The 71,655-nt window shown below is 40.5% G+C and overlaps 3 protein-coding genes across 5 annotated transcripts in view; all 3 read left to right on the top strand.

Annotated features, from left to right (window-relative positions):
- Serpinb5 (serpin family B member 5) overlaps nt 1–9,092 on the top strand; it is a 15,862-nt gene extending 6,770 nt beyond the window's left edge. Inside the window, exons 3-7 of the mRNA XM_090353560.1 lie at nt 1–80; nt 1,589–1,706; nt 2,458–2,600; nt 4,830–4,997; nt 7,520–9,092. The exon at nt 1–80 is cut by the window's left edge and continues 58 nt beyond it. Coding sequence (XP_090209686.1) covers nt 1–80; nt 1,589–1,706; nt 2,458–2,600; nt 4,830–4,997; nt 7,520–7,912 — 902 coding nt within the window. The 3' untranslated portion in view covers nt 7,913–9,092. The remainder of the gene's footprint in view (nt 81–1,588; nt 1,707–2,457; nt 2,601–4,829; nt 4,998–7,519) is intronic.
- Nucleotides 9,093–36,527: 27,435 nt separating this feature from the next.
- Nucleotides 36,528–46,292, top strand: Serpinb12 (serpin family B member 12). Of its 2 annotated transcripts, XM_090353559.1 has the most exons (8): nt 36,528–36,695; nt 38,984–39,055; nt 39,489–39,491; nt 39,934–40,074; nt 41,333–41,450; nt 43,017–43,159; nt 44,427–44,594; nt 45,755–46,292. In XM_090353559.1, the coding sequence occupies exons 1-8, from the start codon at nt 36,528–36,530 to the stop codon at nt 46,157–46,159; spliced, it is 1,218 nt and encodes a 405-aa protein (XP_090209685.1). In that variant the 3' UTR covers nt 46,160–46,292. The 2 variants fall into 2 exon arrangements, with proteins under 2 accessions (XP_090209685.1, XP_090209684.1); XM_090353558.1 differs by lacking the exon at nt 39,489–39,491 and having other exon boundaries at nt 38,984–39,115.
- Nucleotides 46,293–55,463: 9,171 nt separating this feature from the next.
- On the top strand, nt 55,464–66,081 carry Serpinb13 (serpin family B member 13). Of its 2 annotated transcripts, XM_090353556.1 has the most exons (8): nt 55,464–55,628; nt 56,711–56,767; nt 59,913–59,921; nt 60,926–61,048; nt 61,406–61,523; nt 62,930–63,072; nt 63,579–63,734; nt 65,671–66,081. In XM_090353556.1, exons 1-8 carry the CDS (start codon nt 55,464–55,466, stop codon nt 66,079–66,081), a joined length of 1,182 nt encoding a protein of 393 aa, XP_090209682.1. The 2 variants fall into 2 exon arrangements, with proteins under 2 accessions (XP_090209682.1, XP_090209683.1); XM_090353557.1 differs by lacking the exon at nt 59,913–59,921 and having other exon boundaries at nt 60,920–61,048.
- Nucleotides 66,082–71,655: the final 5,574 nt, after the last annotated feature.

The following is a 71,655-nucleotide window of genomic DNA, read 5'->3' as shown; positions in this document are numbered from 1 at the left end:
ATGTAAATAAACTGAGTTCCTTTTACTCTTTGAAACTAATCAAGCGTCTCTACGTGGACAAATCGCTGAATCCTTCTACAGTAAGTTATATAAAGCAATCAGCAGGATTTAGCTTTTTTCCATGTGTGGCAGCGCATACTGCTAGACCTACAACTTTGTCAGTGGAATTCATTTCTAGGATATTTATAGACAATTTGTATTTGTATATTATTGAAATAATGAGTTCAAGTGAGAGGTGAATGCAGTGGGACGCAACCACAGTTCCTGTTATCTAGTTCAAAGTACAGAGAAGTTCATAGGCTTCCATTTACCCTCTTAAACCATCAGAAATCCTGCTTTCTTCTAGAGAGTACAATGACCAACTGTCTAATAAAGGTATTCCTATAGACAAGGCTTGTAAATGGCTCAGAATGCAACTTTTCATCTTTAAACAGCAAAATTAAAGCCACTTGGTTCAAGTTATAGACCTACAGCTTTGAATAAAAAAAAAAGCAAGAGTCTAAGCCCCAGTACTGTCACAAAAAATAATGACTAGAATTTCTAGTTTCCCAAATCCAAAAGCTAGACTAATAAGCCGAATATTTTGCCATGCAATCTCAACTTTAGACATTTGTTTTTCAGTTGAGATTTTTTGAGAACATAAGTTACTATTTTCATAAGTTTCTTTTTCTCTTGGTGACTTGAACATACACGACTGTTTTTGTTCCAACCATCATCTGGGAAATTAAACAAAATTGAGACATGAGTTGAGAACAGAAATGGAGGAATGCTAAAGACTCCCAGGGGGCGTTTGCAGAGATATCTAGTAAATTACCAGTAGCTGAAGTGAGGAATGGAAGTCTTCATCTCAATGAGGCCTTCTAATATTCTTTGTGCTTATCTCAACCAATGGTAGCAGTCAGCCCTAAGACTGGGCTGCAGTTAACTGAAGCTAAGTCAATTGGCTAAGACTGTGTATCCCTATGTTTAGGAGTGAAGTGACATGACTCTCAAATCCTATTGTTTCACTGAACTTTCATTTCAACATTTGGAATTATTTCAACCCCATTAGACTGTCTTCCCCTGTTTCTTTCCACTACTTTTGATGATATATAGCAGCTGCAGATTTACTGGTTAACAGTATAAAACAAGTGTAGTCTGAGAGAGGCCATCTATATTCAAGCTACCTGGATTTTTGTTTAAAGGACAAATACTTACTCTTGGATCTCTTAAACCAAGATTGGTTGTGGGGTTTTGCATTTTAAGCCAGCATTATTACATGTAGAGACATTACTGTGTTTTCCATATCACTGTACTTTAAACTTTTACATGCAGCCAAAACATGTGAGCTGTCTGACTCAGTCGGTCTAGGGTGGTACCTGAAAATCTTCTTTTTTAACAAGGTTCCAGGTGACTCCATGGCTCCTGACTCTTGGGCCATTCTTTGAGTATCAAAGGTCTATAGAATATTTGTTTATTTTAGTGAGGGCAATTGCTTTCTTGTCATAGTTCTCTTTTAGTGTACATTTCTGCTATTTTGAATGTTTTTGAAATTAAAACTCAAGTTATAATTGCATACTTTGTGACTTTATGAGTGAATGTTTTTCAGGAGTTTATCAGCTCTACAAAAAGGCCATATGCAAAAGAATTGGAAACTGTAGACTTTAAAGATAAACTGGATGAAACAAAAAGTCAGATCAACAGCTCCATTAAGGAACTCACAGATGGCAAGTACCTTTATTTGCTCTGCTCTAATAGCCTAAGTCTACAGGTCTCTCATTCCCATGAATCCTTTTTCTAAACTTAAGCATCCAGAGAATTCCTTGGAATTTAATAGCACACAAGTAAATTCTAGCTTACTGAGGCCTGTCAGCAACCTCCGTTTCTGGGCATTTCTGGTGTTATCTCATTCCTTGGCAGAAATTGCAGGTCCTCCAGTTTTAGTGAACCTTACCACGTTCTCTCACTAGCTGCAACATGCCCCTGTAGGGGATCAGGTCCAGAAGGATTTGCTCTGAGCAAATCACAAAACTAGTTTTCCAGAATGGAAAGGGCAGGATTGATGATATTAACTTGATGGTATTTGAAGCTGCTTCAAAAGTTACACCAATTTTACTAGCAAAAAAGAACAAAGACTCTTAGGCAAAAGTAAACATAGAAAATAAAACAAATTAGGAGATAATGAACTTTGCTTATAGGACCAGTGGGAGACAAGTGAGGTCATAGATGTGAAAAGCAGAGCCCAGGGCCAGGTGAGAAGTGAGAGGTAAAGTATTTCCCCCTCGGGAGTAGGAGGCACTTTTGTCTCTGCTACATCAGGTGTGACCAGGCAGAGGGAGAGAAAAGACTTCCCGAAATTTGAGGGCCTCAGCCACCAGGCCTTACATTCATGGCATGCAGCAGAATTACAGGTGTACATCTGAAGTCCATTTAGAAGAAAAACTCTGCTATGTGTGATTCTCTAAAACTCATCTGCAGGTCACTTTGAAAACATTTTGTCTGACAACAGTGTAAATGACCAGACCAAAATCCTAGTGGTTAATGCTGCCTACTTTGTTGGAAAGTGGATGAAGAAATTTCCAGAATCAGAAACCAAAGAATGCCCTTTTAGAGTCAGCAAGGTATGTTATGTTGCTATAGAAAGTAGTAGGTAGAGCTTAGAAACGTAATGTAATGGGATGGGAGGGGCATGGTGTGTGTGTGTGTGTGTGTGTGTGTGTGTGTGTGTGTGTGTGTGTGTCTGTGTGTGTTCAGGAATTCACACATGTGAAGCAAAGGAGGACACAGGGAACTCTAGCAAGGAAGGAAAAGAAACAAAAACAAGTCAGTGGACCTTACTCTCAGAAATTCCAAATATTCAGGAATCTTTCCTGAATCACAAAATCTTTCCTGATTCCCAAAATTCTCCGTGATCTCATTTTATCACATGTGGATGAAATCACCTGTTGAGTGGAATGCAAAGTTCAAGTTTCTCCTAATATTCTTTTTCCTTTATTACTGAGTTATGTTCACAGCCTGGTTTGGTGATTTTACTACTTTAACCTGTCACCTTTAAGGAGCTTCTTATCTGTGAAGAAAGCAGTATACATTTCCTTATCTGCATCATGAAGTTCTTCATAATAGTTTTTCAGGGCAGTCTGATCGAGGGGATATATCTAAAACAACAAACAGAAAACATCTGTCTTTGAGATGAAACCAAAGAACCGAGACTGGGCAGTTGACTTCTATTATTATTAATAATAATAATAATAAGTTATTATTATCATTATCCTTATTAACATATCTGATTTTACCTCATAGCTCTGTGTATCAGTTCTAACTTTCAGCTATCTGTCATCAGTCAGGTGTTTTTTTTTTTGCCAAATGTATTAACACCTTCTTAATGCTAGACAGAACCTAGGAGAAAGGCTTTGCCAGATACAGCTGGGTCAGCTGGACTGGCTCTCATCACTCCCTTTTTCTCTTCACCCTAGAATTTTCATGTGTATTTACTCATCTCTCATATGTACTTTTACCAGCAAAACATATGTGCTGATCTGGACCCTCCATTAGTACAGGTTTTGTAAGGTCAGGGAGTGGGTGCTTTACATTTCCATGTCCACAGATCCTGACCACATCCCAGCACATCCCCAGATGCTCTGTACATGGATTGGCTGAAGGACCAATCAGTCCTCAAGTTTGATTCTCAGGGTGATTGAACACTGTGTTCAGATCTGGTGGGCCTTCAGAGTGCCTTTGCAAAGGGAAAGGACTGGAGTCATTGTTATTGATGCTTACCCACTCTGAATGTCCCAGGGTTCTGGAGGGAGCCGGGAGGCTCATCCCCACTTCCTGAGCTTAGCTTGTGACAGCCGTCATCTCCTCAAAGATGACTTGAGACAGGAATTAATCATTAGGGACACACAGACTTTTTAGATTTCGAGTTTTCCACATGCAGTTCTTAGTATGATTCAACTACACCTCTAGCCATTTTTGGTTTGGTTATTCACCTTTTATTTATTTTTTAAAGCAGCACATCAAATATGTCAATTTTGAAATTTGTTTATCGGAAGGGTGCTCTGATTCACTTTGAAAGAGGGTCTCACTTTTTGCTCGGGCCAGCAGGCACCTCAATCTTCCCTATTTACGTTTCCTGCTGCAGCTAAGAAGATGAATGCATGTCATTGTGCCCACCGTTTTGTCGTTGTTGTTGGGATGTTGTCTTGTGAACTTTTTTTGTCTGAGACTGATCCAGAAGAGCAGTCCTCCAAATCCAGGAGTGGAATGACATATCAGTGCAATGACAGATTCACACCACCACACCTAGCCATCAAGGAGATGGACTCTTTGTGCCTTGAGTAGCTTTGAACCATGATCCTTCTAATATCTGCCTCCCTAGTAATAAGGATGTTGCTTGGCTCATACGCTGACTTATTTTTTGTATTAGGTATGTATTCAGGAAGCGCTATGTTAATGGGTTAGTACTTCAAACCAGTTCTACCAGGATCTTGGAATTATAGGCATCTGCAAAGACTATCTGAAACTTGGCCTATATTTTATACTCTCTTAGCTTAATATCTTAATATACAAATAAAAGTTATATACAGTTCCCACAATGTGTGGCAGGTAGAATTATTAGAGTACATGAATAAGTGTTCAAAGGAAGCTGTGGGACTTCCCAGTCTCTGAGGATGTGGTTTCAGTAAGGTGTGGGTCTCAGAGGATGGGTCATAGTATACTGACCTGAAATCATGAGAGCAAATGTGTGTGTGTGCACATGCACATGCCTGTACATATGTGCACGTGCGTATCTATATTTATTCATGTGTGCATTGAAAGATGAAAGTATCCAGACTTCTCTCCATTAACAGACAGACACGAAGCCAGTGGAAATGATGCACCTGGAGGCCGCGTTCTGCACAGGCAGCATCGATGACATCGGCTGTAAGGTCATCGAGCTTCCTTTCCAGAACAAGCATCTGAGCATGCTCATCCTGCTGCCCAAGGACGTGGAGGACGAGTCCACGGGCCTGGAGAAGGTGAGGAGGCACAGAAACGTGTGGATGCCGCTGGGTGGGACCATGAGAGGGGAGCACTGGCACTCACAAGGCACCAGAGTGGGGTTGAAGTCTCCACTTCCTTATCCCCTTTACTTCTCACCAGAGTGTTAGAAACTATGGCCTCTGCTTACTTACAACGGAGGGAAAGGAGACAGAGAGGGAAAGATAATTGGTTCTCTGTCATAGAACTGTTCGTGTTCTCAACTGTGGGCCAGGCTCTGTCCTCACCTCAGCATTGGCCACTCTGGAGAACACAAGTTCCTGATGTTTTAAGTTAGTCGGTATTTTTCCCCTTCAACGACAGCAATTTTAGGTTGTCAGAAGAGTGAGCCATTAATAGTTCATGTGAGCTTTTTCCTCCTCCAGCCCTCCAGCTTCTTCTGTTACTAGCAGGTTGCCTTAGTGTGTTTCGTGGTTTGTAATTGATGAGCTAGTACTGATGCATTATTATTAAACAAGTTTACAGGTTTCCATGGGGCTCCCTCTGTGTTGCACATTATTGCACACACACACACACACACACACACACACACACACACACACACATATATGTATATATATATATATATGCCATGGGTTTAAGCCAGTCATTGGTGGCTCAAATCTGTACTCCTACCTCTTCAGGAGCCTGAGATCTGAGGATTGCAATTCAAATCCAGCCAGGCTTGGAAAGTCTATTAGGCTCTTATCTCCAGCTCTACCAAAATGCCAAAAATGGCCCCATGGCTCAAAGTAGTAGAGTACTAGTTTTGAGCAGAAAAGCTCAGGGACAGTTCCCAAGCTCTGAGTTCAAGCCCCAGGACCAGCACAATAAAAATACAGCATAGGATTTAAATAAAAGTAGCTGTTCAAACTGCCTGTGGGTGAGTTTTAGTCTTTCCTCAGCACTGTCAGCTTCTGGCCAGCTGCTGAAGCCTCTTCTCTGTGCTGTATTTCTGGTCAGGCCTTAATTACCCCTGCCTTTCTAGAGGCAGCCTAACTTGATCCCAATCTTCCTGTTTCTTCAGTTACCACTGTGTTGTATTCACCACTTTCTTAGCTGAATAATAACCTCGGTCTTCATTCTTGGTTTGATGTATTGTTCTGTCTCTTTCTTAAGCTTTCTGAGATTTCTTCCTTCCTTACTTAAAATCCCCTCATAACAGTGATTGCTTCTCTTCTGAAAACGTTGATCTAAATAAAATCATTTTTGGATTCTCAGGATAGAATAGTTAAGAATAATATTTTATCGTTTTGTGATGGCTTCCTTAAGAAAATACTGTAGACTGAAGCACTGAAGTGAGGACCTTCATTTCTTCATGGTTAACCAGCACACATACGCAGCAAGTTTGGTTCTTTCTGAAGAGTGTGAGGGAGAGTTCACCCAGGCCTTCCTGGCTCTTGCTGGTTTGCTGGCATTCTGGTAGAGTTCTTTGGCTGATAGACACTTCACCCTGATCTGTGCCTTTGTTTCCACATGGCTTTCCTGTCGCTGTGTCCCAAATTCCCGTTTTAGGTTGGAACTCCAGTTCGTATTAGATTAGTGCTCATCCCTGTGGCCTCATCTTAAGTCATTACACCTGTACTTGACCCTAGATGCACATAATGTTCCATTCTGAGGTGTTTCTACCGGAACCTCAGTGTACACACAGAGAGACACAGTTCAGTCCCTAGCAGAGTGCTCTCCTGTGGACGTGGAGAGCTGTTTTCTCTCACTCTGCACCCTGAGCCGTGTAAGACAGTGCTGCTCTGACGGTGGCAGTGGGGATGCTGCCATTTTCTGTGGCTTGGCATTCTGCTTGCATCACTGGTGAGGTCGAAGAGAGTAAGGGGCAACTGAAGATTTGATCCCTGCAGAATTTTATGATTAAGCTACTTATTTATTTATTTATTTTTACTGGTACGGGGGATTGCAGTCAGTCCCTTGTGCTCTTAGCTTCTTGGCCCACAGCTGGCGCTCTCTTAAAGTGTGCCTCCACTTTTGAATAAGCCATTTTATGATTCTTTGCATAGCGCTCAGTTTTTTCAAATGGATTGAAATGACTGTGTTCACCCACGATCTTAATGAATGACTCAGAGATAGTCCAAGTTCCCATATTAAAATCACAACAATAACAACAACAGCACAAGCGGAGAAGAGCAAGGTGCTGGTGACCACGCCTGTAACCCTAGCTACCCAGGTCACTGAGATCTGAGGAGTGCAGTTTGAATCCAGCCCAGGCAAAAAAAGTTCAAGAAGTTCTTATCTCTCATTAACCTGCAAAATGCTGGAAGTGGAGGTGTGGTTCAAATGGTAGAACTTCAGCCATGAGTGCAAAAGCCAAATGAGAGTCCTGAGTTCAAGGCTCAATCCCAGAGCAACAAGAAACCAAACTTCAGACAAATTTCAGAGCCAGCAAAGTCAGATGTCTCATATCATCTTTGATGGACCCTTCCTTTGGCTCCCAAACTCACAACAGCCATCAATGTGTATCATCAGAAAAGAATTTTTTTTTAAAGTTTCTTTCCTTTTTGTCCTTCAGATTGAAAAACAACTCAACTCAGAGACCCTGGTACAGTGGACCAACCCCAGCACCATGGCAAATGCCAAAGTCAAACTCTCCCTTCCAAAGTTTAAGGTGGAAAAGGTGATAGATCCCAAGGCTAGTTTGGAAAACCTAGGGTTGAAAACGACCTTTAATGAAAATACCTCTGATTTCTCCGGAATGTCTGAGACCAAGGGTGTGGCCCTCTCCAATGTGATTCACAGTGTGTGCCTAGAAATAACAGAAGATGGTGGAGAGTCCATCGAGGTGCCGGGATCCCGCATCCTACAACACAAGGATGAGTTCAATGCTGACCACCCATTTATTTACCTCATCAGGCACAACAAGACTCGGAACATTGTTTTCTTTGGCAAGTTCTGTTCTCCCTAAGTGACAGAACCTAAGTGAGGTCCCACGGGATGGAGGCAGCTTTCTGTAGATGCTGCATGCAAGGGTTCGCTTTGTAAACACACTAGTGTTGCTGGGTTGGGAAGCAGTGACACATGTCATATGTAGCCTTCCTATAACATGCCTTCTTTTTCTATGGTTTCTTTTCTTTTTAAAAAATATCTTGTTAAAGTCTATGACATGCTTTTAATGTAAAGGGATCACCTTAGTGGAAAAAAAATACACATTCCTTATTTGTCAAACTGCCCTGTTACTGGCAGAAATGCAGTTTTCCTCATAAAGGAATTCTTATAAGGGAGATCTAGAGAATCTTATTTCTTCAACTTGGCCTTTCTTCAATGAGGTATTACTATTTTAGGCATTCTTACTTCCTCAAAGTCTAAAGAAAATACAGACATGAGAGCCACAAAGTTACCCTTGCCCATGAAACCTGGGTTCGTGTTTACTTTTCATTTTTAATCTCTCAGACTCCCTAATTCTGTAGCTTTTAGAAAGATACTATGTTGCATATACTATATGTTCTGGAACTTCATTGATAGGGTCTGGCATAGCATGGTTGCCTGCAAATCAGAGCCTTAATATTTCTGCAACAAAGTGGAGACTGTTCATACAAAATGGACAAATAAGTGGTTAAATTTTGCTAACAAGCAAGTGTGCCATTAGGAAAACACTTGGCAGAATTTAATTAGGTTTGGGCATGTTGGGTGAAGAATTTTAGAATTATCATAGTGGCAGTGTGATATTCCCCACTGACTTTTATATTTGGTAGATGGCCCCTGGCCACTCACCAAGCAGGGGCTTCTGGGTAACGCTCAAGGATTTTGGATACCTTATACCAGGGATTTTCACCATAGCCAATAAAAGCAGGAGTTTCTCTAATATGACAGGGGAAGGAAAGGAGCTGAATCCTAGGGGTGCCGTGAGTGAAGCGCTAAGCGTGTTCACGGCGCCTGTGCCTGTGTTTTAGTCTATGGGTTCCCTCATCTCAGATGGAAAGTTTGTAACTTACAGGAGTCGTGATTGGTAAAGTAGCTCTGCAGAGTCGTCTACACCACAGACTCATGTTTGGATTTCCTCCCAGAAGGATGCATGTACTGCGGGTCCCCTGGCTCTCCTTCCCTCATCCCTTCCTCACCATTCATTGTACATAGATGCTTCTTGCTTCAGGGCTTATTGTTGAACTTCTTCTCTGATATTGACAATAAAATATTGTTGGATTATGTATTCTGTTCTTTGTTTCAAAATTTTTTTTACTATTTTGAATAGAACCAAGCTTAAGCTTATACTTCCAAGGAAGTAACAAAGAATTTTTTAGGCTACAAGGGGCTTTGGGTTTAATACAAGTAATTTTTCAGTTGACATCATCTTTGTAGCTCAGAGTCCTTCATGCTCAGCCAGGTTATGAAAAGGTGAGTCCACAGGTAGCTGAGTTTTGGATAGTGAAGTAAAGATTTGCATGCTTTACAAGGTCAAGATTTTATGATTCCAAGACTACATTTGAATAATTTTCCTCGTAAGCTCTAAATTCTTTTAATGCAAGTTCTTTACTGGCCCAGTTTGTGTGGTTTGAGTAGTCTGCCAGCTGCATCAGGCTGGGATAGAAGGTATGAGGGCTTAGAGAAGAATAAGACTTGCTTTCCTCCTTTGAGGACTTTATAATCCAGCTGGGAAAGGAAGTTCCATCAGAAATGACATTTAATAACATGCCAGCCCTCAACGTTCACACCAATCAACAGAAAGTGCCAAGTGACCGTGTAATATCCAACAAGCATCTTCCGCAAGCCCACAGGCAGTGGAGACTTCCATGTACCTCCTTGTGCTCAGCCCCCAAACACGCCCAGACACAGGGTTGAATGGGAAGCTCCAGTCCAGGCCCAGAGAAGTCCAGGCTCCCAGCCTTCTTACTGACTGGGTCCTGAGTCAGCCTCGTTTTATGAAACAACATCGCCCTCTATAGGATTCACCTACACCATGTTCAAAGCACAGTGCTCACACAGAATATACATACACCTGAGGGCGCAGCAGACTGTGACATCTCCATGCTGGATACACACTCGTGGCCAGCACCCCTTCGGGAGCCTCAGAGCTCTTTCCCCTAAGTCCTTCCACGATTGTTACTGGAGCCTGACTTTAGTTACCCAAGCTGCTTGTAGGCCCTGACCACTCCCCACAGTTGCCCTGGCTACTGGCTAGGCTATCCCTGTTCAAGGTGAGCAGGGATCTTCTGATGGCACAGAAACCAATCTTTCTTTTGTTAATGGATTTTGCTGGCAGCACATCTTTGTCCTATTTGATTTGGCTGTGCAAATTTCCACATTCTCGCATGTAACATAGATTCCCTTTCTCATTGCCATACTTGAGTTGTGCCTTACGTTGTGAATGCATGCAACCCACTCTGTCACTGAGGGACGCTAGGATATTTCTAGCTGTTGTGTCTGACAAAGGCAGTATGATAAACACCTTTGTGCAGGGTCTTTGATGAAATATATGTGAAGCCCTGAGGCATGTGTGTGTGTGGTTGTGATTATGTGTGCATACTGCCACACACACACACATGTACAGATAATACAAATTCTTCCCTTTTGTAGGTATGTCAAACAGTTTCCCAGAATGGTTCTTCTTATCAATGTCTTTAAATCTTCTATTACTGTTAATATTAAATTATTAATTATTCATAATGATTTATTTCTCCAACTGTGACTCCTATCATCAACAGTCATTCTTTGAGACAGAGTTTGTACTGGGTGATTTGCTGAGATTATGTGTATTTTATGTCCACTTCCTCGGTGGCTGTATAAGAACTTTGCTGTTGGTGCAGGATTTAGCAATTGAGAAACACAGCATGAAAACTTGCTAGCACAGAAGGCAAGGAAATTCTGTATTAGGGTTAAGTCTCCATGGCATATCCTTACAGCCACTGTGGTTTGAAGACACTCAAACCTTTTCTTGTTGAGTTGAACTACTTACCTTGAAAGACAGATTTTCCTTCCTTTTGTTTATACTAAAATGAAATACTTTGTTAAAAGACAGATGAACAAAGATAAAATAAAACTTAAATGTTTACACAAAGAGAAAAATCTTCCAGGAATGTTTACGTTTCAGATATTTCTAGGTCAATGTCATACAATTTCTCAAAAGTTCTATTTTCCCCAGAGCAGTACTATTCATGTCACTGTATGTTGTTTGCCACTGATACTGGATTAAAGAGTCTTCTCTGTTGGTTTTATCTCTTGAACTAAAAACCAGTTTCATAACTAAGCCCCACCTCGTGCCATGGGGGATTTAAGAGGTGGGTGGTTCCTTTTTACTGGGTTTTGTCTCTGTCATCATTTCAGCCTTGACAATGCTAGCTGCTGGGTTTGTGAGAACTTTTAGATGAAGAGGGCAAAGGTTCACTCCTGTCTTAGGTCCTGGAACAGGAGAGGTAAAATGGTGCCACTCTCTAATAGTGGTAAGGTTGACACTGATGGGTCCCTAGAGCTTCAACTGCTACCAAGATTCCTGCCAGACTTATGAGACAGTCATCCCCACATCCATCTCTGACATAGGGTCCTTCCTGCCTGTCCTGGGACAGACTCGCACGAAGATTGTGTGTGTGTGTGTGTGTGTGTGTGTGTGTGTGTGTGTGTGTGTGTATGTGTGTGTGTATGTATGTATGTTTTTGTGTATTGGTTTGGGGGCCTTGAACTCATTGCCTGGGCTCTTTTCTCCCCTCAGGGCTAGTATTCTACTACTCGGGCCACTTGTTCACTTTCAGCTTTTTGTTGATTAATTGGAGATAAGAATCTCACAGGTTTTCCTGCCCAGGCTGGTTTTGAACAGTGAGCCTCAGATCTCAGCCACTTGAATTGCTAGAATTACAGACATGAACCACTGGCTCCTCCCAGCAACTCCAATGAGAGTTCATAGAAAGTTTCTCTGTAGTTTAGCAGTGGGATTGTTTTCAGAACCCACTGGTGTTCGCAAAAAAAAAAGCAAAAGCAAAAGCAAAAGCATGATCATATCATCAGTATTGCCTGGTTACTGTTACCATTGGTGATGATATTAGTTCACTATCTGCTTTTAAAAGGCAATGATTCTATGTAAAATGAGGTGAATCAGGTTGAGCTTGGTGCTGGTTGCACATGCCTGTAGAATAAGCTGGAAGTGGTGTCGTGGCTCAAGTGGCAGAGCTCTAGCCTTGAGAAAGCCCAAGGACAGTGCCTAGGCCCTGAGTTCAAGCTCCAGGACTGGGAAAAAAACCCAATAACAACGAAAAAGAGATTGGAGACAGTGCCCAGGCCCTGAATTCAAGCCCCACGACTGACTAAAAAATATAGAAATAGGGTTAAGGAGCAAAAAAGCTGATGAGAAAGGGACAGTGCTCAGTGGACATGGCCTTGTAGGGGACAGCTAGCAGGGAGCAAGGCGGCTGCAGGGGCACAGTGAGCACCGGGAGTGACTGGGGACGTGGCAGTGAGAATCCTGCTGGCTGCAGGACACGTTCTTGGTTGTTGCTCTTGCATCCACCTGTGGTCCAAAAGAGGTCGTCACCAAATGGCATTCTGCTGTTTCTTAGGGAGGACTGGCAGTAATGGATATTGTGCAAGACCACAAGTCATCAGGCCTTCCTTTCGTCCGGAGCCTGGAGATGAGGTGGTGGTTGATCCATTTTGCCAGTCACTGTAGGCAGGTTTAAGCTGGAACAATTTTTTTCCCTCCTTCCTTTAGTTCTTCTTTGTTGACTTGGAGGAAAACGAGGACTCAAAGGGCAGTAAGTAGGTCAGTGGCGTCCCTATAGAGAACAGGTTTTCCCTGTCTTCAGGGAGGCAGTCTTGCAAAGTTCCTGGAAGGGGAGTCAGTGGGACTGAGCCACTGTGTCAGATGGGATTGGAGTGCCCTTTTGTTTGTCCCCAAAATTCACCACACACACACACACACACACACACACACACACGTGTACATATACAGACATACATATATACACATAAATATATGCATATACATATACATACATGTACACATATACTCATGTAAGCACATATACACATATATATCCCATATATCCATATATATATGAATACAATCATATGTGAATTTTTTTCTATGTATACATATATATGCATATATGTATAAAATAGTACTCTCTCGACAGTATGATTTTAATGGGCTTCTAGTGAAATAAAGCACATTGCCAACAAAGTAGATTTTATCTTTATATCTCTGTCATTTTAATAACTCTTAAAGGGTCTTGGCCTGGGAGATTGTGTGGTCATACTTTCTTATGTATTATGGCGGAATAAACAAAATGCTGTAACAAAGACAACAGCTTTGAAAGCTGGGAGTTTAGCCTAGTGGTAGAGTGCTTGCCTAGCATGAATGAAGATCCAGGTTTCATTTGCTGGTACCCCAAGTATTCTGCTGGGCAAGGAAGGAGGTCTGTGTGGCAGAGGGCTGTCTGCTGGTGCCTTCCGGATGCCAGGGCCCGGTAGAGCATGGTCCCTGCAGAAAGGAGGATGGAAAAATCACTGGAGAAAGATTTGAGCCAGGTGACTAGGTTTTCAGCATCTTGGGGAGGCAGAGGGGCTGCACAGGGCAGGAGGTGGGCTTTGACCCCAGCCTCGCACAGAGCCACCCTATCCACACACAAGTGGAAATCAGGAGACTAAGGGCTCTCTGTGACCTGCAGACCACTGCTGGCAGAAAGAAGCTACTGGCTTGGGACCCTATAAGCCATGTGAGAACCTGTCACTCGTGTCATTGGTTGGGAAGCAAACTTAGTCTCTATGGCACAAGATCATCTTTAAAAGATGATGGCTGAGTCTGAGTTTGTTTACCACGACAATGAATCTGCTTTTGTTCTGCTAGATGGCGCCCTTGGCCATGCTATGGCAGCTGCTCAGGCCCTCAAACTATCAAGACTGTTTGTCTTGCAGATGAAGAAGTCTCACAAGGTAAGACCAGGGAGGGGATAAAGGCAGATGGCCTTTGGACATTGTGTTCCAGGGTATCACTCAGCACACTCCCGTTTGGAGTGTACTTCTGTCCCACACAGAGAGACTCATAGATCAGCCAATGCTCGACGGAAAGAAAACCGCATTCAACTTGCAGTGCACATCTAGAGAGGCCCCCAAACCCACTCACCATTCTCCTCCCTCTGGCGATGGCTCAGCATCCTGCACAGAAGAGAGCTCTAAGTCCTGTCTAGGACCCTTGATCCCTGACTGGGCAGGCCCACTTTGTCTTTGTATATACACATTCCAACCCCACATCTTCTTAATATTCCGTCTCTGTGAACTTTATTATGAACCCCTTATGATTATGGGGTGCCCCACTCTTCAGTGTGGGGGCCTGGGGTGTGTGGTAGAGGCTGCCTGCAGCCTTGGTCCTGAGCAAGTCGTGTGATGCCAAGAGCTTCCCTTGGCCTGTCATGCCTCTGCCAGGAGGCCAGCGACTACCCCCTACTTACCCAAGTGGCTCTGTGAACCCATGAAGAGTCCCACACAGGTTGAGCTTCCTTAGAGCCTCAACACTGGTTCAGGGAATCACTTGAGGATGGAAACTCCATGGAAACTCTGAGAAGTCGGGGAATGCCTGTCAGGGTCTTTTCTGCACCAGACATGTAATGGATGTGTTAGCTGAGCCTTTGCATTTCACTGGGGTGCCATACCTCATCATGGGGCTGTGCTTACCAGGGAGGCTTTTTGTTGCTTGGATTGTTGCTCATTGTTCTTTGCTTCCTTCTCAACAGCATCTCTGCGGTTGTTATCCACTTGGCATGCCACCTTCCTGACTTTGTTCCCTAGATTTCAGTACCATTGCATGCATTGTCCAAGGCAAGTGATGGAAATCACATTTCTTTTGTATATTAGTGTGGGATCCCATGCCAGATGGAGCCCTGTGGGGTGTTTAGAACCTTCTCATAGCTCACTGATTACCATGAGATGACTTAGTCTCCACTCTCGAAATTCTGCATGGAGTAACAGCTCCTGAGAATCTTATTTAGTGAAGATTCCCAGGTTTAGAAACTCAGAGCTGGGCATAAGTGGTCTGTAATCCTAGCTTTTCAGGAGACTAAGATAAGAGGATCACAGTTCAAGCCAGCCCAGGAAAGCAAGTCTGTGAGACTATCATCTCCAGTCAATCACAGGAAAAGCCAGAAGTGGAGCTGTGGCTCAAGTGGTAGAATGCTAGCCTTGAGCAAAAGTAGCTCAGGGACAGTGCCCCAGACCCCGAATTTAAGCCCCCAAATGAGAAATAAAAGCAAAAATAGACAAAACAAACAAAGATCAACAACAAAAAGGAAATGCTCAGCCCTTCACCAGGCTGGCCCATCTTCCTAGATTCTGGAAGTCTGCACACGCAGCCTGTTGCAAACTGACTAAGGAAGGAATTGCATCTGAGCTTCTGGAGACCATCTGCAGTCCACATCAGGGCCTTTGTTCTCAGTTCTCCTAGCACCTGTGAGTCAGGCTCTAGCCATTCCTTGGAGGTGGACGATTCCAGCAGGAGAGGCCCGGATCTTCAGGAGGAGGGCCCGGCTTCCCTCTACCCTGCGCAGGCTCCACTCAATCCAAGTCTTCTCTGCAGAGCTGCTTGGGACCACAGTCACCAGCTAGGACAGCAGCTGTGGTCTCGCCCAGCCTGGAGGGATGAAGAGTTTCTCAGGAGGGTTGAGGGTGGAGTGGAAGCAATTTCTGGGAGAGAAAAGCAGGAAGGGTGAATGGGGAAGGTGTGTTTGGAAACAGAACAGAAGCCTGTAAGGGAAGGGGAAGGGACGAGGCTTATCTACAGGGTTCAGATAGCCTGGAAAGCCCAATTTTCATTCTGGTGGTGAGGATAGGAGCATGTGCATTTACAAATGGCCATGCTGAGGAAAAAGGAGAAACAGGCTGAAATAGGGGGATCAGCAGGAGACAGAAAGGCCAATGGAAGACTGTTGTAATAGGCTTGCCAAGAGGGAGAGAGCATAGAGGAATCAGACCCGGAGACACAAACCATCCTGAGCATTTGCAGTGGAGAGAGAAGAAAAAGCAAGGAGAATCAACTGTCATGTTGAATTGAAACCCCTCTGTACGCCTACTCAAAGATAATAAGAAATATACCATTTTAAATAAAGAAAATCACACGAACAAGAGTAACAACAAAAACTATTCCTCAGATCAACAAATGCTCTTAGAGCAAATGAACAAGTAGAGAGGCCATCCTGGAAGACAGGCAGGAGAGAAAGCCAGTTTGGAGAAAATAGGTTCAATTCAGTTTTGAAATTTAGCTTTGGCTCCAGTGAGCTGGGTGTGTTGTCAGTTGTCTTCAGGTTCCAGATACCAGTGCTTCAACATAAAGTCATGTTCTGTTATTAGTGAGAGCATAATGTTTTATTGCATAAAGTGGTGTGTTTATATGTGTCTGTGTTCTGAGTGGGAAGTTCAAATCAGTGAAAAGAAAATCATACCATTATATTAACAACAACAACAAAGCAGCTTCACAATACAGCACCTAAAACCTTGGGCCTAAGATTAGGTTATTTTCTCCCAACTTCATTAAACCCAATGACTCTGATATTAGTCACCTTATTGGTTTCATAATATCATTTTCCACTTCTTCAGGAACTCCCTCCTGGGATAATTTTCAAAGCAGATTTTTGCATAAGCTAAGGAATCATTCTTGATCATGAGAGAAATCTAACTCTAATATTGTGGAGATGATAAAAAGTTTGGTAAGGTGGATATGTCTGTGGAGGCTAAGGCTGAAATTATCTCCACCACCACTGGGATGGCTTTGCCCACTAGCTTTCTCATGGTGAAGGTCAAATCACCACTGTCATTTCATTGCTATTATCTGTTAGTTTATACCCACTCACAGACATTTTCCTAAAGGATGCTATTGGATAGCCGGATCGAGGTCTATCCTAAATTTCCATATCTCAGCTTTGCAAGTGGAGAGAAATCCTTCTTGGGTTGAGAACTGGTCTCCATTCCTCATTTGTTGTTGAGTAATATTTCACTATTGGTTAGAGGTAAAAAAACAAACAACATGAGTGAAAGTCACAAGTTTCACACTGAAGCTTCCAAAATATATCTTCATTTGAGAGACTTGCCCTTAGCATCTGGTATCAAATTGTAGAGTCAACACACAATCAATCAGCAAAGACTTATCTGCTCCTTAGATCACCTAATTCGCATCCTTGCCACAAGAATGCTCAGGTGACAGGTATATAATTAAGTGAAATGTGTCACAAAAGGCAATAATTAGAACAATGTCCTTAAATGGAATGGGTGGGCAGGAAGGGGGAGAATGAGGCTGGTAAGATTTATGGAGGTAGTACACTTTGAAACAGCTCAGAAACTTGGATTCCTCTTAAATAAACATATAAATCAGCTATTAAATCCCTATCACATCCATGTACATTCTTTTTAATTCTGAAACTATAATTCATGCTTAAATTTATACTTGCATGGCAGGAGGAACAATAACTACTTAAGACATTAAGGTTCTGCCTGGCACTGATGGCTCACTCCTGTAATCCTAGCTAGGCTGAGAGTTGAGGATTGTGGTTTGATGTCAGAATGCTCTGGAATATCTGTGATCTCTTAACCACCAAAAATAAGCTAGAAACAGAGTTGTGGCTAACAATGGCACAATGCCAACCTTGAGTGAAGAAGGATATGGGTTTGAGCCACATGAGATAAAGATCAGTAACCATTGGCAAACCACTCAGCTTCTCAGCGTTTCCATTTCCTCATCTGTAACATTGAGACAATATTCCCCATCTTCTGTTAAGAATTAAGTGAGAGGAACGAGTAAGATATCTCCAAACTGATGCTTAACAACCCCAGTTGTTGTGACCTAGGAATGGATGCAGCTTTCCTCCTTATATCTTGTAGTCATATGCAGTTATACCAGTTCTCATTGTTTTATGCTGTTTCCAGGATCTTGGCAATCGTTTCATTGTAATGAGTACAAACCCATCTCAGTGGGGACTCAGGGCCATTTGGACTGTAGCTCACACTGTGGCCTTTTGACCTGCTATGTTCTACTGAGTAACACCAAGCACATCCTTCAGTGGTGGACTCCTTACACAGACGTAGAGCCCCTATGCATGTCAGTTCCATTCTTGTAGCCTTTACTTGCAAGTTTGCCAAGATCCTAGCATGCTCTCTCATCTGGTTTGAGACTACATCTTACTGGTTATTTTCATAAAACTTTGTGTGAGTGGTTGTCCATCAAAGTCAAGTGCTTTCAGAGAAGATCATATATCTTATAGGAAAAGTTCTACTTAGCTTTAGTCTTTCAAACCAACGATTTAACATCTACCTCAGCAGGCATGATGGAAGTGTCAGGTTCTGGTTGGAGTGGTTTGGGATACAGGTAGAGAATGTTTCTGAGGGGATGGGTATTACAGGCTGTACTGGGCTGGGTGTCCACAGAAGTTGTAGGGAGGTGAGGGGTGGAGATGTAAACTTCAGGCAAATTTTACCTACTCTATAGTTCTGTCCTTCCCCCAGCTTTGTGCTCATCAGGGCAGAGTTGTTGAAGATTGTCTCCATGGAGGCTGCAAATGATTTTTGAAGTTCAAGAAGAGTTTGCCAAGGAGGTAGATATCTACAGGTGAGCCTACAAGCCAGGTGGTACATCCGGGTTCTGGGTGACATTGGTGAAGATGTTTGAAAAGTCTGGAGATGGATAACAGCAGCCACAGTGGTGAGAACAGCAAGGCCATCATGATTCTTGTTGTTAGAAACCTGTGTGTATTCTCAGGGTGTCTCTATGCCTTTCAGAGCTTGGACAAACCTGACCTTGGGTGTGACGCAAAGCTCTTTATTACATAAATCTTTGGCACAGAGTAAGCACTCAGTACAGGTTTATTAGGAAATGAATCAAAAGTTAAGTTCTAATTTTGGGGGTGTATAAGAGGGTTGAGTCATAAATTGAGCACTTAATGAGGTCTTTGACCTTTGCTCAAGGGCTAATCCAGCTATTGTCTTCCCATCCCATTTCCACATGAACAAATGTGGCAGCGATCACGCTTGCCGCCAAGTGTGAAATGATGGAATGTCAGGCCTGGGAGGAAGCCCAGCTCCTTTATTCATCCTCTGACTTTCACAGACCATAGGGTGATGAGATAGAGCCATCCTTCGGAAAACATAGTAATCCAGGTCGCACGAATAGGCTCTGGTCTTTCTCATCGCTGATCCAGTCTTGGGGCCTTTGAGACCCCTTTGCATAACTCCGTCCATCCTGGCAGACACGCACTGCTGACACTCCCTGAACGCTTTTCAGTCTCTCCTCCCGACCCCTGCAGAGCCAGGGGTAGAATGACTGGAATCTGCAGAGATGTGTGGGAAGGACATGTAAATGTGCAAGGAGGAATGCTCTCTTTCCCTGCTGTCTTGAGTTAAATCCTTACGGTCTTTGGAAATTTGGGTGAGGGGTGTCCTCTCTCGGTTTGAGGAAGATAATGCTGATTGAATGAGAACAAGTTGAGTTCTTTTATTTTGATTGTTATTGTAAAGGCGATGCACAAAGGGGTTACAGTTACATAGTTAGGTAATGAGCACATTTCTTTTTGAACAGTGTCACCTCTTCTCTTGTTTTCTCCCAGTTTTCCCCTCCTGACCCTTTTCCCCTATAAGTTATATAGCTAATTTTCAACATAGTGTTCAGGGTCACTGCTACATGCATTTATCCTTTGTCCCACCAGTTCTGTGCTCCCCCTTATGCTCCCCCAAACAGATAAAATTAAATACAAGACAAAAGGTAATGAAATAAAAAGCAGTGACAAAAGAGGACAAAACCCAAGATTTGAAATGACATAAAACCACTGGTTTGTATTTCTTGAATTTTTCTTGGAGTTTATTTTGATAAACATCATTTTAGATGATCATATATCCATAGCTACTGAATCTTTGTGATCCTCTCCTAAGAATATCCTCCTTTGCTCTCACTGTGTGTCTAGAGTCCAGTATTATTTATCATGTCTAAGTATATTTCTTTGTCTTTTACCACCACAACCATGTTCCCTGAAGCACTGTTTACCATAGCCAAGATGGAATCAACCCAGATGCCCCTGTACAGGTAAATGGATCAAGAAAATGTATATATACAAAATGAAATTCTACTCATCGATGATGAATGACATTGTACATTCATAAGTGTAAGTGAAGTAAGCCAAACCCAAAGAAACTGATTGCATGGTTTCCCTCACTCGTTGTAACTAGGAAGTGCCTATAAATCAACAAGTAAAGACACTGGATGATTGAATAATGTTTACCAGAGAAACGTCTGTGAACTGAGGTGGGTTGGGAAGTCAGAGAGAGGTTGATGGGGTCAGAATCTGGAAGCCTAAAGACAAGGTAACGCATGTGCCAAGGACACATCTGAGCTACAGGGTTCTTAGAGCATCCTCACCTCCTCTTGCCCCCGCATTGACTGGGCTTACAGGCCTGGCTGAGAAATTCCTCACCAATAGTTTCAAATGAATGTGCCCCTGGCCAACAATCTCAGTATCTATATAAAAACAAGAAGCCAATAAAGTGATCAGATTGTGTCATCAAAAGCAAGCTGTAAAATTACTTGTAAATGACAGTCTTTTAAAGGAGACAATGTAAAAATTATCTACGAATGACTGAAGGGAATTATTTATTTTTTTAAATAATTTTTTATTGTGATTAATAGAAGGGTTACATTATATTCACCAGATAGAAGGTGCATTACTTCACAAACATTGATACCCTTTCTCATGACATGGTCCCCATTTCCCTCCCACCCTCCCCCCGCTTATCTTGATTTCCTCCCTTCCTTATCCAATTTCAAATAACCAATTAAGCACATATAAAATATACCAGATAACAAGGTGAAAAATTGTAACAATATGAGATAACCAAGGGATGGCAAAAGAGATGAACAATAACATAGTACATTAAGGACATCAGTCATTCATTATATGGCTTTTGTTTCCTTATCCTGGAGGTCCTTACATTTAGTGTCATACTATTTGGCCTAATGTCTCTAGATTTTGTTCTATTGTAAATGTCTGCTAGGAGAGCCCAAAGTTTCTACTGATTATGACAAATGAGGGAGACTACTGGGCCTATGTTCCTTTGAGTCTGGCTTGCTTCACTTAATATGATTTTTTCTAAGTATTTCCAACTCTGAAGGGAATTATTAAAGTTTGCCCTAATGTGCTTTTGCTACCTTACTGTGTCAAGTACCACATAAAGACTAGATTTTCCAAATTATTTCCTACTCACTACATTGTTTTAAGAGTGTTTCATGAACAAACATGATATTGGACCCAACTGCTTTTTATGTTCACTTGGGTTCCGAGGTTTTCATCTTCCATGAAACCAGGAAAGAACCTGAAATTCACAGGAGATCCATCTCCCTCCCCAGCAGATAAAGTCCAATCCAGCAGTGGGAGAAACCCACCAAGCAGAGTACCCAGTAGTTTGAACCCATTCACATTCTGGTCTGATGTCTGCCATTAATCATCAGGACTTGTCTGGCCACTTGCTTTGTCAGAAGGGTAGAGCTTCGCCTGGCATAATGACTGGGTGGCTGAGGAAGGTATGTGCCTGGGATCCAAGTATTTGGAAACAGGAATTGCAAAATACAAATTCATTCAGAGTACACAATGGCTAACAAATTGGTGAAGGCTAGAGTAATACATTTGTGAGAACGCCCGTAGGTTTTCCAGGAGCAGAGTCCATGTCTCAAGAAGTGAGACTATTTTCTTAAAAAAAATTTTTTTTTTAGATGAGAGTGGTTTTAAGAATGTTTTCCAGATCACTAACTAACAGATGGGATGTGAGTTCAAAAGTTGTTATTTTTCAATAGTTATAGTAATAGTTGATTCAAGCAAGGATCATTAAAGGAAGCTAGAATGTGGATCTGTTCGGTGAGGACAAGTGTTTTGATATAGTTTGAAAACACTGCCTTCATTTATGCTTTATCTAACAAAAGGGGTATTAATGGCCTTACAGAGAAGTCCAGAGCACATCACCTTTCTAGATAATCAAGAGCAACCTCATTAAAATGCAAAAGATGAATTTTTTTGTTGGTTTTGTTTCAAGATCTCCTTAGATTTATTTCTTGTAGGGGACATCTTGATTGGGACATGCTCAGAGAAATTCAAATTAAATCTGAATGAAAGACGTATTTCATACTGGGAAATGGAAATTAAAATCAAGGTATACATTTCTATTAACAAATCCTACAATATTTAAACATGATGACTTACAATTTATCACTTATTATAAGTAATGTACTAAAATGTATTAACTTCATAAATGCACAAACCATCTTGTTCATGTGTATCTGTTATGTTTGGAAATATGTAAATATTACTGATAACAAATAAATAAATAGTAGAAATTGTGATAGTATATATTGGTTCCACAAACATACATTAAGTCAGTAATGCTTTTTGTGACATCTTAGATAGTTGCTGACTATATGGAGCTATGTAACTGTGTTAAACAAATAAAATCAGTGGGTACAACTTTATCTTTGCTATGATTGTGTTTATGCATGTGATTTTTTTTCTGTCCCATTTCTTTCTTCATTTGATCCCTCCCACTATCCCCATACTCCTCCCTCCCTTCTTTTCTTCCTTCCTTCCCTCTTTCCTTCCTACCCTCCTTCCTTCTTTCCTTCCTTCCGTTGTTTTTAAAAATGTAATGTCTCATTTATTTGTTTCATCTTGGACTTTTGCTTCTTTAACACAATTTTGTCCTAATCTATTAACTTCAATTCCTCTGAAGTAATCTAAATTCCTCTGATCATTTTCAGTCATGGGTATAATTGCTATTTAATTAATAAATCAAAACGAGTGTAATGACTTTGCTCCAAGTTATATCTTCAACATTTGTCCAGTTCTATCTTATTATTTGCCAAGCCTTTGGAAGAAAATTGAACCAGAGAAGATTCTTCTCTGCCCACCTAGCCAGTCTTTTCTATTCTTTCTTTGTATTCACTGCGTAGGCTGTTTCTGATAATTTGGTGTTTAAAAGAGACATCAGACACAAGCCAAACAACGTCACTGATGCAGGCCCAGGGCCATAGCAGCTTAGAGATGAAGAGAAGCAGCAAAAGATGAATGTTACATGCCTCCGAGCTGATGGGTTAAGAAGGGCAGTTTCTCAATGCGTTATTCTGTCTAAAATGTGTAGCTTCTGTCTAACCATGAAGAGATACACGAAAAGCAAAAGGACTCTGGGCATGAATCAAATAGTAGAGGCCACTGAGTTACATTCCCATGATCACACCAACCCTTCCCAAATCCCAAATGACAAATTACAGCAAAACCACCACCATCACCACCACCACCACCGAAGGAAATAGCAGATTTCTTGGATTAGAAGATATAAAAGCTTCCACTACCAAATGTAGCCTATAATCCTGGATACGATTGTGGGCTTAAAAAAGTTGTATTTGTTTTTGGACAATGGACAAAACTGGAATATGGACTGGGGACCATGGTAAATTCCATACTTCAGTAATTGAGTTGTAGACATGTACAGGAATGTCATTTTTCTTGGGAAATGCACAACACATTTAAAAGTGGCAACCTATTTACAACGTATTCTCACCAGTAGCTCCAAATACAGCCCACATGTGTGCGTCTCTATCTGTATAAGATATGTAATATGATATATAACAATTATGTAGTATGGAAATTATAGATTAATATATGAAAAAGTAATTCTAAAGTAAATGAGACAAAATATTGAATGATTAGTTAATCTGGATACAAGATTGTAATAAATCATTGTAGTAGTCTTGCAACTCTCTATAAGTGTGAAATCAAATAAAGATTTACAAAAAAAAGGAAACAAGTTTTTTCAGGAAAGTTGTAAAGAGAAAAGGAGAGTTAATTTATTAGGGTGTGATGGCAGAGTTGGGAGAACACTTATCGGTCCAGTCCATCTCTATCTATCTATCTATCTATCTATCTATCTATCTATCTATCTATCATTGATCTGTCTACCTACCTACCTACCTACCTACCTACCTACCTACCTACATATCAATTAATATGTCTTGACAGAAAGCACACGTAAGCTAAGGGTGAAATACAAGTGATTAATGGATAAATAGGTAGGCTTAACAGAAAAAGAAAAAAAAATCCAAGTGCTTAACCATATAAGACTGTTAAATAGCTAATCAAGGAACTGCAATCGAAATAAAAGAATTTTATTTCTTACTATTGGCCATATATAAAAATTATTATTAACAGAAGTCATCTTTCTCATTGAAAGAGGGAGCTTCTTTCTCTTCCTGTGAAGTAAGCACAGAGCAGCTAACGCTTCCCTCTCTGCTCTGCGCCCATCCCACCCTCAGATCATCACTCATATGGATCTTCAGGCTAAGCTTAAGCAGTGTCTTTTGAGGAGCCTTTTGTGTGCCAAGAACACATGAAATACATTATTATATAAATTACTTCACTCCCCCCACTACAGTTCCATCAAATTGGTAATATTAGTCATATGTTACCAATGTTCTAGTATTATCCTATGTAAAATGATTTGAATACTAAATGAAGCAGCGATAGAGGAGGATTTGGTAATTCTCCATGTAGTACAGGGAAGGGTGATTAGATATTTAGGTGAAAAGATTGAGAAAAGCCTTTGCCTGACATCACAGATCTAACAAAATTTCTTGGTGGGCTGAAAAGAAAAAATATGGCTAACACCTAGGAGAAATTGTTTATGAATAATCTCTAGTTTCATAAAAGGAGAAAAACTTTGTAAATATAAAATATAGATGCTATCAATAAAAATGTTAAATTTATCAGATTAAACATGTTTGTCAGAATCAGCAAACACAAGTGTACATCATGGATGGGTGGCAGCTGTGGTATTTCTGAGTCAGTGGGACCCTTTTGAAGTAGGTACAATAAACCTTCCAAAATCTCTTCACAAGACCTGGAGACATTAAAATGTCTTATGATTAAAGAAAATTCTAAAGTTAAACTTTTGACCTCAAAACAGACAAGAAATCTGATGAAGGGAAAGACACCAGAATATTAAAAAAAATCACTTGTGCTATGAAAGAGCTTGTTATCTGCTAAAAATTTAAATCACTGTTGTCAAACAGATAAAAAGCAGGCCTACCTTAAAACATTTCAAGCCACTATCATCTCTTTAAAAAACATTCATATTTTCCAGATTAGGTCTCACAAATCCTCATATTTTCCGTATTTCTGTTACTTTATGGTTTAAAACTCCCAGTGCAAGTATTCTACGCTGTAAATTTGAAAGAATGTACTTTTCATAAAAGGTAGGTTAGCATAGTGCAAATCCCAGTCCCTCATTCCTACATGGTCCTGTTTTCCTATGACACTGTCTAGAAGTCTACGCTGTAGTGTGATTATGCTGAGCTGGTGAAACAGGCATGCTCAGGGACCCCAGCTCTGGGATGTGCTCAAGTATCTGAACAACTTAGTGTGAAGAGCCAGCTGTCAAGGGGACTGAATGGGGCCCTCAGTCTATTTTTCTAGCCACTCCTAGGGCATTTGTTCAAGCAGTGAAATGTTTTTAATTGAATACTTCTCTGTCATTTCTGTGGATAGATGCCATGTGTGCCAACGTGATATTGATGTTCAGAGTGTTGCTTTAACAAATGCAATGTTAACTTTATAACCTAGGACATATAATTGGCTTTCACGTACATTCTTACCCCATATAAAAGCTGTATATACTACAAAAAGCTTGATATACTAAATGGTAAAAACTCTGGTGGTTATTGGAGATGAGAGTTTCATGGACTTTCCGGTTAGAGTTGGTTTTGAACCACAACCCTCAGATTTTAGCCGTCCAGTATCTAGGATTACAGGTGTAAGACACCAGCACTCAGCCTCTAGTAGATTTAATTGGCAGCTTGGCCAAAAGTTTTTCAAGGGCTCAGAGCACATAGGAGGTATGAGAAAGTGGAGGAGGAGGTGGAGGAAAAAGAGGAGGAGGAGGAAGAGGAGGAGGAGGAGGAGGAGGCATGCTTATTCCTGTTATTTTTTTTCAGTAGACATAAAAAATGTTCTTAAAGGGCTGGGACCATGGCATAGGGGTAGAGTGTTTGCCTAGCATACACTAAGCTCTGGGTTCAATTCCTTGAGGCCACATACACAGAAAAAGCCAGAAGTGCTATGGCTCAAGTGGTAGAGCGGTAGCCTTGAGAAAGCAAACAAAAATTTCTCTGAAAAGCAAACAAAATGAAAGGCCTAGGAACATGGCTCAAGTAGTAGAGAGCTTGCTAAGTGCGAGGCTCTGAGCTCATACCCCACGACCCCTCCACCCCTAAAACCACAGGAAAAGAAAGAATAGAATAATTCTAGTCACATTTTCAGACTTTTCAAACAGAACTGAGTATAGAATTGTGTGCATCATGGTGGTTTTATGGCTTTACCCTCCAGAAGTAGAGAGAGGAAGGATGGGAGGACAGAGAAGCAGGAAGGGACCTGCTTTCTCACCTAGGTGTGCATGGAAGAATAGAAAGCATTGCTTCTCATTCTTACTAGTTCCTCCTACTGTTCCTTCTCTTGAGTTTCACAAAAGGGACAGCAAAGTCCTGTCACTCAATTTGTCACTCATGCCCACTGTAGGGTTTTCCTAACGTGAGTTACACTCTTCAAGCACCCTGGGAGACAGGTGCTTTTGGGGTGACGGCTGTCCCTGGAACCTCAAGGATGAAAGGAAAGCCAGAGGGGCTCCAGCCAGGCAGATTTGCTGTGTGGTTCAACATCCATGGACCATCCTGAAACAGCCAGAAGCATTTCTTTCTTTTTTTTGCCAGTCCTGGGGCTTGAACTCAGGGCCTGGGCACTGTCCTTGGACACTTTTTGCTCAAGGCTAGTGCTCTGCCACTTGAGCCACAGTACCACTTCTGTTTTTTTCTGAGTATGTGGTACCGAGGAATTGAACCCAGGGCTTTGTGCATGCTAGGTGAGCATTCTACCACTAGGCTATGCTCCCGCATTTCATTTTTTTGAGGCTCATGTTTTTACCAGATGTGTAAAGTATGTAAAGTGGCATGTTTTCTGGAAGACATTTAGACACATGCCCCTGGAGAGGTTTAATATGCCGATGCAGAAATATAATCAGGATCAGGTGGAGAGTCACAGGGAGGTTCCAGTGTGTCTTTGTTCCCTTAAGAATGCACAGAAAATTAGGTGGTTACACCCTTTCCCCACCCATGGCGGTGGACTAGTTGCAAAGATACTCAAAACCATACTTGAATGGATCCTGGAAAATCCAAAAGCCTCTTGTCTATGTGTGCAGAGCAGTGATAGATGCTCAAAGAGTTGTAAAGATGGCTGACTGTGGTCATCTCTGCCTTGGGGACATCCTTTAGAGGAGAGGAGTCAGCTTAAGAGGGAAGAGCAGTTCATAAAGTAACTTGGGTAGAAAGGTAGCCCCTTTTGTGCACGACTGGTGGTTTTCTCCGGTGCACAGTTTGGCATGGCACATTGAAGCTTGACATTGTTCATGTATTTTATTCAATAAGTCAGCATCTAGGTATCTACCCTGAAGAGAGCATCTGACATAAGAAGGTTAAAAATGGAAGATTTTTAGGCTAGCACAAATTATATGTAACACTGGCAACTACCAAAATGTCAAGAGGATAGATGAATTACCCATTCACTCATTCACATAGTCATTAAGCATCTTTTTTGTCAATAGAATTTTAGAACTTGGAGAGGTATTTAGGTCAAAATCTTAAATGACAAAAGGCCACAAAATTACAAATATACTATGAGCATATGGGATAATTGGAAATTGTGAATTTTGATGAGCTTATACATTTATTTTTCCATATGTAAAATTCTCTCGTGACATGCCTTACTTAAACTTTGTTTATACTTTATTACTGCCTGTGTTATGCCGTTTCTCTCATTGAATATTTTTTTCACTGATGTTACAGTTAACATTTTCCACAATAGTCTTATTATTCTAGATGATTAAATCTGGCTTACAGAACTCAATTTCTTAGAGAGCAATGGCGTTTCTGTGTGTAGTGAGGGAGGGTCTGCCGTTGTAGTGTACTTGCAGTCCATGAGCGTCTTCACTTGGTCACAGCCTGGAGTGAGTTTCAAACTAGTGTGTGCTGTTCTCGAATGAGGTGAAGAACAAGGGCCTGTCTGTGGAAATTCAATGGAATACTTTCAGTCGAGTACTAGAGATGAGACTAAACGACCTTAAATACCTTGGAGACCCTCCAGAGAGCTGTTACATTCCTGAACAAAACATGAAATGTGTGTGGGAAAAGAGCCAGTGTTCTACAGTGAGGACAGGTGAGTTCTTCTGGAGAACAAACCTATCAAAGATAGCCTTCCTGGGAAAGGGATGGGGAGGGGAGAGAGACAGAAGGAGAGGGAATGGAGGAGGTGAGGAAGACAGACATGAAGAAGAGAGAGATGTAAGCTTATTTGTTGGATCTGTCTGCAATGCCAGAAGAAGACATATGAACTGTCCAGGGTGTTTGGGACATCGTTCCGGACAGCGATGTAGCTGTGGTCATGACTGATTAGTAACAGAAGCCTGAAGAACACAAACTGATATAAATGGTAAGAACTGAGCAGTATATACTCGGCTCCTGTATTTCCATCCCTACTCAATCCAGTTTTTGGCAGTTCATTGGCACATGGTGTGAAAATGATTCCACTGGGGTCCTGTGTACTCTGCGAATGTATGAACTCATTGTCTAGGCTAGTTAGTACTTGAAGAGCTCTATAGGTTGTCTGAAGGGCTAAAGGATAGAGACATGGGGCCCAGACCCTGTCAGTAGTCCAATTATCAGAGGCACTAGCCCTTCACCTGAGGCTTCCTGGAAATGAGCAAGCGGAGTGCCAGCTTGAAGAGATTCTGATTCATGATCATTATTTACAAGTCATAGAACTGCTTGCTCAACACTTCTCCTCACCAGTTTCTACAGGCTGGTAGTCCTGGCTGATCCTTTCTCTGTGTGCTATTGAATTGACTCCATCCTAGCGAAGACCTAAGCCGGGGTTGGTCCTCACCGGTGTCCAGGTACGTGCCAGCATGTGGGCAAGCTACTGTTGGGAACAATGTCATTCAGGGGCTAGTTGTCCTTGCTGTGAAGCTGTATATATTGTAGATCTTTATTCTTGGGGCCAAGGACATACGGAGGCTTTCCAGCATCAGGTCTATGAACAACTCAACTTCCCCGAGTCCTACGCTGGTCATCAGTCAGTCATATCTCCCTCTGTCTCAGTGAAAGAACTGAATGGGTGAGATACCGGGGATAGAAGGAGTTGCTATGGGTTAGATTCTCACAGGAGATTATGATATCTCGATGTGGGCAGGTCAGTTTGGGTCCTCTATTCTTATTTCATTCAGTGTCACAAGTTCAGGGACAAGGGTGCTCATTCACCTGGCACATGGACAGCCTTTGATGAATAGTGGTTCAATAAGTTAATATCTGAGATACTATTTTATAGCCATACTAAGGAGCTTAGAGTTTTACCTAGGGTTGAGGTTAAAGCAAAATGACAGAAACTCGCTGAGTCCCTGTGGCTCAACTTCTGTAGTCCTCACTACTAAGGAGGCTGAGATCTGAGGATTGATTTTCAAAGCCATCCTGGGCAGTGAAGTCCAGGAGACTTATCATTAATTAACTGACAATAAGCTGGAAGTGGAGCTATGGCTCAAATGGTAGCCTTAACCACAAAAGTTTGGGGACAGCAGCTAGGTCCCGAGTTCAAGCCCCAGGACTGGACACATAAATGCACACACTCACACACTCACATATATAAATGTCAAAGAAACTCCCCTTCTTATTAGTATGTTCTACATTTATCCAGTGTAACGAGCAATCACCTATTTGAGGATCTATCTCCTCCACAGATTCTGAAATAGATGACATGTCATCCTTTAAAGCAGGTATCAACAAAAATTTCAATTAAGGGCTGGAGACCCAGTGTGCTCTGCACACCACATAGCTGTCTCACAGCTTCTCAGCTCTGCTGTTTGAGAGCAAAAGCCATAGACAGTATTGAACAAATGAGCAGGATGCTGTCTCCTATAACTTATTCAGATAATGGGCTTGATTTAGCATCCAGGTTGTGATTTTTGAATCCTGCTTTGAAGGATGAAGTCCTCATTTACAGTTTTGGAAAGAAATGTATGCCACATATTTACCCAACCATCCAAAATCTAGGGCATACTAAATCCACTAGCACAACAATGTTCATTGCAGCATTATTCACCAACCTAGATGTCCCTCAGTCGATGAGTGGATCAACAAGATGTGGTATTTGTACACAATGGAATTCTATGTTGCTGTCAGAAAAAAATGACACCGACCCATTTGTTAGGAAATGGAAAGACTTAGAAAAAATCATATTAAGTGAAGTAAGCCAGACTCAAAGGAACTTAGGCTCAATGGTTTCCCTCATTTGTCATAACCAGTAGAAACCTTGGGGTCTACTAGCAGAGATCTGCAATAGAGCAAAACCTTGATACATAAGGCCATATAGTATGAAGCTAATTGAAAGGACCTCCAGGATATTGAAACAAAAGCCATATAATGAATGATTGTTGTCCTTAATGTACTATGTTATCTTTCATCTCCTTTGCTGTCTCTCATATTGTTACAGTATCTCACTTTGTTATCTGATATATTGAATTTATTTGTATTTGGTTATTTGAAATTTGATAGGGAAGGGGGAAAAACCAAGATGGGGGTTGGGTGGTGGGTGGGGGGGAGGGTGATGGGTATCAATGTATGTGAATTAATGCACCTTCTATCTGGCAAATATCATGTAACCCTTTTATTAATTACAATAAAAATTATAAAAAAAGAAATGTATGCCACAAAGACTTGGACAGGAAATGAAAAGTTTGTGTAGGATTATTTGATGTAAGAATATTAATGCACAAATAGTGAGGTAATACAGAAGATAGAAAATCATATTATGAGGTATACGTTTTGTTGGGTGAGAACATAGAAGTTTAAGAAATCTCAGGATGGTGAGTTTCAGATACATCTCCTGATCAGTTGCCCACGTTTCAGATGTCAATTCCAATCCTAGATGCTTCAGTATGTGTTCTGAAAAAAAGGGGGGATTTTCTGGAGAGGCCAATCAATATTCCAAGGGTCATTCCAAGTGGTGTTTTTTTTTTCTGTCATGGGTCTTGAACTCAGGGCTTGCATGCTGTTCCTGAACTTTTTTGGTCAAGGCTAGTGCTCTACCACTTTAAGCCGTGGCACCACTTCCAGTTTTCTGGTGGCTAAGTGATGGTAAGAGTTTCCTGAACTTTCCATCCTAGGCTGATTTCAAACCACCATCCTCAGATCTCCACCTCTTGAGTGGCTAAAATTATAGGTGTGAGTCACTGGCTCCTGGTTCAGTGACTTTTGTCACTGAACAAAACTTTTGTTTTGTTTTGTTTTGGTTTGCAGTGGGACTTAAACTCTTGAGCGTTGTCCCTTAGCTCTCTAGCTCAAGGCTACCGCCCTACCCCTTGAGCCACAGTGCCCCTTCCAGTTTTCTAGTATTTAATAGGAGAAAAGAATCTCGCAGACATTTTAGTGCCTGGGCTGGCTTTGAACCACAATCCTCAGATCTCAGCCTCCTGAGAGGCTAGGATTACAGGTTTGAGCCACTGCTCCTGGCCAGTGATTACAAGTTTTAACACAAGTTTGTTGTGTTGTAGTCTTTTTTTTTTTTTACTTAATGGCCATTTTTGCTATTTCTTATTGAATGGATTTTCAATCTTATTTTGGAATTTATATCATCAAGCATTTAAGTTTGAGGAAAAATAACAGAGAAGAGATAAATCAAATACATATATCTCCTGTCTCTAGGTAGAAGACAGATTTTTCATAAGATGATGACATTTACGCCAATATTTTCCTTTAAATACATTTTGATTACTCAGTCTTGAGATATGAGATTTGGCATGAAGTTTCTTCTATGTAATATTTCAATTGTACTGCTTTTTACCAATGGGAGGCCTCTCTCTCTCTCTCTCTCTCTCTCTCTCTCTCTTTTTCCCTCTCTCTCTCTCTTTCTCTAAATATATATATATTACTGTCTTTCATTAGAATGATGAAGACTTTGATGGGTGAATCATTCTGGCATCCTTGATTTTTTTTTTTAAATTTCAAGCAGAAATTGGTTAATTTATTGCTTACAATTCATACTGAGTCAAATATGTTCTGGAGAGATTTTTCACACTGAATGGAGCAGAAACAATTTTTATGGTCTTTTCATATAGAACTTTTTTTTTTGGCTTGAATAACACTGTCAGAATAGGTGAACTCCAGAAAGTCCTTCAAACTCCAGTGCAATCCTCTGCTGTTTGAAGTCATGAAATTTATTTTATTTATTTTTTTTGTTTTTTTTTAATTTTTTTTATTTTTTTATTGTAATTAGTAAAAGGGTTACATGATATTTGCCAGATAGAAGGTGCATTAATTCACATACATTGATACCCTTTCACATGTCTTGGTACCCATTACCTCCCCCCCACACCCCCCACCCGTCTTGGTTTTCCCTGAAGTCATCAAATTTAAATGGACTTTTCAGTTGCTTGAATGGGATCATATGAGCAAAGTGCCAAATGGTGCTTGGTGTATGGCTATAGCTAAAGAGTACCTCCTTCCCCTTTAAGCTATTTTAGACAACCACATGGAGCTACATTCAGTGGCAGATTTCGTCATTCTGAATAACCGCACCACACCAACATTTTAAGCTTGCAAGGCACAGTCACTCTGTGGCCAGATCTTTGTTAGATTATTTGAGAGGATCAACAGATGCAATCCTAGATTAAAGATACTCAAATAAGCGTTGAATTTGCTGAGGTACCTAGAAGTGCAATCCAATACCTACAGCCAACAACAGCACAAGTGACAATCTGAAATGCAAGGGACCATGTGAAAAACCACGCTGTTCTGACTCTAAGTAATACCTTCTCTAAAAGGCAGAAACTATTTGAAGTAATGACCCACTAAAATAAACTGTTAATTGGTTCACATATTAAATTTTCTTAAGTTTTGCAATGGTTAGACTAGTTTTTAGAATTTTGTAGAAACATTTGGAGGAGGAAAAAACCCCACTCATTTCTAAGAGATTTTTCTGTGAATAGTATTAACAGCACATTTGTTTACTGAAAAAGAGAAAAATAGAGTTTAGGAACTCATTTCCATTGGAAAACTGACTTTATTTCTTTATGAGTACTTTAGCTGCAAAAGGCATTTGTATTTTCCAAAAGCAATGTTCTTTTTTTAAATTTTTTTAATATTTTTTATTGTGTTTAATAAAAGGGTTACATGATATTTGCCAGATAGAAGGTGCATTAATTCACATACATTGATACCCTTTCACATGTCTTGGTCCCCATTACCCTCCCCCTCACCCCCCCTCTTGGTTTTCCCCCCTTCCCTGAAGCAATGTTCTTTTACAAAAAAATGTTTTCCTCAGAATTTGTCTATATCTACCATACTCATTTGTTGGGTTGCAGTTCAGGTAAGATTGGTGCCTGAAAAGAAGTTAGATATGGGGTGGGTCAAAGAGAGAACCAAGCATGAGAAGAACCTCCTTTTTGTCCTTGAAATCACAGGTTTCCAGATTTGGTTCTCTGCAGTCTATTCTACTTGTTAGGCCTTTTGAAACTGAATCCAAGTTTATAGGCTTCAATCTTTCCAGACCCCCTAGAATGTTAGAACTGTAAGTAACATCAGGATATTTTTAAAGGACTCTCCTATCTTTGTCCCATGAATACTTTTTCAGAAAAAAAGTAGACTTGTTAGAGGCCCTTTGAGGAAACAAATAGCATACATAGATAAACAGGCCAGAAACTGCAGGAGGGTAAAATCGACAATTTTTTTTAGAGAAATTGGCAAAGTTAAGTAATTCTTCAGTTCCTAATCAGTTGTTTCTCTTCTATAAAGTTTATTCCCCACTCTTGTATCTGTTTTGCTCATTCTTGCTTTCAGCATGTTTTATTAATTTCCATTCTCTGCCAGCCAGTCATTCTAATCAATAATCAAATAATAACTCCCTTTCATACCTAGTGGCTACAAGAAAGAAATCTTAACAACTTTGAAAGTAGCTAAAAACTCACTTTGCAAGTTCTCTGTAATAACCATTTAAAGAAACTTAGCTTAAGTTTAGATGACCATGTAACATGAGCATATAAAGTAAAACGTCTTTGCTTTGCTTTTCTGCAGAATTTGGAGCAAAATGTGAGGATGAAATTCCATTTATTTTTTAAAAAATTGTAATTTAATTCTCAGGACAATAAATAGAGGGGTTACAGTTATACGTAAGGTAATATGTATATTTTTTGTTGAATACTGAAGGACTCTTTAAAAGTACCTAGTTGGGTTAGGCTGGAATATTAATCAGAAGTAGAGCTCTTGCCTAGTAAGTGCAGGAACCTGAGTGTAATTCTTGGCATCACATGAAGAAAACAAAACCACTCAATTAGAAGGAGCAAAGAAAATATAAGCTTGTTATGTGAAGTATTTAATTTTTTTGAGAACATATTGGCTTTGAAAAGTATCAGCCACCTTTCCTTTTCCCTTCCATGAATCAAAAACAAATTTAGCCTAGATTCTAACATGGCACTTGGAAAAGTGCCATGGTGGGCGGGGCAACACTGATATAGTTCCATTCCAGGCAGGGTGTGGCTTGAAACTTCACCTGGGCAGCTGTCAGAAGCAAGTCTGAAGGCAAGAAGGTAAAGTCTCATCTTGTCTAACATAATTTTTTTAAGACAATGAACACTGTATCAGAAGATTATTTTCCACTACAGAAACTCAAAGGAAATAGGATTTCAATTAGAGAACACGCTCTTTTTAAAAGAAAGAGTAAGTTGTTTTCTGTTGCCTTAGATTTCCTGTAGATGTGGTGATACTGATTAGAAAACATCAGTAATATCTTTTGCCTCACTTAACCTCAGACCCACGGTCAGATGTTTTATGGATATGATTGATTTTTTTTGAGTCATGGGGCTTAAACTCTGGGCCTGGGCACTCCCTGGGCTACTGCTCTACCCTTGAGCCACAGCCCCACTTCCAGTGATTGATTTTTTTAAAGGATGTTTGAATCTTTTTCATACATTGACATATTTTTACAATTGTATTTCTTCTCTAAATGCATTGCTTTTGACATGTAAAATGGTTTGATATTTAAACAACATGAATTTCAAGGCCTCTTTTGTACCATAAATTAGACAGTATTTGATACTATTTTCACAAATGTTTCCTTGTTTTCAGATATTATTATTTAGTTTTATATAACCTGGTTTGAATATTTATACCAGCAGAATAGCATCTACCTGTGTAAAGTTAAGACTTTTTACTCTTGAGTTATTAGAAGTTTTGTGGAAATTGTAAGATTTTATATATTTGGGAGTATTTTTTCCTTCCTATTTTATATAGGATCGAACAATTTCATTCAGAATAGTTTGGGTAGTGAGAACATGTAGGAAGTTTAAATTTTTACATTTTTTTCTGTAAAGGGAACCATATTGTAATAAATGGGCTTTTTATAGTAGAGCAGAAAATGAATAAATAGCTGATTCTACTATGTAATATATCTATTGATTGAAGCGTCTTATAATAATGTTTGAATAATATCATCTAATATTTCAGTGGTTTGAATTACTGTAGAAAAAGGGGCAGATACTAGGAAATAAATCTACAAATGGTTCTTAATTTTTCTATATGCCACAATGTGTTCTTTAGTGGTAAGATAAAGAATAAAGATGAATAAAAACATTGAACTTCTTCTCTATAATATAAATATAAAACATGAGTAATAAAGAAAACTTAGTAACTAACAAGTGAAATAAGGAATAACTTTATTATAGTGTAATGAGGAAAACAGTACAACATAAATGTGGTTATTGTATGTCACTAATAATCTGCTAATTAATGAGTACAAATTAACAGACCACTAATAATCTACTCATTTGTGACTCATGTAACCTTTGGGAGGAGGTAGAGATGACAGCAGCTAGGGAAATAATATTAAACAATTTTGTAAAGCAAAAAATAGGTATGTGATATGAGATCTTCCTAACAACCAATCAAAACTGACCATGACTACAGCAGGTGATGGACAAATACATGAAGAGACAACTATAGGGAGACCTAAAGATAGGAAAGAGCACATGGTAAAATATTAGCAGGTATTAATGAAATGTCAATTAGAAATACTATACCCTATTATAATTTTTAAAATGGTCAAGAATGCCAAGTAGTGATATTATCTAAGGATGGTAAGATTGTGATGCATCCATAGTTCGGAGTATAAAAGTTTAAAACCTTTATAAAATTTGGCCTACAACTACCAGTTTGAAAAAGATATCCTAAAGAAATAATATGAAGAAATTCAGGTCTATATTTATGAAGATGTTCATTGGAGTGTTTTTCTAATTAATACATTGGTAGCTTTCTATAGAATGAGGCAGTACTGAATTCCCATACACATATCCATCTCTCTGTATATCTCTACAGTCTATAAATTGATTTATAAATATATAGAACTGTCTGTCTGTGCATGTTTAGAAATGAGAATTGTTTGCTTATTTATTGCTATGCACTCACTAATTATTTTTCCTCATTGTTTTAGGTTGTCATCACGTTTACAATGGATTCCCTCATAGCAGCAAACAGCAAATTTTGCTTTGATCTTTTCCAAGTGATCAGCAAAGATGATGGTCATCAGAATATATTTTTCTCTCCTCTGAGCCTCTCAGCTGCCCTTGGCATGGTCCGCTTGGGGGCTAGAAGCGACAGCGCACATCAGATCGATGAGGTGTGTGTTCATGCTGGCGCAGTGTGAGTCTTGAACTCTGGGTCTACTCTCCTCCGAGTAAGACGATACTCACTCTGCCCTCAGATGAGTGGAGGTGTCCCTTCAAGCTGTGCTTTCAGAGCCATCTGACTCTGAGCCTTTACTTATATCCTCCCTTCTTCCCTTCCTCCTTTCTTCTTTTCCTTCCCTCCTTCCATCCTTTTTTTCTCTTTTAATTTCTCTATTTCTTTCATTTGTTTTAACCCAGATCCTTGAGCTTGCTAGATGAGTGAGTGTTCTATCACTTTTGAAATACAGTCTTGCTAATTTCTCTAGTGCTGGTCTTCAACTTGAGATTCTCCTACCTCTGCTTCCTAAGTAGGATTACAGCCCTGTACTGCCATGTGAGGCTCTTCTGACCTTGTTTTTGCTTTGATTCTACCATTCTTCAAGGTTCAAATAAATTTCCATCTCCTTTATAGAGCTGCTCCTTCTTCCACAGTGTGATAGCTTTTCTCATTCATCTTCTGTGCTTCTATTTCTGTCCGCACATAAGTTACTTTAAAAATTCTTTGATACTAATATGGCTATTAATTTTTAATATGTGTATGTGCTTTTATCTCTGGCTCATTCCATTAAGTACATATCTGTTCGGTAGCAAATATTTTTCATGATTGGAGAACTTGGCATTTTCTGGACCTCTGTCTTTCTCATATCAGACCATATTTGTCAGAAAATCTTGCTGGCTTTTCCATTGAAGTAGATTCAGAATCCAGGCACTTGGCACCGCCTTCCTGAGTTCTGAGCTCCACACATCTCTCCTAACTTGCTACTCTGAAGCCTTCCAGCACTGCTCTGACCGTCTAAGATCCTTTCTCAGTGCAATCCTGTTTCTCAGCTGCTGGAAAAACCAGACTTCTCTTTGAGCCCACAGTGAACACACAGGTCCAGGGACCCTCATGACACACCCCGTGTCTTCATCTTCTACCGTTCCCTCTTCTCTTTCCTGCCTGTTACTCTGGTCTCTTTGCTTCTATGAAAGAGTCACACATGCTTGATGTGGGGACTCGTGTAGGTCCCTTTGCCTGGTGGCCTTCAGATACCTAGTCTCATAGGTTACTTTCTCCTTCAAGACCTTGCTTAGTGTTTCCCATTTCTGAAAGGTCCACTCTGACTTCCCAGCCCAATGCCCCAGCCAAGATCTCAGTCCTCAGCGGGTTCCTAGCCATTCTCCATGTGGCCTTTGGTCATTTGACATGCTCTGCACACTAGTCAGTTGCCATTATTCTTCCGTGCTTCCTCCTCTAAGAATGTAACTTCTAAAACAGGAATCTTTGTCCTAGATCAGAGTTTGGCCTAGAATGAAAGTGACACAGACAGTTCCCCCATAGGAATTATAGGCTCCTGAGGTTTGTATTTCCTCGGATTTTGCATTTAGTGCAAGGGTTTGAAGGCTGCTGTTCTAGAATGCAGAGGAGTTAAATTCAAGGATTGAGGTTAAATGTGTTTGGAGTTATTATGACCCATCTGTCTCCTTAGCCTTGCTGGATTAATATTATTTTCTTGGCTATAGAATATGCCTCGGATCCTCTAGTTCCAGTTAAGATCTTTCTCCAAGCATTCAGTAGTCAGTTGCACATCATCTCAATACTGTGGTTTGAGCAGCACAGAGTGTGCCTCCCCTCCCTGTTTTTGTTTTATTAAGAGACTTTGGCAGCTTGTCTTGTCATCCTCACTCCCCCAACTTATTTGAAATTCTAGATTACTATTGTTTCCCACAAATTTGGGAGCTACATACATAATTAAAAGAATTTTAGAAGCTAATTGAAGAGGTGAGATAGGTAAGAATAGTTTTGATCACCAATGCTTTGTTTCACATTTCTAAATATTAACATTAAATATTAACAAAAATGTTTCATGTGGTATTTTACATTCGTATTGTACACATGATCATAATGTATGCATGCACATTCACATTTTATATACTGTATGTGTGCACAATGTAGACTTATTCTAGCCAATTTGAACTGGCCGTGCACAAAGTTCTTGATAGCTACATGTAACTCATGGATTTTTTTCCCTATTCTTTTAGTCTGGCTATGTTAATTCAGTCCCAGGGAGGAGTAATATTCTGTTGCTTCCCCTCTAGTACACCTAATAATCTAAGAAAAAGAAACGTCTTTACTTTCTTGATGCTAGTCCTGGGAACTCTGTAATCATCATTGCCATGTTATGAAAATGTGTCTGAAACCATTTAGATTTCCCACTGCTTCTGTTGTCTGAAGGACTCTTATCCCCTTGTTTCACAGGTACTCCACTTCAATGAACTTTCCCAGAATGAAAGCCAAGAATCCGAAGCTTGTCTAAAAAGCACAAAAGAAGTGCCGGCTGAAAGCTCTCTGGAAGGGCAGAAAGGGAAGACAGAGGCTCCTGATAAGCAGGTAAGCTGCATTTCTCAGTTGTCCTCTTGGCAAACTGCTCATGTATTTGGTGATGGTTGCTTAGCCCCTTGAATTAGATTACCTTAATGACCTCCATTTTCTAGTTATACTATCCTATGGTCTTGGATGTGAGTTACTTTTTCAGTGAGAAGACATTGCTATCTTCCTCATGAGAAAGAAACTTTGACCCTGGCCCATTAGCATGGGCATCAAGTGAGAGGTCTTCAGGACAGGATGGTCAAAGTGGGGGGAAGGTGGAAGGTTAGGGGTCACTGGGGGATTCTGGCTCTCTCCTCTCCCCTCCTCTTCTCCTCTTGTCTGCTTCCTCAGACCAGGAGCTAGAAAGATCTCCCCCATATTATCCCTGCCTTAGAAAGTTCAATAGGAGAATGGATGGATAATTGGCTTTCTTTTATCTTTTATATTTTAAGTAGTAAGAAAACATGGCAGAGCTGTATTGAATAAACAACCAAGCAGAAAACAGACCTGTAGACAATTAGACAGGCAAAGGCATGCTCTCACAGAGTGTGGGAGACATATCAACTTTCTTAGATCTTTTTGAATGCAGGAAAAACCAAAGGACCCCTAAAATGCTCTGTAACAATCACCCTGGATGGTACTGAATCTGGTACACACTTTCCGTGAATGACCCAGCATCACAAGCTTGCTGTAGGCCACTCTCAGTCGTCACATAACAACACAGGACAATGACATGTCCCTGAGTGGCTCTAACTAGTATAAAAAAATTCTTCTTTTAGCCACATGTAGTCTTTCTCCTTGACCTCTTTCAGGTCACATTGTGTTTTTTCTTTGATTAGGCGGAGTCTTCAAATGGTGAGAATCGACTGCTCAGCTGCTACTTTGGGAAACTTCTCTCCAAATTAGATAGAGCCAAAGCATTTTACACCCTCAGTATGGCCAACAGGCTGTATGGAGAGCAGGAATTCCCAATCTGCCCGGTGAGTTGCCTGTGGATGGTGACATTGTGTGGTGGCCACAGAATGATTAGGTGCAATGTAGCAGGAGATTCTCTGCCAGGATGGTGAGGGGAGGCTCGGTGCGGTGTCTCGAATTCTCCTCTGTCCCATATCTTGGTTTCCCTCTTGCCATCCTTGTACATGGCAGAGAGTGGCGGGCAAGGAGGGTGAGGGGAGCAGTGTTCAGAGGCAGATAGGGCTGTCTTTCCCAGGCAAGGCCCCTGGGAGGTGTAGTTGGCTCTTCTATGCTTATTGGCTGCCCTCGGGTATTTTGCTAAGCCTTCCTTTTGTGGCATGATTGAGGCCTCAGGGGAACTTCGGTGATCTTCAGGAAAGATATGGCATGGCCAACAGGGTCAGTTCAGTGGGAGTCAGGAGCCACAGGTCTTGTCCCTGTGGACAGGCCTCTGCTTGGGCTCCAACTATTGCTGTAGCATTCAGAAAGAGCCATGTACCCAGCAACAGATCTGAAGGAAATGACCCAGGCCAAGCTGCCACCCATGTAGTTAAAGCAGTCCTGGGAGTGAGGGGCCAGCAAACCAACTCTTCACTCCATATCAGATGAGAAAAATCCACATTTAACAACATACATATCACATGACACAATAGTTCTGGTATATAATAGTATTCATTGTCTGTGATCTTTTCACAATGGATTGGTTAACTAAAGCAGTATGTGGAAGGAGTAGCTGTAAGTATAGACTACTTCGTGAACACAAATTCTATGCCCTACATTGTCAAAACAATAACTGAAATGCCCTTGGGATAACCAAGACTGGGGACAGATTTCCTTGGATTGGTTCTATGCAACTTCTTTTTTTCATATGTTTTTATTGTAATTAATAAAAGATGCATTAATTCACATACATTGTCGATGCAACTTCTTTACAATTGCTTGAGTTCATCATGTAAGAAAGTCAAATGTGTTACAAGAAAATTTCAAATATAGGAAATTCCCTCCTCCCCCACCAATCAGCTAACAACTTCAGATTTTCCATTTAGAAATGCAGTGTATGCTAAAATAAAGAACACCGTGCCCCCTCTGAAAGAGTGTAGTCTTTATAACTATACTTCAGAAATGCATGATCATGTCTTTCACAAACAAGGCTGAGGCTAGCTGGAAATGTTGTGTGGATCAAAACCTCTATCTGATTAGGCTGTTGGAGACTGAGTTAGTCTTACCCATTAACAGTTCCACATAATTTTGTTGTACTCTATTCCTTGTATTGCAATCAAACAGGAATATGTAGACGGTGTGATTGAATTTTACCACACTACGATTGAAAGTGTTGATTTTCGGAAAGACACTGAAAATTCCAGACAAAAGATAAACTTCTGGGTTGAAAGTCAATGCCAAGGTAAGAAAGACCACCTGCATTTCAGACAAAACCAGCTGACTGAGCTTTTCTGATAGCTAATCTGATGGGGGCTAGATATTTCTATAGGTAAACTATGTTCAGAGTTCATTTGGAACAGTAGCAAACAATTACATTGTTTCTGTTGCTTATTGTCACTCTTTTGAGCCAATGTAAATAAACGTCCTGCCTTTCAACCGAGGTAGGATGTTAATTCTATTAACAGAAAGAGGCTAGCAAAAGGTAACACAGCATTTCCAGTTATCCCAGTCCATACAAAAATAATAAAAGTTGGGCTGGGAGTTTGGTCTAGTGGTTAAAGTGCTTGCCTAGCATGCATGAAGACCTGGGTTCGATTCCTTGGTACCACATACACAGAAAAAAGCCGGAAGTGGTGCTGAGGCTCAAGTGGTAGAGCTCTAGCCTTGAGAAAGTCCAAGGACAGTGCTCAGGCCTTGAGCTCAAGCCCAGGACTGGCAAAAAAAAATAATAAATGTCTTTGGGCCAAATTTTTGGTGACTAAAGTGGCATTTCTTAGAAAAAGAGCCACCTGAAAGGGTATCAATGTTTGTGAAGTAATGTACCTTCTATCTGGTGAATATAACGTAACCCTTTTATTAATTACAATAAAAATATATGAACAAATAAAAACAAAAGATAGACCATCTGTTAGCACAAAAAAAAAAAGAAAAAGAGTCACCTCTCCACTTTTTTTTTTTTTTTTGGTTAATTTGGAGATAAGAGTCTCAGACTTTTCTACCAGGGCCAGCTTTTAACCTCCATCATCACATATCAGCCTTCTGAGTAGCTAGCACTACAGGCACGTGGCACCAGCACCCATATCTCAGTCACATTTAACTATAATTCATTTCTACCCACACCCTACTATGAGATCTTCAGTTTTCTTGAGTTGTTCTTGAACGAGACATTCTCTAACCTTGGGCATATTGAAGGGTATTAAGATATTAAGAGTTATGGGGCCGGGAGTTTGGCCTAGTGGTAGAGTGCTTGCCTAGCATGCACAAAGATCCAGGTTCGATTCCTCGGTACCCCGCATACATAGCAAAAAGTCGGAAGTCGTGCTGAGGCTCAAGTGGTAGAGCTCTAGCCTTGAGAAAGTCCAAGGACAGTGCTCAGGCCCTGAGCTCAAGCCCAGGACTGGCAAAAAAAAAAAAAAGAGTTATGCTTCCATGAGTACTTTCTTTCGCACGTGTGTGTGTGTGTGTGTGTGTGTGTGTGTGTGTGTGTATGAGAGAGAGAGAGAGAGTGGGGGGGAGGGGAGGGCGGGAGAATTTTTGGGTGTGAACTCAGGGCCTCTCTCCCTTGTTTGAATTTCTCATTCTTGATTAGCATTCTACCCCCAAGATATACCTCTACTTTTGTCTTTTTGATAGCTAATTGGAGATAAGCATCTCAAGAAAATCTGAAGATTTTTCTTGCCCGGACTGGCTTTGAATGACAGTTCTCAGATCTCAGCGTTCTGAGTAGCTAGGATTGCAGGCATAAATCCTCTGTAAATGCATGTGATACAATGTATGTTTAGACTGTTCTCTGGCACTTTGTCTCTAGGGAAGATCAAGGAACTGTTCAGCAAGGACACCATCAATAATACAACTGTTCTGGTGCTGGTGAATGCTGTTTACTTCAAGGCCAAATGGGAAAAAAGCTTTGACTGTGAAAACACAGTTGATGCACCTTTCTCTCTAAATGAGGTACTGTATTAGAGCATTCAGTATACCAGATAGTCCACTCATCAGCCTCCCGCCCCCTAGTAAGACTGGCAATAGATACACTCAAATGTAAAGCCTAAGTTTTTAGTGTAAGCTTGCATTTACAATAAGAATACCTTGTGGTGAACAATAGTCAGAGCTGAGATTCACTGCGCATGTCCCATCTTGCTGTTGTGTAGTGGGTACGTATTTCAGAAAATCATGTTGGACATAATAAAATAAGTACAGATTTTGTCAAGCAATTAGAAATGAATACACTTACAAAGAGAAATTGGCGCCCTCATTTTGAACTCGGAGGAGTGAGAGGACTCCATGCCTTCTCTGAGTTTCTTTTTCCTGTTTCCTTGCAGTGTCTTCTCTCTTTGCTCCATCTCCTTTACCTGTATTTCCCCTCCATCCTCATGTCAGGAACTCAAAGCACCCAAGTCTACGTCTCGTGGGGGAAGTGCTCTGTGGTTATGTGGGCAGTTCTTGTAAAGAAGGGAAGAGAATACCCACCTACTACAGGGAGAACACTTCTTATATCATTTCACTTATGCTCTGTTATGAAATGGCTATTACTATTGCCATTGAGAATTTAAGAGAAAAAAATTGCAGAGGCAAATTTACTTGGTTATGCAATAGAAGTCACATCTCTGTTACTTCTCAACCCCCCGGGCTTAGACTTGGAGGAAATGGTAGGAGCTGTATCCAGCCAGCCACTGGGTACTAGTTTTAGCTTTATTACAGTGCATACATTTCTTTTTTTCCTGTCAAATGGTGAATATCCTCAGCTGTACTTTGGGGACTTTCTCAAAGTTCAAGGTTATTATGAAATGTATAGGCTTCCAGAGGAAGCCTAGTGGGTTTTCTTACTTAATATGTAGATGATTCCTCTCTAACCATGGCGCCCCTTGTTGCTGTGCCTGGGCTGTCTAGACGATAGGCATAGTGATATGGAGCCAGGTGATGGGTGGAGCTAGGAGCTGGGGGTGGAGCCAGCATTGAGGATGGGAAGCTGATAGGGCTTGCTTTGGTTGACAAGGTTATGGGAGATGTTTGGATGAAGAGACTACCGAGGAGAGGTCTTCAGAACTGCAAAGCAGATTAGAGGCACTGGGTAAGGCCAGGGCTGGTTGACCAGGGCAGAGAACTCTTAGGCTGGGTCATGAGCTCGGCTCCAGACTTGCTCATCTTGAAGAAATGAAGCAGGGCTTGGATTCTGTTAGCTTTATATGACTATCTGTGACTTTTTGCTTATCTACCACAGAATGAAAAGAAGAATGTAAAGATGATGACCCAAAAGGGTCAGTTTAGAATTGGCTTCATTGAGGAGCTGCAGGCCCAGATCCTGGAAATGAGGTACAACACAGGAAAGCTCAGCATGTTTATCCTGCTGCCGCCTTGTTCCAAGGACAACATAAAGGGTCTCCAAGAGGTAAGGCGTCATTTTCACCCGAATGCCAAATCATCAGAGAACAACACTATCATTTACCATCCGGAGAAAGGACGATATCCTGGCTGCCACTCATATCCAGGACTGTATAGGAATGTGGATGAGATTAGACATCTATGTCTTACTTGTTCAAACCTAAAGAAGAAATACAAAAGAAAAATAAAGGAACAGGAGCTTGTCTTTAAAAATTCACAGATTTATGCCATCGTTTTTCTAGCCTAAGGAATCTGGATGGCGAGTAACTTGGGGATTTCTAACACTGAAACAGCCTTTTCTGGGGTGGAATTATTGGATCTAGGGTAGTTCCATGTTTAGCTCTTTTTTTCTTTTTTTGAAGAACCTTCACACTGCTTTATTGAGTAGTTGAAGCTGACATTCCCATCAAGAGTGTAATAGAGTTTCCTTTAGCCCACATCCACACCAGCGTTATTGTTTCTGTTATCAATGATGGCTATTCTAATTGTGCATTTGTATTTTCCTTATGGCCAGAGATGTTGAGCATGTCTTCATGGGTCTGTTGGGCATTTTTACTTCCTCTTTTGCGAAGTCTCTATTTAACTCATTAGCCTATATTTTAACTAGGTTGTTGATTCTTTGAGGGTTTAGTTTTTTTTTAAGTTTGCAGAGGAATTTTAAATGAATCCATACTATTTAAAAACTTAGAAGGTTGTATTATTTCCTTCTTTTATTTATGTTTTTAACTTTTAAAAGAATTATCTTTAAAATTTAAATAATTGTACAAAAGGACTTCAATACAGCATATTAATTTATGAGTGCAATTCATTGATCCGTGTCACCTCTTCCATCATTCTGTGCCATCTTTTCCAACCCTACTTACCCCCTCATTTACCTGGCTCCATTTTCACATATGTCCATTGATTGATGTTACATACATATGCATATAACATCACCCACCCTTCCCCTCTCCATTCATTTCCCCTTCCCGTTCCATGACCTCTCCTCTCCTGACGACACATGTTTCAGCTTCTTGGCATTCATTTTGCTAAACTCTAGGTTGTTCAAAGGAGTTGAGCCGCTGTAGTTAAACAATGGCCGAAGTGGATTTAGGCACTTTGAAATAATTGAGGCATTCTTTGCAGGATTGTGATCTAATTCTATACATTATTTTCTTCCCCTTGTAGCTTGAAAAGCACATAAGCTATGAAAAAATAATGGCCTGGAGCAGCTCAGAAAACATGTCAGAAGAAGCAGTGTCTGTTTCCTTCCCTCTGTTTACCATGGAAAATACCTATGACCTCGATTCTACTCTGCAAGACATGGGCATTACAGATATCTTTGATGAGACGAAGGCCGATCTCACTGGAATCTCTCCAAGTCCTAAGCTGTACTTGTCCAAAGTGATCCACAAGACCTTTGTGGAGGTGGATGAAATAGGCACACAAGCAGCTGCAGGCACTGGGGCTGTGGGCACAGAACGGTCTCGGCCATCTTGGGTGGAGTTCAATGCCGATCACCCCTTTCTCTTTTACATCAAACACAATGAAACCCAGACAATTCTTTTCTATGGCAGGGTCTGCTCTCCTTGAAAGGGACACACTGTCCAGTGCTTGCATGTGAGAGGAAAATGCAATACAGTCTTCCCCTTGTATCATGGTTCCTTGTACCTCTGATAATATCTAAAGAGGATCCAGTTCTATCCTCACTGCATTCTCCCTTTCTACAGTTATCAGTCCCAGTTTCTCTTGATCTTCCTTTCACTCATCTGTCTGTTGGTATTGAGGCACTCTCACTACCTCTCTGACCTTTATGATCTTCGGCTTTCAAACATAGAATGTCCGTGTGTGATGGCTGGAGGAGATGATTCTTACATGCATTCCCAGCTACTTTGAACAGTTGAGATTCAAACTAAGCTAGGCAAAGATTAGTGAGACGCTCACTGCTGGTTATCTTAACCAGGGTGTGTTGGCTTGGGCCTGTCATCCCAGCTATGTGGGAGGCCGGGGAAGCAGAGATAGGAGGATCATGGTCTGAAGCCAGCCATATGCAAAAAGGCACAACTTTGCTCGAAAGTTCAGTAAAGACAAAGGGGGTGGGATCTTTTCGGAGGGGTAGACTTCCTGCCCAACAAGCATGATGCCCTGAGTTCAAACCACAGTACCACCAAAACAAAACAAACACATTAAAAAAGGCTCTATGACTTGAAAACCAGCCAACCTAGAGATCAGTATCCATTTTATTTACTTCCTTCCTTAGGAATAAACCCTCAAAGTTCATTAGACTGTCACGGTAGGATGGAAAACTCAAAAGCCACTTTAAGACACTTGACAAGAGACAGGATTTGCCTGGAATGCTTTGGAAACATGGCTGTATTTCTGTGCAAAAATAGTCATGGTACATCTTGGTTAAGGTATCCTGCTTCTTCTTCTTCCATCTTCTACTGCACAGATGGGGAAGGTGGCAGGTTGTGTGGAAGTATTTAAGTACTTGCTCAAGAACATATGATTCCTTCAAGCAGCACTCATTTGGAATAGAACAATGACATGGCATTTGTGTTATCAACTGGACATTGAGCCAAAAAGTGGATTTTTTTCATATAATTTTTATTGTAATTAATAGAAGGGTTACATTATATTCACCAGACAGAAGGTACATTACTTCACAAACATTGATACTCTTTCTCATGTCTTGGTCCCCATTTCCCTCCCCCCACCCCTGCCCCTCATCTTGTTTTCCCCCCTTCCCTATCTAATTTCAAATAACCAGATAAACATATATACAATATATTAGATAACAAGGTAAAATGCTGTAACCATATGAGATAACCAAGGGACAGCAAAAGAGATGAGAGATATAGTACATTAAGGACAACAATCACTCATTATATGGCTTTCAACAAGTGGATTTTTAAAGAAAGGTTGCTCTCAGTTTCCCTTGTTGAATAATATACTAAGACATCGTTATGTAACATTTCCCTCTATCTTTTCATTTACTTCTCCAGAGACTTTCTATCCGTAGCTAGTTGTTCAGAAAAACCCAGATTATTCCACCATAGTGAAAGCTCGGCTCCATCTTCTTCTTTTTCTCTGGGCCCCTTTGTCATACTCCAAGAAACCTTATGCCTGGACAAACCGTGAGAGCTCCTGTCATGGACATGATACATGTGCAGAGCCCTTTCAAGGTGGCTGCTTTGGGTCAAGCTCCACATCACTCAACGCCTGACCTCTGGGTGTTTAGACTTTTGGGTTCTCCAGCTTTGTCTCTGATAGAGCAATCTGAGTTCCTCATCTGAGCCTCAACGAACTGGTTTGGACTGATGAATGACTGGCCCTTTTAACTCAAGGAATAGGCCAGTTTCTTTTTTGTCAAGGTGACTTTCTGATCTTTGTTGTGGTCTAATGTCCCTGCATTGCCTGATGACAGCCTTCCCAGCTGAACAGTACTAGTTCAGGATGGCTGCAGCACGTTTTGCTGGAGTCAGTAGGTTAACATTTACCCTTTCTTCTTTCGTAGCAGTGGGGCTTGTGTTTAGGGTCTTGCATTTGTTTCTTAGGGTCTGGCCCTCTACCAGTTAAGCCATGCTCAACTGTCTTGCAGGAAACATTTCAAGCAAATTTTCTGGGGTTGGCTTTAAACTGCATTCCTCCTGAACCCACTTCTCAGGCAGCTGGGTCAATAGTTAACTATATGACTCAGTGATTATCCTCTTTTTCCATCCTCGGGGGCTTCATTCTGGTATGACAGACACATTTCCCATTCCACCCATGTGGGTGGAAATTGCAGCCTTCTCATGGATGAATCTTGTCATTGGGATTGTGAGGTAGTCTGGGGGAAAGGAAATTCTGACCTGTTTTTCTTGCATTGGCAAGATTTACCTTCCAGTATGACTGCCATAGGCAGAAGAAACATTCAGCTCAGCAGGCTGCTGCACTTGCTAGAAAACCCACCAGATCTGGAAGACTATCAGGAGAAGGAACTCCTGCATTTTTTAGCTCCTAGTTCCCTTTTTCCAGCAATGTTAATAGGTAGAAATAAGTAAGGTAATGCAGATTCCAAAGCAATGGATCCCTTTCTGCTGACGATAAATACTCTGTCAAGCAAACCACGTCTGTATAGAAGCTAATAGGATCTTTTGAGGCTGCTAATTTACAGAATCTCTCTCTCTCTCTCTCTCTGTAATTTTATTTCTATCTAAATCTTGTAATTTCAGACATTGTCATATTCATATTTCTTTTTGCTCTCTTCTCCTGTTTTGCTCTTATGTGGGGCAAGTCAGGACATGTTGCTTCATGCCTAATTACTGTTTACTTCTTTTGCATTCATGGTGTTAAAAAAAATCACAGTATCATTAATTCAAAGCAGAGGTCCAACTGGACCAGCAGGGAACTCTGTAGCTGAATGACAACTCCAAATCTATTCTCCATCTGCATCACTCATATTATAGTCTATTTCCCCCAGCCCATTTCCTCATCCTTTCTTATGAATAAAAATAGTAATCAAAATCCTTTTTCTTTATATTCAATAAAATACTGAAAAATCTCAAATATTCATATCTTTTACTTCAGTGCTCCATCTGCAGGCTTAATTGATAAGATTCCATATATGATTAGAATAAGCTTCCATTTTAAATAATATTCAATTACATTCATTAGTGTCTTCGCTGCAGATGGGTGAGAGGACTGAAATAGCAGTAAGATAGAGAATGGAGGTAGAGATGAGAGAAACCTATACAGCTTTCATTAGTCACACAGGTTCTGAGTAGATCATCTCCTGTTTAAGTAGAAATGTGGGAAAAATGTAGGGTAATGAGGAAAGTAGTGCTTAAAAAAGACACATTCTACTGTAGACATTAGAGACCTCATAAAATAATTTATAGCACCAAGTAGAAGAAAATTTTAGAAAAATCATGTCATGTTTATAAAAGATTTATATAGACATGATAATTGTGGAATTAGAGCAGAACTCTGTGAAGATAAAATGGGCAGAGATATAAGAAGCCCATTATGAAATAAAAATGCAGCAGAGTGATTTAGATAGGCTTTAAAGGTATAGAAAGACTGAAAAAATAACTAGTACACTGGAAAATTTAATAGTGATAAGGCCCATTTGAGTAAGTCTATTAAAATATACAGGAAATAGTAAGAGAAGTTGGTAGATACGAAGAGGACATGGAAATTAATTCCAAGAGTTATGTCACTCCTGAGGAAGAAAGTAGATTAACTGGTATAGAACCAATAATCAAAAATACAGAGGAAGAAGAACTTCTTAGCTTTTATAAGTTGCTTGACACACTTATTGGGTTCCAAGAAAAATATCAAATAATATGTGTTAACATATAATATAAATGTTAACAATACTATTAAATAATAGTAAACATAAAGAGAATGGATATGACAAGAAACTTGATAAATAAAGTTTGGAAAAATAATCCTATCAGAATTTGAGAAGTTAAGAAAACAGTTTATAAAGCTGGTCACGGTGGCTCACACCTGTAATCCTAGTTACTCAAAGGCTAAGAGCTGAGGATTACGGTTCAAAACCAGCCCTGACACAAAAATCTATAAGAGTCTTATCTTCAATTAATCACTAGGAAATGGGAATTGGCCTAGCCTCAAAAGGTAGGGCAGTAGCCTTGAGTTGAAGAGCTCAGGGACAGTGCCCAGGCCCAAAGTTCAAGCCCTATGACCAACTCCCCCAAAAAGAAGGAAAACAATTCATATGTAAAAGATAAATTGGACTGTTTGTATTTCAATGATGAATAGTAGGTCTTTTGAATTTATTTTTGGTCTCAGTTTCTTTCCTTTCTACTTAATCTTTTAAAAACACTTTTCTTTATTTTGGTTCCATTCTCTATGTCATTTATGTATCTCCTCTCTATCAACTCTTGGACTTTATCTTGCTAGACAACTTGTTATTTAGTCTAATTTCTGTGATGATTTTGTCATTTCTGTAATATTCTTTCTTGATTTGAGATGCGTATAATTACACAACTTTCTTTTTATTGTTGTTAATTTTGTCTATTTTGAAATTATGTTTGGGACATTCTTCATGTTCACAATTACTTTTCAAGTACTGTTTTCTCCACAGGACACTATTATGTTGCAGTCTTTCCCCTCATGGGTGATCTAATGGACAATATATTCACAATATTGCACTATTTTCTTCTTATAGCAAAATTACATATTTTAGGTCATGTTTTTCCATGCATATGAAAATGTGTGGTGTATTCTTATTAAAAATGGCTTGCAATGTTTTGAAGGTTTCTGGGTCCTCCTGCTTTCTTGATTCAAGATTGCCCTCTTCTGTTGATATAGTTAAGTGCAGATTTAAAACATGGTAAAGTTCACACATAGAGTGCTTGCCCCCCTGCCATGCATGAGGCCTTGGATTCCAACCCCAATATTGTCCATAGTCAAGCAGTCAAGCAAACAAACAAAGTGAATAATCAGGCAAAGCAAGAAAGCAAACAATTAAAAACAAATGGTACCTTACTCCTCCTCCTCCTCCTCCTTCTCCCCTCCTCCTCCTCCCCCTCCTCCCCCTCCTCCCCCTCCTCCCCCTCCTCCCCCTCCCCCTCCTCCTCCTCCTCCTCCTCCTCCTCCTCCTCCTCCTCCTCTTCTTCTTCTTCTTCTTCTTCTTCTTCTTCTTCTTCTTCTTCTTCTTCTTCTTCTTCTTCTTCTTCTTTCTTCTTCTTCTTCCTTCTCCTTTCTCTTCCTTCCTTCCTTCCCTCCCTCCCACCCATCTTTTTTCTTTCTCTCCTCCCCTCTCTTCTTTCTTCTTTTTAATCTGTCCACATTTTCATGATCCATTAACAGCTGTAAAGCATCTAGGTTGCTTCCACTATTTGCTTGTTTACTATTGGGAATAGTGCTGTAACAAACATGAGTGTCATAGTCTCTTGATATTATCCTGACTGATATTCCTTTGCATATATGCCTAAATTGCTATTCCTGGATCATATGGTAGTTTTGTTTTTATTTTTTTTTTTGCTGCACCTCCATTTTGCTTTTCCATAGTGGATCTAATTTATTTACTCTCCAATAATTGGTCTTCCCTTTGCCCAAACCAGACTGAGTTAATTATTTAGTAATAAGCTTTACTGTCTGATAGAATAGGTTGTTTTCTAGAGATATATTGGCTATATTCTTGGGCCTTTTATATCTCTTATAAATGTGGAATCATTGGCCACAACTCTGAAAACAAATCGTAGGATGGTGACTGAGACTGATGTGGCCAACGTTGAGAAAATGGATGTGTTTACAATATCAGAACTCCTAAATCATAAATAAAATATTTTCCTCCATTTACTTAGTCTGCTTAATTTCTCTCAATTATATTTAATTGTTTAAGAACTAACTAATACACTGATTCTAAGGATCCTTGATCTAGATCCAAAGAGGATACCTGAGACACTGATGTGGGGGGAGACAGTGGAAAAGATGGAACTATTGTTATTAGAATAATCTTCTCCTACTGTGGCAGCATTGAAATAAAAAAGGGAAGAGGCTGATGAATTAGGAGACTGGGGAGAAGTCTAATGCCAGGGAGTTGTGAAGACATGGAAATTCGATTTAGGGAGGACAAGAATCAGAAGTGGGAAGTGTTTCAGGGATTCTTGGTCTAGAGCTGGAGCTTTCTGTGGATGAGAACAGATAGCCTTGGAGAGGCGCGGACTCTAGGAGAGGGAGCGGCTGGGGACTGCACGGAGCAGCCAGGCCCTGGGCAGAGTGCCAGCTGGGCCCATGTAGTTTGGGAATGGTCAGCGTGGCCAGCGTGGAGAACACGCACAGACAGGACTATTCACATTGGTGTCCACAAATGTGGGCATTACAGCCTTAAAAATAAGAACAAAACCAAAAACTAACACATCCGTTTCATAGACAGCCAGTTTAACGCTGTAATGCCTCACTGCTAATTCTTGAAAGCATACTCAATTTGCATATTTTCCAGTGACATTTTAAAAAATAATGCTAATTGAATACTCCTCTGAATTTGCTTAAAGTGCTGTAGTAAATATTTTAAAAACATATAAATCGAACTGCAAGTGTGCAGACAGGTGCACCCCGGAGCCAGGCGGAGAAGGCTGTGCTGGAATGTGGCTTGGCTGCTGCTGAGGGCAGGTGAGGGTTGCCCTTGCTGGAGCCGTTGCTTAGCAACAGTGACTCATCTCCACACCCTTGTTTGAAGACTGAAGCTGAGACAAGTCCACTCTCTTTGATGAATTACTAGAGGCAACAGGAATGCTGAAGGGTTGGCAGGAAAAACTGGAATTTGGAGGCGTTCTATCCTATGAAGTCTTTATTGCCCCTTTGATAGTGTCTTTTGCCTGAAATCAGGGAGGTTGTTGAATGTTTAGTAATTAATGGTGCCATACACCATTTATTAGTTATTGTCCTAGTGGACTCAATGAGGCTAGGTTTTTATAATTTCCCCAGGAGATCCTAATGTGCTTCCAAAATGAAAAATCATTGCTCTAGCCGGATTAAAAATAATTACTGTAAAAAGGATGTACTGAGGGATTAGAGTTACATAAATCAGATATTGAGTACATTTCTTCTAGGACAGTGTCACCTCTTCCATCATTTCCTCCCAGTTTTTCCCCTCCTGACCCTTTCTAGTGAGTACCACCGTTCATTGGCTCACCTTCTGACCCATCACGTCTGCACTTTTCCTCCCAAACTAGATAAACTGATGTACTATAAAACAAAGATATAGAAAGCAAACACAGCAACAAAAGGGGAAAAACAGAAAAAAACAACCAAAATCCAACCAAGGAACCCCCCGAAATCACACAAAAAGTAAAGTAAAAAACCTCTTGTTTGGGGCCAGGAGTTTGGCCTAATGGTAGAGTGCTTGCCCAGCATGCACAAATACCATGGTTCGTTTCCTCGGAACCACATATATAGAAAAAAGCCAGAAATGGTGCTGTGGCTCAAGTGTTAGAGCTTTGGCCTTGAGAAAGCCCAAGGACAGTGCTGAGGCCCAGGACTGGAAAAAAACCCAAAACAAATCCCTAAACCTCTTGTTCCATTTCTTGGAGTTCATTTCAGAAAACATCATTTCCTATGATCATATGACAGAGCCTTCTGATCCTCTCCTTAGAACATCCTCTTTTGGTCTCACTGTGTGAATGTTTAGAGTCCTTAAACAAGATGTACAATTTTTTCCTGGATATGATTCTCAATATCACTGGACATGAAGGCACTCTCACACCCTCTCCCTGCTGACTGGTCATAATTCATTGTACTTTGTGACTTCATTATTTTAATTCCTCCATTATCCTTGCTTTGAGCTTCTGCTTCCAGTCTTGTTTAGTACTTTGGTTCATTTGGGTCTCTGAAATGTTCAGGATCCCAAAAAGGATTTCTCATTGGTTTTGGAGAAGTTAGAATTCAGATTTCTGCTTAAGTGCATACTCGTTTGAGCTAAAATTAAAATACGGTTGTTGACCACTTCAAGCAGATGATTTATAGCTATAGGGAATATAAAAAGAATTAAACCCTCAGTTTTGACATGAAATTTGCATGTTATTTTTATTAGGGAAATTATCATTGAGAAACCAAAGGCTGTTTCACTGGAAATACAAACTGTAATGACCAGGGAGAGGCAGAGGGAGAGACACACAGAGAGAGAGGCAGAGGCAGAGGCAGAGGCAGAGACACAGAGAGAGAGAGGGAGAGCGCGCTATAAATGAAGGACTTCAGAAACTCATTTGCATACGGCCTTGTTCAGCAGCGTCTGTCTTCCCAGGACCCAGGTAGGTTCTTCCTCAACTCCAGCTTAAGACTTTTGTGTTTTGAACATATACATGTGTGTTGATTTGAAAGAAATACTTCTTAATGGTGTATAGACATTCCTCAAGGTGGCTTTATTTAAGTCAATGCTTACCAGGCCTTGGCACTGGGTCTTCTTCCTTTCATTTGACTGTAAGTTGATTTGTTTGTGATGAAACCTTCCAGGAATCCCTGTAAGGAAACTGAAGTGGAGACTGAGGCTGTATTAGCAGTGTGGGTTCCCTTAGAGGAATTAACCCCAAAGCCATCCAGAGTACATGGGTTTTCAATACCCTGATTCAGCATGAGTTTCAATTTTTCTTTAGGATTCTTTTTAAAGCCTTTATTAGTTACAAGGCAGCTAGTATAGAAGCCATAGAAGGTACTCGTTTTGTTTCTCTTGAACTACTCTTTTAATTTTTTGTGTGTATACAAAAAATAAACTACAATTAGGTCACAAGTAAAACCTGGACAACACAGAAGAGTACAAAGAGCAAATCCTTCTACCCTCTCTAATGATCCATGCCTATTTACAGTAAGAATTCACTGCTCTTTAGTGAAGATTCAATCCAGAGGCATATTTTCAATGGGCTGGGATTTCTGAGAATGAATCTGTGCTGTCACCTTCTGGTTTGGATTTTGGGTCAGCTGCTAAAGAGGAAACATCAGATAAAGACGTGGGAGCTTTATTATAGTTAGTCTAGATTGGGGACACTGCTTAAACTTGGGGCTAGAGGGACGCTTCCCAGCTCCACCTTCCCACAGGTGGAGCAGCTGCCAAATCTAACCCTCAGTAAAATTCAGGGTTGCGTGTGGGAAGCTTATCAGCAGGAGGAGGCAGAGGTGGGCAGGTTGTGACATAGAACAAGCAGAGAGAAAACCATTAAGGAATTAATCCTGTTCCCCAAGGAGATGTGGATGCAGAGCTGCTGGAGGAAGCCAAGGGGCGTCAGGTCTCCAGTGAAGAGACAGTGGGGGTGAGGGGCAGACACAGGAATGCTGAAATGACTGTGTGATGGCCACTTTCTGGACCCATGCAGGAGATCCTGGGATATAAAGAAACTGAAGCCAGATCTTTAAATATTCACTTGTTGTTGTTCCAGGTCTCATCAAGTTCATCATGGCTTGTCTCAGCGCATCATTCACTCAGCTTGGCTTTGATCTTTTCAAAGAGCTCAAGAAAATACATGAGGGCAACATTTTCTTTTCCCCACTGGGCATCAAAGCTGTCATTGGCATGATTCTCTTAGGGACTCAAGGACCCACTGCCTCCCAGTTACAGAAGGTGGGTGTCGCCTTTACTTTTCCTGCATGGACTGGGCTCTCCGTGAGGACATTCGTGTCTTTAGCTTTCCCTTGGAAAGGTGTTCATCATGACCCATGCTCCAGGAAACAGACCATGAGCTATGGAGTGACTCTGAGAATATCTCTTTCCGTCTCCACGTACCATCACACATGTTCCTTGGTGCTTGGGACACCTTTGAGTGGGGGCTGAGTGAGTGGCCTTGTTCAAAGCCATGATTCTCCTAATTAAAGCCAGAACATGAAGACAAGGTCGGGAGGAGCAGCTCAACTCCTGCCTAGTGTAAAGCTTACATCAAAGATGACCACACACATAACTCCTAGAATTCTATGCTGCCATCAGAAAGGATGAACTCGTCCCATTCATTAGAAAATAGAAAGACGGGAAAAAAATCATATTAAGTGAAGTAAACCAGACCCAAAGGAACATAGGCTCAATGGTTTCTTTCATTTGTAATAATTAGTACAAATCTAGGACTCTCCTAGCAGAGAATTACAATAGCTCGAAACCTAGGTACATAGGCTCATATAGGATGAGACTAAATGAAAGGATCTCCAGGCTATGGAAACAAGAGCTTTATCTTGTGTGATTGTTGTTCTTAATGTACTATGCTATTTCTCTTTTCTTTTTTTGCCCTTGTGGTTAATCTCATGTTTTTACTGTATCTGATTTTGTTACCCAGTATATTATATATATGTTTATTTGTTTATTTGAAATAGGGAAGGGAAGGGGGAAACAAGATGATTGGGATGGGGGTAGGAGGAGGGAAATGGGGACAAAACCATGAGAAGGGGTATCAATGTGTGAGAAGTAATGCACCCACTACCTGACGAATGTGACTGTAACCCTTCTATATATTATCCTGACAACAAAAATAAACAAATTTTAAAAAATAATTAAAAAACCAAATAGCTCTTGGGAGGAGATTGGTGGGCATTGCAGATCCTCTCGTGACTTTGAAAGGAGATAGAGAGCTGTTATCTATCCATTCCACTCATTCACTTCCCTCAGACATGCTCTGTGAGGTCCCCCATCTCATCACTGCAATATTTTCTCTCTACCAGGTGTTTTACTCTGAAAAAGACATGGAAAGCTCCAAGGCAATGGCTGAAGAAAAAGAGGTGGGAACAGGGATTTTTAACAATCTTTTTTTTGAGTCTTTTTAATTGTAATTACGAGAAGGGTTCCATTATTTTGGCCAGTTAGAGGGTGCTTTACTTTACAATCATTGTTTTAACAACCTTTTTGTGGTTACTTTTGACGTTGGTTTATAGAGGTGAAGGACAGGCAAAGTCCTGAAAGGGTAACACGTTGACTTAGTGATATTGAAGACCAACTTACCAATATTGTAAGTTATTATGAGTAAGTAGTAAGTGTCACAGAACCCCATAAAGTTACTAGATGGACTAGTCCACTTTCTGTAGCTATACTAACCTGCGGTTGGCTGGGTACTTTATAAAGGAAAGGAGTTGTTTAACTCAATGTGCTAGAGACTGAATAGCCATGATTGAATGGTCTCCTGTGTTGGTGTTTCTAGTGAGAACCCCAAGGTTACACTACAACTTTGTGGATAAGAAGAAAGGGAGATTGCCACATGCAGAAGGGGACAAGCTGATGGGCTGTCCTTGTTTGAGGACATACAAGTGAGGACAGTGTCTCTGGTGATCTTGCCACAGGTTCCTTGAGGATCTCTTCCTTTGCCTCTTAATATCATGGAAACGAGGGGCAGCTATGCCTCTGGAAAAGGATCTCTTGAGGGACAAACCCCTTTCAACCCAGAGTGCCAGGATTATACAGTAGTAATAGATGCATAAAGACTAAGGCTCCAATTTAATGGCTGGTGACTACTACAAAGAAAAAAGTTTTCACTGCAGACAGAGTAGAGGGACTTTGGAAGTTGAAATCTGAGTTCAAGTCCTGACTCAGTAAGACTAGGGCTAGGCCACTTTGGACAGAGCCTCACCATCCTTGAGGCTCTGCCATGTTTCCAGTAGGAATCTAGAAACACAGGTGACTCAGTGGTGATGACAGAAGCTGGTGATTCTATCAGTGAATTCCATCCATTCTGCTACTTTATTTTAAAACGATTACATGGGACAATTGGTCTTCAGGGATCTTGCCAGCTCTGTGTGTTTGTCTGGCTCAGACATTTTGGCCAAATGGGAGCAAAGGATTAAGTCTGTTGGGTCTGGGTTGATAGATGGTCAGAGTTCTCAGGAAAGGTTCTCCAACAGTTGTCATCATCCAGTGCTGTGTCCTCATCAGGCCACCGCTCAAATCACCCAGAAATATGAGCTGTTCATTTCATAATCCCCACAGGCTGGGTTTTCCGGGCAGCTCGCCTGCTTCTGTGGAGAGTCAGGTTATCTTCTTGGCTTTGCTCTGCTCAGCTGCAGGCGTTGGCTGCACATTGTTTCCAGAATCCTTCCCTACCACGTGTGGTAGTCCGTGCAGAACCTTCGTGCAGGTCACCGAGGACACATTGCCGTGCCCTGCTCACGGGTGGAGGGCTTGCTCACCCAGTGAGGGGCAGCCCCTGCAATCCTGGGAAACAGCTCTGCTCATTTGGTGGTGTTTTATGGAAGCTGCAGTTACAAGGATTGGTAGCCATTTTAGGGGCCATCGAACTCTTAAATTTAACCTCACAATGCTATTTTATAGGGAGGAGCTTTCATTTCTTCATTGATGAAGAAGGCATTTGCATTTCTCTTCTGGTTAGTTTGATAGTCTGTGGGGAAAGGTGGCTTGGAGTGTCATTTTCTGAGAGTTTCTCGAATGAAGATTTACACATAGCTGCTGTTGTTAGGTCATGCTTACCTCTGCTCGTGTGAATGAATGTTAAACTACTGGATTAGAGGCAGATACTTTTCTCAGCCCTTTAAAGACAATATTCCATCCTTTATTTCTAATATTACTGTCACTCAGTTGTTTTAATTGGCATCCTTCTTAGGTAATTTATCCCTAGCTCCTTTTTTCATATATTTTTATTGTAATTAATAGAAGGGTTACATGATATTTGCCAGATAGAAGGTGCATTAATTCACATACATTGATACCCTTTTTTTTTTATCCCTAGTTCTTTTTGTTTGTTTTTAATTTGACTCCAATGAGTCTGGGCAGGGATTTTCTTTGTTATTCATCATGAGTTTGATTTGCTTTCTGTTCTGCATATGAAAGCAGCTATTTTCTTTTATTCGAAACATTTCTCAAATGCTTAGTTCTTGAGGGAGGTGGTAGGCACTGGAGTGTGAACATAAGGCTTTCCACCAGCTAGGCAACTATTCTTCCATTGCAGCCATGCCTGCAGACCATCTTCTGCTTCATTTGATTTGTTTTCAGAAAGGGGCTTTTATGTCCTGGGGTCAGCTTTGGGTCATGCATCTCTTACCCATGCCTCCTTTGCAGTTGGTATTACAGTTGTGAACCTCTCATCTGGCTTGTTTGTTGAGAAAGGTTCTTGGTAACTTTTGGGGGGGGGCTGGTTGTGAACTGCCATCCTCCTCTTCATTTCACTTCTAGCTGGGATTGCAGCATTACACCTCACTTTACTTAAACTTTTCATAGATCATTTATTTCTCCTATTTTCTCTTTTCTTGCTTTTTGGAAAAATACTAGACGTCATATATATTGTCATCTGATATTTTTTGGACTATTGTTCAGCTCAGTCTTTGGTTTACTAACTTAGCAGTATCTATTCAGATAGTTGTCTCTTGGAGAGTACTTACCATGTAACTTACCTAGTTTGTCTGAAAGTCACTGTATAACTCTTGCACAGTTTCTTGAGTATTAGGACAGGGGCATATTTCACTATATTTACCTTCATTAGTTGAGCTTTAATTTTTAATGCATATCGAATACTATTCATTTCTAGAAATTTTAGTTCACTGTTAAACCAATCTAAACACAGAATAGATACTTGTTCCTTAAATATATTTTCTCTTTTGAGAGGGTTAACCATCTCACTATAATTTTAATTCTAAACGTTATAGTGATAGCATCAACTTTCTTGTAGCATTTTAATTAATTTTTTTTACTGACTTTTGATTTGGAATCTGTTCATTATTTATAATTTTGGAATATGAGCTCTTTTTGGCTCATACTCTGTGAGATCAATGAAGCCTGTGATGGAATTATCCTTCTAATGAAGATACATATATATACATATTTATATGTATATATATATGTATATATAATCTTGTGGAGTAAGATCATTGGGTATTAGTAACAGAGCCAATGTAACTCATTTTCCAGGCTTAGGTTTCCCAGGATATAGAGGTAACAAAGTCAAACACTAAACCTGTTTGACAGGAGGCCTCTCCTTTCTTCCCCCTTGAGCAGGTCAACTCAGTTGCAATTGGTTTCTAAGAGAAATATGCTTCCATCAACTCCTCCTTACCCAAAGGCTTCAATACCTGGATCTGCTCATAGCACATCCCAGTCATTATAAGTAGCCAGCAATAATGATTGTCAGCTACTTAATGCTTAGTAAGAGGAGGCACCAAAGGTCAATTCAACCTCACAGATATTTGCTACATTTTTAATTTGAGTGTTTTTGAAAAAATGTTTATTATTTATTCGCAAAGATTAACTTGTCTCTTAGATACTGTTAGGTACTGGGACACCAGAAAGGAAATAAAGAGACATAACAAAGGAAGAAGTGAACAGTGTGTTCTCATACTGTAGAGGAAGATGTTCTTTCCATTCTCCAGAAACAGGTTGTTCACTGCAGATCTATAACCTCTCTCCTGTTCCCACTGTGAGTTAAAACAGCCAGACACCATTCAACAGTCAGTGGGACAGTGGGGCAGCTCCTCAGAATCCACTAGAAAACCAACAGATCCTACAGGATGTCCATAAAAGCATGGTTCTCCCTACCCACTCAGGGTCAGGGAAAAATCTCACTTTAGTCCAATGTCTAGTTCTACTAAGTGGCTACATAAGTCATCAAGGAACATTGTCTTAGCAGTTATCTACAACATAAATGTACCATTTTTATAGGATAAGAGTTAACTGAAGATTATATATGAATTCAATTGGGCAATTTCATTTGTGACCAAAAGTACAGCCTGAATTAGAAAAATTGAGGTGTTGGATTAATAGAGAGCCTTATTGTGGATTGAGATTAGATGTGACTTGATCATGATTTGTATAGAAACTAACTGATAACCAGGAATGGGCAAAAACATACACATTACTTTCGAGGGTGACAAACTCCTGAAAAAAAAATAGGATTTCCTTTGCCAATAGAACTGAATGAGTTTTTGTGTTTGAAGACTAAGAAGACAGAAGAGATTCATCACCAGTTTCAAAAGCTTTTAACGGAAATAAGGAAACTCACTAATGATTGTGAACTGAACATAAGCAACAGGCTGTTTGGAGAAAAAACCTACCTCTTCCTTCAAGTAAGTTACTGTGTTTACAGCACCAAGGACTGGTAGCCAGAAATGGTCCACTGTCCCTGTGAGGGCCTGGAGTCCTGGAAACCCTGCATAGAAGCATGGCGTTTTCTATGATCTGCTGCCAGACATTCGGCTACTTTTTAGTGTTAAGAATTTTGTACCTGGCCTATTTTGCCTCAGTCCCCTTATGCTTGTGTAAAAATGTGCAAGGAGATGATCCAGACCATCTTCTTAGGACTTGGAAAGTTCTCGTTCTGGCTTTCATTGTCCTCATGAACAGATATATTTGCTTAGAGACGCTGTGACAGTGGATAAACTAACTTTCTATTGCTTTCGATTTCTCCCCTATTTCTCCTAAAGAAATACTTAGATTATGTTGAAAAATATTACCATGCATCCCTGGAACCTGTTGATTTTGTAAATGCACCAGAGGAATGTCGAAAGAAGATTAACTCCTGGGTGGCAAGCCAAACACATGGTAGGGTATGGGTGGTTTCTTCACGATAAAAAAAACAAACAAAACACAAAATGCAAACACCTGCTTTGAGTGGAGTCCATGGGCTTGTGACTGTGTGAGGAGAGGACCTGAGATGAATTTTCCAAAGTTGAAAAGGAAAGGATGGGGAGAAGAGAAAGAGGAGGACACTGCCAATGTGGAGAAATCCAAGAGGAGGCAAGGAGAGGAGAGAAAAAGCAAGCCATGTGAAAATGGTGGAGAATTATTTGTGGGTAACCACAAGTCACAGGCCTTCTTAACTGAGGATACACTCTTTCTTTTAATCAGAGACGTTTTTTTCTTCTTCTTATGAGTTGGAGTGCCTTCATCATAATTTATTATGGAGAATTTCTTGTCTTTTTGATAAGTGAGAACCAGATCTGTCAAAGACTATCAAGACTTAATTTTGCTCTCTGGAGCTGAGGTCATTCCATGACAGCAATGTGCAGGGCAGGTACAACTTTCATTCACACCCAGCAGAGAATTTGAGGTATCTCTCACCCCACTTTTTTTTTGCCAGTCCTGGGCTTGAGCTCAGGGCCTGAGCAGTGTCCTTGGACTTTCTCAAGGCTAGAAGCTCTACCACTTGAGCCTCAGCATCACTTCCAGCTTTTTTTCTATGTATGTGGTACCAAGGAATCGAACCCGGGTCTTCATGCATGCTAGGCAAGCACTTTAACCACTAGGCCAAACTCCCGGCCCCCTTACCCCACTTTTTTTTCTCTTATTCCTTATTATGAGCCAGACATGAAAGCCTGTAGAATAATACTAATATAGAAATATTTTCTGATGAACAATAAATTCTATTATTTGGGGTTTATTCCAGTTATTGAGAAGCTCACTATTATTACAGAATGCTTCATCTAAACAGAGAAAAGTAAAAGAAAAGTGTCGGCCCAGAGGTAGCTGGAACAGTATGATTTAGTGTGGGATGGACCAAAACCCAGAGCTTAAAATATCAAGTCCTTATGCAATAGAACCAGTAGCATCTAAATCTCAGGTGGGTAAGAGTAATAACCTACAATGGGTGTTGGTGATATGCCTGGTAGTGTTCTGAGGTTTTGCACCTATTAAATCACTGCCCCCTTCAATGACCCTATGGCAGAGGTTTAATTTTGACATTAAGCTCAGAAGGCCTAACTAACTTGCCTAAGGTTTCTCTGGGGATTTCTCATGGAGACAATGTGAAATCACAGCCTGGATAGACAATCATCAACTCGATGTAGCCCAAATGTGTCCCTAGAAATGAGGAGTGATGGATGGGGACTTGAGAACTCCCCACCCACTGTTCAAGTGAGCTCTTTATTGGAAAGGTCCATAAATTAATGTAGTCCAGTCTGTCTGCATGATTCTGCCACACACTAACAGACATTTCTGTTCATTTGCAGATGAAATCAATGATCTCTTTCCAGAAGGCTATCTTAGCAACTCAACCAAGCTGGTGCTGATAAACACTGTGTATTTTAAAGGGCAGTGGGACAGCGAGTTTAAGAAAGAAAATACCAAGGAAGAAGAATTTTGGGTGAATAAGGTATAGTGTTTCATTTATTCAATGTGTTTATGTGGAACATGCATGATCAAGTTTTATTTGAGCAAAGATATGCTGGTAGATAGCAAATATTCATTCTGGGACTCTAATACTTAGCACTATTTTAGATGAGTAGCTTGGTAGCCTTATGCTCTCCATTTCATGTCCCTTCCTTCCTTCCTTCCTTCCTTCCTTCCTTCCTTCCTTCCTTCCTTCCTTCCTTCCTTCCTTCCTTCCTTTTTCCTCCCTTTTGTGAGTTGTGGGGCTTGAACTCTGGGCGCTATCTCTGACCTTTTCAGCTCAAGACTAGTGCTCTACCACTTGAGCCACAGTACCACTTCTGGGTTTCTGGTGGTTAACTGGAGATAAGAGTCTCATGGACTTTTGTGCCTGGGCTGGCTTTGAACTGTGATCCTCAGATCTCAGCCTCCTGAGTATCTAGGATTACAGGAGTGAGCCACTGCACCCAGCTTGTCTTTGGCATCAGTTGCTCTGCTGGTTTGTTGCAGAGCACAAGTAAACCTGTACAGATGATGGCACAGAGACAAGTGCTCAGCTTCATCTCCCTGGAGGACCTGCAGGCCAAAATTGTGGGGATTCCATACAAGAACAATGACCTCAGCCTCTTTGTGCTTCTGCCCAATGACATAGATGGTCTGGAGAAGGTAATGGGAACACCCCCTGGTCTGTTTCCTTACATTTCTTCTGATGCATTTCCCAAGGCTTTGCAGAGTGGCGCTGGGTGAGCCTGCTGATGACGTGAGTGAATGCTGTACCTAGTACATCTTGTTAAAAGTGTATTTCAATCCTGGGGCTCGAAAGCCTGGGCACAGTCCCTGAGCTTCTTTTGCTCAAGGCTAGTGCTCTACCACTGGAGCCACAGTTCCAGCTTTTTATATTATGTGATACTGAGGAATTGAACCCAGAGCTTCATACATGCTAGGAAAGCACTCTACCAATAAGCCTTATCCCCAGCCCCCAAAGTGCATCTCATTCTGTACCTAAAGGTGCACATCTAATGAGGAATATTAATCAGTTGTACCCTGGTTGAGAAGGACCACTTTGCAAATATTTTGGAATGAGCTAAAGTGAACATTGAAGGTTAATGTGGGAGTTCTGAAGTTTCTCTCTTGTCCTGAGAACATGGTTGGTACCTATGAATTCTCCTTTTTCTGGGAAACAGTCACAGAATACAGATAGAGTCAATTCCGTGGCTTTCAGCAGGCTCTTGGAACTTGGACTCTTTTTCTTGGCCCTTTAGTATTGAACCCATTGACTTAGACCCACCCACTTTATAATTTTATATTTTGTATTCTGGAAAACAGGAAGAGCTTGGTTCAGATTCTTGTTCTTTTAAATTGCTTCTGATCATGAAACTTCTTAGCTTCCTCTTAAATCTCAATATTTTTCCATAGTGCTCAGTGGGTAGTGTTGTGTGGTTAGCAAGACATAGTCTGAAATGTGCACAGGACATAGGATGCACTCAGCATATCAGAGCTCCTGGCTGTGAAGCTTCTCTAGTGGCATTATTGTAAATTATTTGGAACAAGTAGCAATACATGAGAGGTTTAAGAATATTTATACTCTAATTCAAAAGACTCAAGTGTGGTAATTACTCTTAGGGAGTAATTCAAGATAAAAATTGCCTCTGGGTCAAAAGCAGTAATTTTAGCATCAAATACACTAGTATACCACCTGAAACTTCCAACTGGTCATTTTTGTGTCTCCAGTGTCTATCAGGATTTATCATAATGCTGGGATGTGCTACATGTTTGAGAAGTGAGTTAATAGCTGAATGTTGGCCAGAATCTGTCAAACTGATAGAAAGAATATTAATGAAATCAATTTTGAATCATTTCTGGAATATGGAATGGAATAACATGGAAAACTGAATTTTATAAAAGGACATTCATTGAAGTGCAATTATATATAGATAAATACATAATATATCTGGTACACATGTTATATTACATATGACCCTGTGTGTGGATATATATATACCACATGTGCACCCATAACATACGTACATTATATGTGCTCATATAACACATTCATATACAATTTGTCAAACTGATATATTCATGTATACAACTCATGTATGTTCCTATCGATAAACCACAAATACTAGAGGGGAATAATAAAATGTAAAATGGTATTTGAAAGGTATGGTGATGCATGCCATAATTCCAGCACTCAGGAGGCTGAGGAGCAAAGATTGCGAGTTCAGGGCCAGCCTGGGCTCTCTTGCACGTTGAGGCTGCTCCAGACCCTATTTCACAAATAAAATCAGATACCCAACCTCCAAAACCCAGACAATTTTCATCTTTAAAATTGTAGAGGCTGGGGCCGGGAGTTTGGCCTAGTGGTAGAGTGCTTGCCTAGCATGCACGAAGACCCGGGTTCGATTCCTTGCTACCACATCCATAGAATAAAAGCTGGAAATGGTGCTGAGCCTCAAGTGGTAGAGCTCTGGCCTTGAGAAAGTCCAAGGACGGCACGCAGGCGCACAGCCGAGTGCATGGCTGACCCACATCCATGCTAGTCCTGCTCAAGTATCCAACGGATAACCGTGAGGACCTAACTTCCCTCTGTCACACACAGATCGTGGATAAACTGAGTCCCGAGCAGCTGCTGGAGTGGACCGGGCCGGGGCGGATGGAGGAGAGGACGGTGGACCTTCACCTGCCCAGGCTGGCGGTGGCCGATGCCTACGACCTGGAGCCGGCGCTGGGCGCGCTGGGGCTGCGCGAGGCCCTGGGCGCGCCAGGGGACTCCTCGGGGCCGGGCAAGTCGGCGCGCTCTGGGCTCCGCGCGCAGCGGCTCCTGCACAGGTCCCAGCTGGTGCTGAGCGAGGAGGGCGCCCGGGCTGCCGCGGGCTCGGGCGTGGACTTCACCGTCTCCGCGGCCCCCGGCGGCCGGGAGCGCGTGCGCTGCGACCATCCTTTCCTGTTCTTCATCAGGCCCCGGGAGTCCGACAGCGTCCTCTTCTTTGGAAGATTTTCTTCTCCTTGAGACGGAGGTGGCCACGGCAGAGGCTCCTGGCCATGTCGTCCTACATCTTGCACCCGGCCTGAGGATGAAGACTTGGCAGGGTTTCCTATTTTTTGCATACGGTGGGGTGTACCTGTGATGGGGTTTGCGCTCCTGGGGATTCCGAACGCTCCCTTTACTTCTTATTTGTTGATCCAATACTCAGTTTGCACATGTCTTTTTTTCTTTCCCCAGAAGATATTGTGGCAATCTGTATCTAGGAAAGGTAATTTAGAAATATTAGCAAACCCAAAAGTAAAATTCTAGGGACAGAACAAAATACAAGTCAGGCAGAACTTTCTTTCTTTTAGAATAATTTTCTTTTTGTTTGTACTTAGGCTTTCTGTTATTTTATTTTATTTTTTTTGAGTGAGCTAGGTGTATGATCAAATGATGTTTTCTTCAAAAAAATCCTTTGGGAAAGCTCAGAGTCAATTGCTAATGTTGACTGTGAACTTGCTTATTGTTTCTTTGTTTGCTTGTTCTTGGTTCTTAATTCCATTTTATTGCTGAAAAGTATTCCATTTCATACAAACAATGTATTTTCTTTATTTATTTATCAACGGATTGGTTCTATTTTTTTTTTTTGACAGTGATGCTACTGTGCACAATTGTGGAAAGTGTTTGGCACATGCCTAAAAGTAAAATGGCTAGGTTATATATTTAGCTTGTGTTTATATCATTTCACATTGCTACCAGCCAAGTGTGAATTGTCCAGTCTTCACATAAAATATTCATACTGTGTCTTCATATGTAATTATTGTCATTCTAGTATGTATGAAGAAATGGTTTTGATTTACATTTCCATAATGATTAATTGAATTTAGGATGTTTTTCATATTCATACAGGTCATTTTTAGGACTGGACTGGTGAAGTGTATGTTGATATCATTTGGTCATTTTTTTGAAAGAATTTATTAATGTTGATTTTTTGCATCATATTTTAAATGACAAGTTTAACATACAAGTGTTCAAGAAGAGAATCTATTTACAATCACTGGGACTTAGTATTTAGAACTTAATCTAAATAAGGCTAAGGGTTTGTATGTCATAGAAACATGTTAATTTATGAAATAAAACATTATGTCTATAGTCATAGGTTTTTATGTCTATATAGTTATGTTTATATTTCCATTACCATGTCCATAGCTTTGGGTATGCAGTTATTGAGTCCTCATTCTTGTACTCTTTGGATTTAATAGCCACATATTAAGGATAATCATTTGGTCATTTTTCAGTTGTGTTTTCTTGTCTTATTATTGAGTTGAAAATTCTCTTTGTGTATTTTGTATACAGGTCCATTTCAAGCTATGACTACAACTTTCTAGCTTGTTTCCTCATGTATGTGTATATAATAAAATTTCCACAATGTGTATGATTCAGTGATTTTAGTATAGTTGCAGAGTTGTATGAACACATTCATTAACTAATTTTAGAGCATTCATAACACTGGAAAGAAACCCATAGCCACGAACTCCTTTCTCTTCCAGCTCATGCAAGTATCATTTTATTATCATTCTTAAGTTGACATCATGTATTTCATCTATTGAAGCTTGATTCTTCTGCTTAGCACAGTGGTTTTAAGGTTTCTCTATGGTAAAGCATGACTTAATATTTTATTCTTTCTTATGGCTGATATGGTATAGATAGATGAAATTTGGAGGAACTGCTAAATTGTTTTCTATAAAAGCTGCACAATTTAGTAAGTACTACAGAAAAAATAGAGTGAACTTAATTTCTCTACATTTTTGCCAATACTTATAGTCTAGTTCATTTATTTATTTTTAGCTATCTTAGTGACTATAAAATAGTGTGATACTATAGTTTCATGGGACTTTCTGGAGCATGATCAGAATCTAGCTTATCATTGTCATTGTTTAAGGATTACATATTTGGTGTCTAATTTAAGCCTTGCTCCCTAATCCATGTCTGATCAACTTTCTATCTGCTTTATTCTTGAAGTTGGCCAGTTTTAGGTCCATGGTCAATTTATGGTTTATGCATATGTGGCTGGTGGGGTAGGGAGTGAGGTAAGAGTCTCAGTTCATTTTTAATGTTTGCATATGCAGTATAACTACCACAGCATTGTTAATGTTCTGAGGTTACCATTTTGTCACTGAGTTGTCCTGGCATTTTTATAAAAATCAATAGATTGTAAATATAATGTTTTTATTTCTGGGCTCTCAACCAATTCTTTTGGTCCACATTGCTATTCTAAAGATAATGCTTCCTTGATTACCAAAGCTTTATAACCTGTTTTCAATTTGGTGAGTGTACTTTGTTTCTTTTCAAAATTGCTTTGGTTACCACAGATTCTCTCCTCACCTCCTCTCTCCCTCCCTCTCCTTTTTTCTTTCTTTCTTTCTTTTTTTTGTTTTTGCCAGTCCTGGGCTTGAGCTCAGGGCCTGAGCACTGTCCTTGGACTTTCTCAAGGCTAGAGCTCTACCACTTGAGCCTCAGCACCACTTCCGGCTTTTTTCTATGTATGTGGTACCAAGGAATCGAACCCGGGTCTTCATGCATGCTAGGCAAGCACTTTAACCACTAGGCCAAACTCCCGGCCCTCCTTTTTTCTTTCTTAAAATAAGCTTTCACTCCAACTCATGATCCTCTGACTTCAGCCTCCTGAGTGCTGGAATTACAAACATGCATTGCCGTGCCATGCTGGACTCCCTCTACCTTTCTGTAAGAAGTTTACAATCAACTTGCCACTTTTTATTTGAAGCCTATCTGATGGGAACGACATTCCATTTATATGCTCATGTATGTGGAATAGCTCTTCATTTACTTGAAACTTCCATTTTTTGCAGCAATATTGTATAATTTTCAGTGTATAAGTCTGTTTTTGCTGAATTTATTCTGAGTTTTTTTTTGATGATTCCATGGATGAAATTGTTTTCTGAGTTTTACCTCTGATAATTAACCTAGAGAGAAAGGACTGATTTTTTTTTCTGTATTGATTTTATTTTTCCCTTGCTAAACTCATTATTTGAATTAAATGTTTCATGGACTTCTGAGGTTAAAAACTTTTTACCCTAGATATTGTTTATTACAGTAAATATAAGTAATTCCTTTCTATTCTGAGTTTTTATTATGCTTATTTTTGTCAAGTCCTTTGCTTTCTCTCATGATGATTGTGTATTTTTTTTTTATTTTTCCATATGTGTACTGGATATTAAATAATCCCCGATTTCTTTGAATGATCACCACTTGATTGTGGCTTATCAGTTCTTGCTTATTCTATTTCTTTTAAATAATATTTTTCTAGGAACTTTACATTTATGTTGGTGAGGAACAAGTACCCTACATTCAAAAGGGCCTCCCATGATTGGCGGTAAGACTCCCTTCTCATACTTAGGATGAGAAGACAAAACCAGTTCTGCTGCTTCCTCCACTCAGCTGGCCACCCCTCCTCAGTCTATTAAAAAAAGGCAGAGAGAAGAGAGAGGAGGTGATTCATCTGGGTTGTCAGTAATAAGACTTTAGGAAGTGCAGAGACTCAAAATGCCAGTAAATAGCTAAACAGGGGTGTGGCCAGTCACCGTGGCAGCCCCGTTCTTATTCAAGGCTTCCCTCAACAACAACAGAAATGGGGGCTCATCAACCCTAGGCACCCTTGACTTAATGTTCAAGTTTTCTTTCCCTGCATTTACAAGTGTCCTCTAGAGGTTTGGGCATCTCTAAAAATGGTGATATTGGGGAAGAACAAGCAACATAGGCCAACAATGTCCTCCTGCTTGGCAAAAAGAAGAGGTGTTTCTGGTTAAACCCTGCCTGAGTGCCCATGACAGTCCACCCAAAGTCTGAAGCTGATCGTAAGGTCGAGGCTTAGCTAACTACTGTTCAACCTCAAAAAAATCTGTGTAAGGTGGTGGGGGGAAGGGCGGGACCTGGACTTGATGGGAAATGATGGGAGAAAATCTATCCTTCCCGGGCGCAGGGGTGAGCAGGGGGATCCAGCTAACTAGGTATGGTTAGAAGTCATTCACAATTTTATTTGCATAATTCAAGAGAGAAGATCAGATAAATACTGAGAAACAATATCAAAAAGAAGATCTGCTCATCTTTCTCTGTCTCTAACTTTGTGTCTTCCTTTGTCTCTGTCTGCCACTGTCTCTGTCTCTGTTTCTCTGTCTCTTCTCTCTCTGTCTCTTTTTGTTTCTCTGTCTCTATCTTCCTCTCTCTTATACACATACACACAGAGAGAAAGAGAGGGAGAGAGAAAGATAGAAGAGAGATAGAGATAAGGAGAAACAGTGTTAAGAGAGAGATAAGACACACACACACACACACACATACACACACACACACACACACACACACACACACACAGAACTTACCTTTATCAATTTCAGACACCAGTGATTTCCTGTAGAGAATTCAGCTAGCTTTAGGGATTTAGCTGGATTTTGTGACAGGTACTAAAAGAATACTGAAAGGTACTGTGGAATACAAAGCCTCCTTAGCTAAAAATAAGGCGATGGCAGGCAAGTTAAGGCTAGTGTGTCCAAGAGATGGCTAAAGTCACAGTTGTTTGGAGGAATTCATTAAAATTTTTTCTTTTAAGATTTCTTTGCTTTTGAGATTTGTGGTGCCAATGGCACTAATACATTTGTGATGAATGGAAGTCTTGGTTTAAATGCCTTTCTAAATAGAAATCTGTCTATTACTACAGGAAGCACAAAAAGAGAGAAATCCTATAATTAAACCATAGTAATTTTCAACCTAGGCATTTTGTTTTGAAATGAATATCTTACTTCTTGTTCTAATGTTTGATGATTTATAAACTGGATAATTCATTCCTGTGTTTTAAAGTAGTTGGAGAATTGGTAGTTTTATAAGATTTGAGTGTAATTTGTCAGACTCTCTAAATATAGTTCATCAGAATGAGCTCTGAGCTCTAAACATAGAGGGAAAAAATAACTCAAGATAATTGAGAATCAAGTAATCTTTATTGCTAGTCAGTGTATGATAATGACATTTTGGCTTCTGCAATTATGAATCACATTTACAGAAGTATTTGGGTCAAATGTAAATGACTGCCTCTGTTGCTCTCTTCTGAGAAGATGCCCAGTGGCTAAAGGCTTGGTCATTGTTGTGGCATGGGCGATGGTGACTGAGGGAAAGGGAGAGGAACATGCTTGCAAATGAAGATTCCCGGAGCAGATTGCCTCCATCGGATTCCAATTTCTGCCACTTAGTCACTGCGTAGCTTTGGTTGTCATTTAATGTCTGGCACAATGAATACATTTGCAAAATTCAGAGATTGCCTTCTAAAGGAATTACTGGAGAAGTTAGAGATTAAATAAGACTGTTTGTTCAAAGTACTTAAGAAAATAACCAAGAGCTTAATGCTTGTTAACGCTTGCCTTTTCTCATCTCTCCTTAGATTTGAAATCTTCGTTTTCCTTTCCTAACTATTGTTTGCAATAAATTTTATTAGGTTGAATCCCAGCAGGAAAAAGATGACATATCCAGTTATGATTTGAGATTTGAATTATTTTTTATGTAAATTAAAAATAGAAATACTTTAGATTTACAGAAAAGACACAAAAT

Source organism: Megascapheus bottae, chromosome 19, assembly GCF_031878675.1.
Source record: "Megascapheus bottae isolate mThoBot1 chromosome 19, mThoBot2.hap1, whole genome shotgun sequence".
Lineage (NCBI taxonomy): Eukaryota > Metazoa > Chordata > Mammalia > Rodentia > Geomyidae > Megascapheus > Megascapheus bottae.
This window is presented reverse-complemented; position numbering and strand designations above follow the sequence as displayed.

Bases quoted from the DNA above. Each gene is read 5' to 3' on its own strand.
- Serpinb12 (XM_090353558.1), top strand. From the start codon at position 36,528: ATGGATTCCCTCATAGCAGCAAACAGCAAATTTTGCTTTGATCTTTTC. The intron at 40,075-41,332 runs GTGAGTTGCCTG...GCAATCAAACAG, and splicing joins AGGAATTCCCAATCTGCCCG to GAATATGTAGACGGTGTGAT. The intron at 44,595-45,754 runs GTAAGGCGTCAT...TTCCCCTTGTAG, and splicing joins ACATAAAGGGTCTCCAAGAG to CTTGAAAAGCACATAAGCTA.
- Serpinb13 (XM_090353556.1), top strand. From the start codon at position 55,464: ATGGCTTGTCTCAGCGCATCATTCACTCAGCTTGGCTTTGATCTTTTC. The intron at 61,524-62,929 runs GTAGGGTATGGG...GTTCATTTGCAG, and splicing joins GGTGGCAAGCCAAACACATG to ATGAAATCAATGATCTCTTT. The intron at 63,073-63,578 runs GTATAGTGTTTC...GGTTTGTTGCAG, and splicing joins AAGAATTTTGGGTGAATAAG to AGCACAAGTAAACCTGTACA.